At 43.6% G+C, this 72,089-nt stretch overlaps 3 protein-coding genes across 3 annotated transcripts in view; 2 read left to right on the top strand and 1 right to left on the bottom strand.

The window, feature by feature from the left end:
* Positions 1–15,535, bottom strand: part of LOC135509409 (unconventional myosin-IXb-like) — an 82,566-nt gene extending 67,031 nt beyond the window's left edge. The window contains 2 exon segments of the mRNA XM_064930053.1: positions 13,865–14,725; positions 15,205–15,535. Coding sequence (XP_064786125.1) covers positions 13,865–14,677 — 813 coding nt within the window. The 5' untranslated portion in view covers positions 14,678–14,725; positions 15,205–15,535.
* Positions 15,536–37,732: 22,197 nt separating this feature from the next.
* Positions 37,733–45,431, top strand: LOC135518828 (AT-rich interactive domain-containing protein 1B-like). The gene is made up of 2 exons (XM_064943827.1): positions 37,733–40,795; positions 45,342–45,431. Exons 1-2 carry the CDS (start codon positions 38,612–38,614, stop codon positions 45,429–45,431), a joined length of 2,274 nt encoding a protein of 757 aa, XP_064799899.1. The 5' UTR covers positions 37,733–38,611.
* A 23-nt stretch (positions 45,432–45,454) lies between these two features.
* LOC135518812 (uncharacterized) lies at positions 45,455–63,816 on the top strand. The gene is made up of 3 exons (XM_064943826.1): positions 45,455–45,481; positions 45,548–46,978; positions 62,322–63,816. The coding sequence occupies exons 1-2, from the start codon at positions 45,455–45,457 to the stop codon at positions 46,889–46,891; spliced, it is 1,371 nt and encodes a 456-aa protein (XP_064799898.1). The 3' UTR covers positions 46,892–46,978; positions 62,322–63,816.
* The last annotated feature ends 8,273 nt before the right edge of the window (positions 63,817–72,089 follow it).

The following is a 72,089-nucleotide window of genomic DNA, read 5'->3' as shown; positions in this document are numbered from 1 at the left end:
GCGTGTGTGTGTGAGAGAGAGGGTGAGCGCGTGTGTGTGTGAGAGAGAAAGGGTGAGCGCGTGTGTGTGTGAGAGAGAGAGGGTGAGCGCGTGTGTGTGTGTGTGTGTGAGAGAGAGGGTGAGCGCGTGTGTGTGTGTGTGTGAGAGAGAGAGAGGGTGAGCGCGTGTGTGTGTGTGTGAGAGAGAGAGGGTGAGCGTGTGTGTGTGTGAGAGAGAGGGTGAGCGTGTGTGTGTGTGTGAGAGAGAGGGTGAGCGTGTGTGTGAGAGAGAGAGGGTGAGCGTGTGTGTGAGAGAGAGAGGGGTGAGCGTGTGTGTGAGAGAGAGGGGGTGAGCGTGTGTGAGAGAGAGAGGGTGAGCGTGTGTGTGTGTGTGTGTGAGAGAGAGGGGTGAGCGTGTGTGTGTGTGTGAGAGAGAGAGGGTGAGCGCGTGTGTGTGTGTGTGAGAGAGAGAGGGTGAGCGTGTGTGTGTGTGTGTGAGAGAGAGGTGAGAGAGGTGAGCGTGTGTGTGTGTGTGAGAGAGGGGTGAGCGTGTGTGTGTGTGTGTGAGAGAGAGGGGTGAGCGTGTGTGTGTGTGTGTGAGAGAGGGTGAGCGTGTGTGTGTGTGTGAGAGAGGGTGAGCGTGTGTGTGTGTGTGAGAGAGAGGGTGAGCGTGTGTGTGTGTGAGAGAGAGGAGAGGGTGAGCGTGTGTGTGTGTGAGAGAGAGCGTGTGTGTGTGAGAGAGAGGGTGAGCGTGTGTGTGTGTGAGAGAGAGGGTGAGCGTGTGTGTGTGTGTGAGAGAGAGAGGGTGAGCGTGTGTGTGTGTGAGAGAGAGAGGGTGAGCGTGTGTGTGTGAGAGAGAGAGAGGGTGAGCGTGTGTGTGTGAGAGAGAGAGGGTGAGCGTGTGTGTGTGAGAGAGATTAAACAGCTCCTCCAATAGATCTGCACTAAACACACACACCTATTGTACTAGAATTTACTTGTTCAATTAATGAATGAATGAATGTGTATATATATATATATAACAGAAAGAATGTTAGCTGTTATCCTGTGTATCTCTTAACAACTTATTAGAAGTTACTGTATTTCTGACTGCTATTCTTTCTTTTTGCAACATGAAATCACTATCAGGGCCTAAACCCTAAACTCATCAACCTTTGGACTGAAGAGTTTAGCACTGGAGAAGCTTGGGTCTGTACTTTGTCAATGGTAGGTTACGGGGGGGGGGGACTCTTTGGGGAGATTCACCTACTGCTCACCTCTTGGCCACAGTGCAGTAGACTATATGATCACAGACATTGACCCTTTCTCTCTCAGCTCATTCACTGACAAATTGTGTTGTTCCTCAAAAGAACAGACATGGAAACCACCACACATTCGCAGCCCAGTAAGCTGTACAACATCAGAAATTCACCCAGATGGGCCCAAAACAGCACAGAAGAATACCAGAAACCAAAATATCCAAACACTCTCAGATAACTTTCTGGATACCACATTCACCCACAGTGAAGAAGGCATCAATCTGGCAGAACAAAACATCATATATATATATATATATGCAAACGGCAAAAGATACACAATTGAAATTGATAAAAAACAAAACAAAAAAAGACCACAGATGACAACTGGTTTGATGCAGATTGTAAAATAAGGAAAAATAAATAAATTTCGAACACTATCCAACCTAAAGCACAAAGAACCAAATAATGGTGAATTATGCCTTCATTACTGTGAGACTTTAAAACTCTATAAAACGTACACTCAGAACCAAAAAAGCACAGTACAACAGCAAGCAGCTGACACTAATTGAGGAGTCCCTAAACACACACAACGTCTGGCAAAATTGGAAAAAACGTTTAAAAAATATAAACAAGAGGAATTAGCGATACAAAATGGTGACATATGGACAAACCATTTTAAAACGCTCTACAACACCGTTCAAATTGACACAAATGCAGAACAACGCCAAATTCATGAGCAGTTCAATGGGTTAGAAAAAGCTATTAAAGGACAAATCCACTGGACTCCCCAATTACTGACCAGGAGCTCTATAAGAAACCTCAGGCTCTCAAATTTAAAAAGGCATGTGGACCTGATGGCATCCTAAATGAGATGCTCAAATTCAGTAGTGCAACATTTCAATTGGCTATATTAAAAAACTGTTTAATTTGATCCTGAGTAGGTTAATTCACTGACACCTGGAACCCCAATCTTTAAGAACAGAGACAAATTTGACACTAACAATTACAGAGGCTTTGTGTGAACAGTAACATGGGGAAGGTTTTCTGTAGTATTATAAATGTAAGAGTTCTAATCTTCTAATAAACAATGTCTTGAGTAAAAGCCAAATAAAATTTATTCCAAAACATCGCACAACTGATCATATTTACACCCTGATAGATAAACATGTCCACCAAAATAATACTCAAATATACTCTTGCTTTATCGACTTCCAAAAAGTATTTGATTCTATTTGGCAGACAGGACTGCTCTACAAAGTTATTGAAAGTGGTGTAGGGGGTAAAACATATGACATAATTAAATCAATGTATACTGGCAATACGTGCAGCATTAAAATTGGTAAGAAAATAACATAATTCTTTAACCAGGTGCAGGGCCTTCGCCAGGGTTGCAATCTGAGCCCTGCACTCTTCAATATTTACATTAATGAATTGGCCACTATTCTAGATAAATCCTCAGCCCCTGGTGTTAGTCTCCACAATTCAGAAGTTAAATGCCTACTCTTCACAGATGACCTATGCCTGCTGTCACCCACAGCACATGGCCTACAGCAGAGCCTGGACCTGCTAGAGCAGTACTGCCAGACCTGGGCCCTGGCAGTAAACCCCAAAAAGACTAAAATAATGATTTTCCAGGGAAGATCCAGATCTCAGGGAATTAGACCAAAGTTCTCAATTGGTACAAAATATATAGGGTACTGTACACATTACAATTACTTAGGTTTAAAAATAAGCTCAACTGGACACCTTAATGAGGCAGTGAATGAGCTGAGAGAGAAAGCACGCAGGGCATTCTACGCCATTAAAAAGCTAATTCAAATTGAAATACCGATTAAAATTTGGCTAAAACTAATTGAATATGTCATTGAACCAATTGCACTTTATGGCAGCGAGGTGTGGGATCCACTTGCAAAACAAGATTTCATCAAATGGGACAAATACCCCATTGAAACCCTGCATGCAGAATTCTGTACGTTCTCCTACATGTCCAGAGGAAAACTACAAACAATGCATGCAGGGCAGAACTGGCCAATATCCACTAATAATAAAAACTCAAAAAAGAGCAATTAAGCTTTGGAAACATCTAAAATACAGTGACCCCCTCTCATATCATTACCAAGCCCTGCAATGCTAAGAGCTGAGAAAAGAAAATAGTCCCCTCATCCAGATGGTCCTGGGGCTGAGTTCACAAACCTGTTCTACTAACACACTGAAGCCTCAGGACTAGAACATCCACTCAATCAGGATAAACCAAATTACAACACAGTCAAAACAAAAACTATATTGCTTATTGGGAAACACAAACACAAGCACAAAGCTAAATGCAGTGCTATCTGGCCCTAAATGGACTGTACACCGTGGCTAAATATTTGACAATGGTTACTGATCAAAACCTTAGAAAAACCTTGACAAAGTACAGGCTCAGTGAGCACAGCCTTGCCATTGAGAAGGGAAGACACCGGAAAACCTGGCTCCCTGTAGAGGAAAGGCTGTGCAACCACTGCACAACAGCAGAACCTGAGACAGAGTTGCATTTCCTGACAAAATGTTTAAAAAAAAAAAAAAAAAAATTAAAATTTAAAAAAATTAGAGATTGTAATTTCCCCAAGTTTGAAACCCTGATTCAAGGTTTCAAAGACCTCTCTGATGAGGACGCAGAGAGCTATGGGTTGGCAGCACACTACATTGCTGCCTGACATAAGTTGAGGGACAGTGTCTGACAGACCAATCAAGTATGCTTATTGTTATTGTTGAATGTATGGTTATTTTGACACTTGGTTATTGTTGTTACTGTTGTCCCGTTGATTCTCATTTTTATTTTTTATATTGTAAATATCCAAAGTAAGCTTTGGCAATATGTACATTGTTACGTCATGCCAATAAAGCAAATTGAATTGAATTGAGAGAGGGTGAGCGTGTATGAGAGAGAGACACAGAGAGAGAGACAGAGCACAGCAGGAAAGGGTGGCCACAGCACTGAAGGGAGTGATTGAAAAGGATTATTCTACTTTCCCCAACGCACAAGTGGTTATCTCCACCCTGCTACCACGAAATGACTTCCACCCTGCCACAATACAGCGGGTAAACGCAAGTATTTCTCGTGACTGTGCCTCAAAACCAAATGTTTTCCTGGCCCACCACTCCACCCTGGACTTGAACAGCCTCTATGACCAGGTCCACCTCTACAAGGCAGCAGTGCCCACCTTTGCCCGAACTCTAAAAGGACATCGCTCTCAAACGTATCTCCAACACTTCACACAGGAGCAACAGATCAATAGACACCCCACCCAGACCAGCGAGACACCCTCCCAGACCTGCAGGACCCCCCCTGGACCTACGCCAAGAGGAATTACATCCAGACCACAGCACACCCAGACACATCCACACCCCCACCCCAACCAATCAACACCCCCCCACGTCAACCATGCCCACACCCCATTTAGGCCCCCTCAGATCAGACCTATGCCACTCCTGCCCACCCCATGCACCCCACCCCCGCAAAGAGGGCCTCAACATGGAAGCCACACATACGCCCAGGTAGTGAGCGGGCAAACAGTCCCAACCCCCACTCTCACACTCGCCCAAGCCAATGGCATGTACCAGATGCTCAGCAGGCTCTGCTCACACTTACTGGCCTGAGGACAAACCATGACCAACAACATTGGACACTCTATGGAACAAAAAGCATTCACTATATCATCCTGGAATATCCAAGGCTTGAGGTCCTCTGCCATTGGCCTAAAGAGCAGAAACCCAGACTTCACCAAAGAAATTGGTAATACAGACATTGTCATCCTGCAAGAAGCCTGGTATGGAGGAGACGGACCCACTGGTTGCCCTCTAGGTTACAGAGAGCTGGTAGTCCCATCCACCAAACTACCAGGTGTGAAACAGGGAAGGGACTCAGGGGGTATGCTAATTGGGTATAGAGCAGACCTAACTCACTCCATTAAATTAATCAAAACAGGAACATTCTACATTTGGCTAGAAATTCAAAAGGAAATTATCCTAACAGAGAAAAATGTCCTCCTGTGTGCTACCTATATCCCCCCCACTAGAATCCCCATACTTTAATGAAGACAGCTTCTCCATCCTGGAGGAGGAAATCAATCATTTCCAGGCCCAGGGACATGTACTAGTCTGTGGTGACCTAAATGCCAGAACCGGACAAGAACCTGACACCCTCAGCACACAGGGGGACAAACACCTGCCTGGAGGTGACAGCATCCCCTCCCCCATATGCCCCCCTAGGCACAACTATGACAACACAACCAACAAAAACGGGTCACAACTCCTGCAGCTCTGTCGCACTCTGGGTATGTACATAGTCAATGGTAGGCTTCGAGGGGACTCCTATGGTAGGTACACCTATAGCTCATCTCTTGGCAGTAGTACTGTAGACTACTTTATCACTGACCTCAACCCAGGGTCTCTCAGAGCGTTCACAGTCAGCCCACTGACACCCCTATCAGACCACAGCAAAATCACAGTCTACTTAAACGGGGCAATACTCAATCATGAGGCATCAAAGCCAAAAGGAACTGAGTAACATTAAGAAATGCTATAGATGGAAGGAATGCAGTTTGGAAACCTACCAAAAACAATTAGGCAACAACAAATTCAATCCCTTTTAGACAATTTCCTGGGTAAAACGTTCCACTGTAATAGTAAAGGTGTAAACTTGGCAGTAGAAAATCTTAACAGTATATTTGACCTCTCAGCTTCGCTATCAAATCTAAAAATCTCAAATAGAAAACTGAAGAAAATTAACAATAATGACAAATGGTTTGATGAAGAATGCAAAAATCTAAGAAAGAAATTGAGAAACCTGTCCAACCAAAAACAGAGACCCGGAAAACCTGAGTCTACGCCTTCACTATGGTGAATCACTAAAACAATACAGAAATACACTACGGAAAAAGAAGGAACAGCATGTCAGAAATCATCTCAATGTAATTGAAGAATCCATAGACTAACCACTTCTGGGAAAATTGGAAAACACTAAACAAACAACAACACGAAGAATTATCTATCCAAAATGGAAATGTATGGGTAAACCACTTCTCCAATCTTTTTGGCTCTATAACAAAGAATAAAGAGCAAAAACATATACATGATCAAATACAAATCTTAGAATCAACTATTAAAGACTACCAGAACCCACTGGATTCTCCAATTACATTGAATGAGTTACAGGACAAAATAAAAACCCTCCAACCCAAAAAGGCCTGTGGTGTTGATGGTATCCTCAATGAAATGATCAAATATACAGACAACAAATTCCAATTGACTATACTAAAACTCTTTAACATCATCCTTAGCTCTGGCATCTTCCCCAATATTTGGAACCAAGGACTGATCATTATCATTAACAGCAGACTCATACATTTTCCTCAATGAAAACAATGTACTGAGCAAATGTCAAATTGGCTTTTAACCAAATTACCGTACAACGGACCATATATTCACCCTGCACACCCTAATTGACAACCAAACAAACCAAAACAAAGGCAAAGTCTTCTCATGCTTTGTTGATTTCAAAAAAGCCTGACTCAATTTGGCATGAGGGTCTGCTATACAAACTGATGGAAAGTGGTGCTGGGGGTAAAACATACAACATTATAAAATCCATGTACACAAACAACAAGTGTGCGTTTAAAATTGGAAAAAAAACACACATTTCTTCACACAGGGTCGTGGGGTGAGACAGGGATGCAGCTTAAGCCCCACCGTCTTCAGCATACATATCAACGAATTGGCGCGGGCACTAGAAAAGTCTGCAGCACCCGGCCTCACCCTACTGGAATCCGAAGTCAAATGTCTGCTGTTTGCTCTCAAGAGAAGACAGGCTATGTGCTCACTGCCCACAAAATGAGGTGGAAACTGAGCTGCACTTCTTAACCTCCTGCCCAATGTATGACCATATTAGAGAGACATATTTCCCTCAGATTACACAGATCCACAAAGAATTCGAAAACAAATCCAATTTTGAGAAACTCCCATATCTACTGGGTGAAATTCCAGTGTGCCATCACAGCAGCAAGATTTGTGACCTGTTGCCATGAGAAAAGGGCTATCAGTGAAGAACACACACCATTGTAAATACAACCCATATTTATGCTTATTTATTTTATCTTGTGTCCTTTACCATTTGTACATTGTTAAAAGGGGGAGACACCCTGGACCCAAACTGTTACAGACCTATATCCATCCTGCCCTGCCTATCTAAGGTCTTTGAAAGCCAAGTCAACAAACAGGTCACTGACCATCTCGAATCACACCGTACCTTCTCCCCTGTGCAATCGGGTTTCCGAGCCGGTCACGGGTGCACCTCAGCCACGCTCAAGGTACTAAACGATATCATAACGGCCATCGATAAAAGACAGTACTGTGCAGCCGTCTTCATCGACCTTGCCAAGGCTTTCGACTCTGTCAATCACCATATTCTTATCGGCAGACTCAGTAGCCTTGGTTTCTCTGATGACTGCCTTGCCTGGTTCACCAACTACTTTGTAGACAGAGTGCAGTGTGTCAAATCGGAGGGCATGCTGTCCGGTCCTCTGGCAGTCTCTATGGGGGTGCCACAGGGTTCAATTCTCGGGCCGACTCTTTTCTCTGTATATATCAATGATGTTGCTCTTGCTGCAGGCGATTCCCTGATCCACCTCTAAGCAGACGACACCATTCTATATACTTCCGGCCCGTCCTTGGACACTGTGCTATCTAACCTCCAAACAAGCTTCAATGCCATACAACACTCCTTCCGTGGCCTCCAACTGCTCTTAAACGCTAGTAAAACCAAATGTATGCTTTTCAACTGTTCGCTACCTGCACGCCTGACTAGTATTACCACCCTGGATGGTTCCGACCTTGAATATGTGGACATCTATAAGTACCTAGGTGTCTGGCTTGACTGTAAACTCTCCTTCCAGACTCATATCAAACATCTCCAATCGAAAATCAAATCCAGAATCGGCTTTCTATTCCGCAACAAAGCCTCCTTCACTCATGCCGCCAAACTTACCCTAGTAAAACTGACTATCCTACCGATCCTTGACTTCGGCGACGTCATCTACAAAATAGCTTCCAACACTCTACTCAGCAAACTGGATGCAGTTTATCACAGTGCCATCCGTTTTGTCACTAAAGCACCTTATACCACCCACCACTGCGACTTGTATGCTCTAGTCGGCTGGCCCTCGCTCCATATTCGTCGCCAGACCCACTGGTTCCAGGTCATCTACAAGTCCATGCTAGGTAAAGCTCCGCCTTATCTCAGTTCACTGGTCACGGTGGCAACACCCACCCGTAGCACGCGCTCCAACAGGTGTATCTCACTGATCATCCCTAAAGCCAACACCTCATTTGGCCGCCTTTTTCTGCTCCAGTTTTCTGCTGCCTCCCTCAATGGAAACATCTGCTATCTGAGCAGAACCGATCGCTGAGCTGTACATAGTCTTATCGGTAAATAGCCCACTTTACCTACCTCATCTCCATACATTTATTTACTTTGCAATCAATTCAAACATCTTATCATTTATCTGAATCTGCAGCTAAGCCTTTTGCACACAATGTATATAGACCCTTTTTTCTACTGTGTTAGACAGGGTGACACGCTTTGTGAGAGAAATGAGAACAGGGTGAAAATAAAAATAAAAAACACGTTTGTGAGAGAGAATGAGAGACAGGGTGAACGTTTCCCATGCCAATAAAGCCCTTGAATTGAATTGACAGAGAGAGAGAGAGAGAACAGTGTTAATCTGTGGGTGAACGTTTGTGAGAGAGAGAGAGACAGGGTGAGAGAGAAGAAAAATAAAAACACACACACACAGAGACACAGGGTGAATGTCGTTTGTGAGAGAGAGACAGGGTGAACGTTTGTGAGAGAGAGAGAGAGAGAGAGACAGGGTGAACGTTTGTGAGAGAGAGAGAGAGAGAGAGAGACAGGGTGAACGTTTGTGAGAGAGAGAGAGAGAGAGAGAGACAGGGTGAACGTTTGTGAGAGAGAGAGAGAGAGAGAGACAGGGTGAACGTTTGTGAGAGAGAGAGAGAGAGAGAGAGAGAGAGAGAGACAGGGTGAACGTTTGTGAGAGAGAGAGAGAGAGAGAGAGAGAGAGACAGGGTGAACGTTTGTGAGAGAGAGAGAGAGAGAGACAGGGTGAACGTTTGTGAGAGAGAGAGAGAGAGAGAGGGTGAACGTTTGTGAGAGAGAGAGAGAGAGACAGGGTGAGAGAGAGAGAGAGAGAGAGACAGGGTGAACGTTTGTGAGAGAGAGAGAGAGAGAGACAGGGTGAACGTTTGTGAGAGAGAGAGAGAGAGACAGGGTGAACGTTTGTGAGAGAGAGAGAGAGAGACAGGGTGAACGTTTGTGAGAGAGAGAGAGAGACAGGGTGAACGTTTGTGAGAGAGAGAGAGGGTGACAGGGTGAGAGGGTGAGACGTTTGTGAGAGAGAGAGAGAGACAGGGTGAACGTTTGAGAGAGAGAGAGAGAGACAGGGTGAACGTTTGTGAGAGAGAGAGAGAGAGAGACAGGGTGAACGTTTGTGAGAGAGAGAGAGAGAGAGAGACAGGGTGAACGTTTGTGAGAGAGAGAGAGAGAGAGAGACAGGGTGAACGTTTGTGAGAGAGAGAGAGAGAGAGAGAGACAGGGTGAACGTTTGTGAGAGAGAGAGTGAGAGAGAGAGACAGGGTGAACGTTTGTGAGAGAGAGAGAGAGAGAGAGAGACAGGGTGAACGTTTGTGAGAGAGAGAGAGAGAGAGACAGGGTGAATGTTTGTGAGAGAGAGAGAGAGACAGGGTGAATGTTTGTGAGAGAGAGAGAGAGACAGGGTGAATGTTTGTGAGAGAGAGAGAGAGAGAGGGTGAACGTTTGTGAGAGAGAGAGAGAGAGACAGGGTGAACGTTTGTGAGAGAGAGAGAGAGAGACAGGGTGAACGTTTGTGAGAGAGAGAGAGAGAGAGAGAGACAGGGTGAACGTTTGTGAGAGAGAGAGAGGGTGAACGTTTGTGAGAGAGAGAGAGGGTGAACGTTTGTGAGAGAGAGAGAGGGTGAACGTTTGTGAGAGAGAGAGAGAGAGACAGGGTGAACGTTTGTGAGAGAGAGAGAGACAGGGTGAACGTTTGTGAGAGAGAGGGGGTGAACGTTTGTGAGTGAGAGAGAGACAGGGTGAACGTTTGTGAGTGAGAGAGAGACAGGGTGAACGTTTGTGAGTGAGAGAGAGCGAGAACAATCGACAAGGAGAGAGAGAGAGAGGAGTGTAATTAGAGAGAGTTGTTGTATATATGGTAAGCAGGAATTGTCAGGCAGGCGTAAAAGCATCGCCTCGTTAACATCAACAAGCCATTTCCCTTGAAAACCAGAACATCTTGTCTCTGTCCAGTCTAACAACCAGATGTTCCTGTTTCCAGGGGAAACAGCTTTTGGATGTTAGCAAGGCAACGCTCCATCTCAACTCCTCCACATTTACTGGATTGGTTGAACAGTGCAGAAGAGGCTCCTAACGTCTCCTAACCATGTGAAGAGTGTAGTTTTTTGCTCTCAGATAGTGAGAAGGGGGCGGGGGGGGGTTCTCCGCCATCACAGCGTTACCTCTCATCATGGGGAGTCCATCAGGACACCAGAGGTTCGTCCAAAACACTGCAGAGAATCTAGTACTGTTTTCCAAAAAAAAACATCTTAAGAGTAGGATTTCTGATCTAGGATCTGTTTAGCCTTTTAGATCATAATGAATAAGATTACATGGGACAGGGGGCGGGGCCTGATCCTAGATCATGCACTTCATGAATACGGGCCCTGGACCTTGATGCTTTCTCAGTGCAGACGTCAGAGCAATGAGAAAATGGTAAAAGTGTTTAATATTAGTTGTTTTAATCAACAGTCATCCTCATTAATGAGTGGGCATTGTGCATACAGTGATCCAGTGTCATGTGATTATGGATAATGTAATGCAACTGGCTAATTAGACTCGGAGAGAGTAGAGACAAAAAAGGCACCAATTGAAAACATTAAACAGTACCGAGGTTCCTGTAGTAACTACCTCGTGTGCTTCTGACTTCCTGAAGGTGGACAGGAAGTAGTACACAGGATATAGCTTTGTACGTGTCCTTCAGTAAAGAAGTAATTAAAAACTTGATATAGTCTAGGCTCCCCGTTATTCCTGAGCACTGTGAGAAGTGGGTGGCAGGTGGTTAGAGTGTCGAGGCGGCAGGTAGCGTAGTGGTTAGAGTGTAGAGGCGGTAGGTAGCCTAGTGGTTAGAGCGTTGGACTAGTAACCGGAAGGTTGCAAGTTCAAATCCCCGAGCTGACAAGGAAAAAAATCTGTCGCTCTGCCCCTGAACAAGGCAGTTAACACACTGTTCCCAGGCCGTCATTGTAAATAAGAATTTGTTCTTAACAGACTTGTCTAGTAAAATAAAAAAGGTACAATTTAAAATATATATTTTAAAAAACATCAAGCTAATGTGACCAAAAATCAAGGATCTGCTTGGATTTGCACAACTGTCTCTGTAAGGTTACATCATATAGACAGTGGGTTAGGGTTGTTACGGTGACTGTCTTACCCGCCACACCGGCAGTCATGAGTCACATAGGCAGTTAAACTCCATGTGACCGTTTAGTCACAGTAATTAGGCTTCTTCCAAGCTCTGATGCTGCTGATAGTTATATTAGAAACCTACCAAAATTGCTAACTGCCTGGTACTCAGCATTGAGTTGTCTCTGTCATCAACATCAATACAAATGTAACGGAACATCTAAATCAAGCACTTCATGAGAGCCCATGAGCTCATGTTGCACAACATTTCTATTGGCTACGCAATTGCAGGAGAAAAGGTTGATGGCCTCTTAAAAAGAGAATCCCATCAGCCATCTATAGGCAAGGCCCACTATATGCATTTACCAACTCTTGAAGCACATTGCTTATATTTACAACAGGAGTATAGCCTACCTGGCTGGCATGAAAATGAACCACGGCGAAAAGCGTCCTCCATTTGCTATTTAAGTGCATAGATTACATGTAGCCTACTACCAGGCTATATTACATGGATTTATTCAACTTTTCTTCTTAAAATGGCTTGTAGGTTGTGTGTGGAAGCCAGGCGATGCTAAATGTGTTTATGTTAATTAATGGTCAATTAGCGTGAGACCGACAGTTATTTGCTTGACAATCACCGGCTGACTAAATTTCGTGACCGCCACAGTCCTAAGTGTGGTCAGTAGTTTCACTGCATGTTGTTGTTCACACTGTCCTCTCAGTTACACAGGAGGGAAATTCACTTCACACAACCTACTAATTTACAACTATTTCCTGTGTCCTTTCCTTCCCACGGCACTTAAAAAAATACTCTCGCAAATAATCAGAGACCTTTCCTACTCCTGCAGCTATGCAAGCCTCAGCGTCTGGCATTGACTGACAACGGAGAATGAACGTCACATAACGACAGAGAGCGAGAGAGAGCGAGAGAGAGCGAGCGAGAGAGAGCGAGAGAGAGAGAGAGCGAGAGCGAGAGAGAGAAAACAGAGGACTGTTGTTTGGGTAAGAAACAGGAAAAAACCCTGAGAGAAACCTGTTGGACCTGTACACAGAGATAAAAGAAAGAATCTAGGGATCACAATGCACCTTGGGTAAGGGCGGGAACAGAGTGCTTCTTGGGAAGGAGTGGGGTGGGGTAGGACACAAGCATTTGCACTTGGTATTCCTCCACACCAGATGGAATGCAGGTTTGGCAGACGCTGACAGCTGTATAAAAAAACAGTCTCAAAAGGCAAAAAAAAAGTAGTGCACTATTTAGGGAATAGGGTGCCGTTTGAGACGTAGCGTAGTGTTTTTGTCTAGCTTTTCATTGACACATCCAGCTGCAAATAAATAAATCCGAGGCCACACGTTTGGGTGCAAACAGTAGCTCTTGGTTCATGTGTGTATATGGCTTCCTCCTTCCTGCCTGCTCTAGAGTTGCCTGGTTTTACACAGCAGCTGAGTTCTCATCTGAAAGTCTTTCACCCAAAGATAATCTGAAACTACCACGGGTCTGGCCAGGGTCTCTTCTCTGGAGTCGAGATCAGTTACACTTCTCAGGATGAAGTCTTATACTGCTTTATTAACATAGATGAGGCCGTCAAACTATAAAAGTGTACCTTTATAAAAGAAACGATTAAACTTTTTTAATTTTTTTTAAGATTGTCAGACTTACTATCTCCTCGTAAAAAACAACAGCAAACATTTAACACAGTAACCATGACAACCGCTCTAACATGGCTACTGGAGATAATATTCAGTCTTTCCAGGAGGCACCAGCAGCACAACAGGAAGTGAGGCGAAGAGATTTAAGCAACAACAAACAAACAAGTCCACACATCAAACAAATGTTTTTTTTTTTACTTTAGTGCCGTAGCCTATAGCGGTCTACTCCCCCGCACAGACGAGCGTATTAACTGCTCCTGCATCAAAGGCCAGTTGGAAAGAGGAGGAGATGTAGAATGTTTAATAGACAGACTAAGCACTGTATAAGTGAGCAAAAACAACGGTGTATAATCATTAGTAAACACTCCCGCTATTAGGGAAGGATTATCGGCTTTTTGACAGTTATTTTCATGACGATCTTCATCCATAACTGTCAGTTACACTCACACACACACTCTCTATCCTCTTACCTCCAGGACAGGCCCTGCTCCTAATATGGTCCTCTCCACCCCGCTGCTGTAGCCCTTCTGGCTCAACGCTGTCAGACAGTGAATCAGGAAGTTGGCGCTCTGGGTCTTCCCTGATCCGCTCTCCCCTGATATCACCACACACTGGTTCTCCTGCTGCTTCAGCATGGTGTGGAACGCCACGTCCGCCACTGCAAAGATGTGAGGGCTCAGTTTTCCCAGTGGCTGGTCATTGTACATTTTGACATACTTCGGGTTATAGATGGGTAGGAACTTGAAGGGGTTAATGGCGACCAGGATGCCGCTGGCGTATGTGTAGATGTTGTGTTTGTAGAAGCGCTGGCGCAATGCGGCCAGGATAGTGTCCTCGGTCAGGGTGGAGAGGCTGCACAGGTCATCATATTCCTCTAATGAAGATACCTCACTACCACCAGTCCCTGACCCCAGATCCCCTCCACTTCCTTGGGCTTGCAGGATGAAGTAGTACCCCTCCTCCTGGGGATGCTGGTTCCGGGCCCCTGGGGGCCACAGCAACACCCTCTCCACGGGAATCTCAGAGTGCCCTAGCATCCTCTCAGCCCCTCCATCCTGCCTGACCTCCAAGAGGGCGTAGTGTCGGGTCATGTCAAGGCCCAGCGTGGCCCCTGCGTTCTGGATAACCGTAGCGGCCGTGGCCCGAGGGCTGACCTGGAGGGTACAACATGCAGCTGTGTCCTGGGGCAGACGCGGGTAGATCTGGAGGAAGACGGTCTGCCGTTGCTGTAATTGATCCATGTCCAAGCTAGTTGTTCTCGTCACACCGTCAGACACACTCATCCTGCTGGCTGACACTGGCACTGCCCTCCTCCAATCAGCATGCAACCACTGAGCAGGAGAGAGAGCGAGAGAGACGGATGAGGGGGGGGAAAGACAGATAAACATTACACTTTCTACAATCGTATCTTTTACAAAACATAAAATAATAACGTAAAAAGGGTTATGTTAATATGACTTTTTATTCTATTTCTGCTGACATATACACATTTATGCGACGCATTTTCTAACTCTATTCAGGGTTTTTATAAAGGTGTAGAGGCTTAACAGGAGAATGAGTCTAGAGAAGAGAAAGTTGACACTCAGTTACAAATTAACCCAGTTCCCAAGAGAAGCGAGCGCCTACTCGTCTTGTCTCAGCCTGTAAAAACAGGGGGGAAAAATGCCGTCCACAATTCTATAAACGTCAGTATTCTCACAGAGCTCACAACTTTCACACGAGTTCCCTGAAGCCCATTCCCTACATAATGTCAACCAAGCACATTCAACACCTGTGATACAATAAATACTAATCAAATGTTATTCCTCACCTGATATTACGGTCCGGTCATTTCTATGCTCTACAGCTCTATAGTTGACAACAAGGAAGGCTTCTTTCCCACCAGGATTCCAAAACAAGTTGTTTAAAAAACAAACAAATATTCACATACGCAACTGAAAAGTAAAAAATAAAAAGTAAAATATCAACATAAAAGCAACAATAATTTAGAGTTAGTTGGCAGCAACTCGACACTTGAGATTTAATACAATTTGAATGGTAATCGAAAATCTTGTACCGGTAAACAAGTTGTTCTCGTCCTTGTCGAATTGTAACTTCCTATATCTGCAGTCCACGCGCCGTCTTCTTACGGGGGCGTTCTCCGGCTTTCTTGACAACTCCGTAACTTGAAAACTTCGAGGTTTTTTTTGCGTAGATCTAGCTACCTATTGGTTGATTCTATGAACGCATTTCCAGCAAATCTACGTCATTTACACGGTAAAAGACATTAGCAGAGTATTTTTTTCATATCACACAAACCGCCAAATGCCGGCTACTAGTGTGCAACTCGTTATTAAGGTAGGATGCAATTTCAGAAATGTATTTATTTTCCCATTTTCTTATTCATAATCATTTTACTCCATGTGTAACTCTGTGTTGTCTGTTCACACTGCTATGCTTTATCTTGGCCAGGTCGCAGTTATAAATGAGAACTTGTTCTCAACTAGCCTACCTGGTTAAATAAAGGTGAAATAAAAAAATAAAAAATAAAAATGTTTTATCCTTATTGTTTTTGTCCATATCATTGTTATTATTGTAACCTATGTATTAATCTAAACAAGTTATTTAAATATGCAAAACGTGTTTTATATAATTCTGTTGAGAGATTTTGAGTTGGCTAAATGAAGTTCGATCTGTCTTTTTAAGCGTGTTCTCTGTATTTGGTTTAAGAGAGGTTATAAGTAGGCCTTTTGTCAAATGAATATGCTGCTGCAATACAGTGCATTCGGAAAGTATTCAGACCCCTTCCCTTTCACCACATTTTGTTACATTACAGCCTTGTTCTAAAATGGATTAAATAACAACAACAAATCCTTATCAATCTACACACAATACCCCATAATGACAAAGTGAGAAAACAGGTTTTTAGAAATGTTTGCAATTGTATTACAAATAAAAACTGAAATACCTTATTTACATAAGTATTCAGACCTTTTACCATGAGATTCGAAATTGAGCTCAGGTGCATCCTGTTTCCATTGATCATCCTTGAGATGTTTCTACAACTTGATTGTAGTTCACCTTTGGTCAATTCAATTTATTGGACATGATTTGGAAAGCCACAAACCTCTATATAAGGTCCCACAGTTGACAAAGCATGTCAGAGCAGAAACCACAGATCTGGGAAAGGGTACCAAAGAATTCCTGCAGCATCGAAGATCCCCATGAACACAGTGGCCTCCATCATTCTGAAGTGGAAGAAGTTTAAAACCACCAACTCTTCCTACAGTTGTCCGCCCGGCCAAACTGAGTAATCAGGGGAGAAGGGCCATGGCCAGGGAGATGGCCAAGAACTCGTTTGTCACATTGACAGAGCTCCAGACTTCCTCTGTGGAGATGGGAGAACCTTCCAGAAGGACAACCATCTCTGCAGCTCTCCACCAATCAGGCCTTTATGGTAGAGTGGCCAAACAGTTGCCCCTCCTCAGTAAAAGGCACATGACAGCCCTCTTGGAGTTTGCCAAAATGATGAAGATAAAGCATAGTCAACTCACTGGTGATGGCCGATATATCAAGATAATCAACTTCAAAAAACAAATTGTCTGCACAGTTATTTTCAGGTCTCCAGAGATGTTTGATCAGGTTTAAGTCTTGGCTCTGGCTGGGCCACTCAAGGACATTCAGATCCTGAGAGCTCTGGAGCAAGTTTTCATCAAGGGTCTCTGTACTTTGCTCCATTCATCTTTCCCTCGATCCTGACTAGTCTCCCAGTCCCTGCAGCTGAAAAACATCCCCACAGCATGATGCTGCCACCAAAATGCTTCACCGTTGTGGTGGTGCCAGGTTTCCTTCAGATGTGACTCTTGGCATTCAGGCCAAAGAGTTCGATCTTGGTGTCATCAGACCAGAGAATCTTGTTTATCATGGTCTAAGAGTCTATTAGGCACCTTTTTGCAAACTCCAAGCTGGCTGTAAATAAGATATTTCTGTTTTTTGTTTTTTTTTCCATACATTTTCGAAAATGTCTTAATCTGTTTTCATTTTGCCATTTTGGGGTAAAGATAAGGTACTTTGAAAAAAAAGTGCAGTTCGTTCAGAATCACTCAAAAGCTGTTGAGAAAAAAATGTTAGCTTCCACTGACAGATCAGTATTATCTTTTCAGCACTATGAGGTGGTGAGTGTTGTAGTGATGATGGTGCTTTCCAAACGGTATTGTATTTTGAAAATTGTGAAAGGCAAACTGACAGCCAACCAGTGCCACCTGAAGCTTTGTTTTTGGACAATCATTTCATCCTCCAGGCTAGACGGATGTCATATTGTCTCCTTTTCATAGGCCTAGACTAGACGCGCACAAACCAGATCCATTTTGTGTGTGTGTGTGGGGACGTGTGGACGTGTTTTACTATACTTGTGGGGACCAGAAGACCCAACAAGAATAGTAAACAAACAAAAATGACCATAGAATTAGAATACTAGAATGGACATGAACCTTCTTATGATGGGATAAAGAGGCAGCCATTTAGGTCAGGGGGTTGGTCAACCATGGTTTGCCAGAGCTGTGATAAGATACGGTGTAAAATAATGAATTTGAAGAATGTATCTGCACTGTTTATTTGTTAGCTAGCTAGGCAGACAGACTTAGAGGAATGATTCCATACATTTTTTGAATTAACTGCCAATATGCCAACATTCCATTCAAACAATGCAGTCAACCCACTGGCTGAAATCAGTTGACGAAAGGACTTAGACCAGTTGTAAATGCAACATGTACTGACATTGTATCATATAATAGCACTCACAGCTTTCCAAGAAAACAAACATTTTGAAATGTATGGTCTGTTTACGTATATTTTAGAGGCTGCTTATCCTCTATAGCAGTGGTTTCCAAACGGTTTATAGTCCCGTACCCCTTCAAACATTCAACCTCCAACTGTACCCCCCTCTAGCACCAGGGTCAGCGCACTCTACAATGTTGTTTTTGCCATCATTGTAGCAGGTGTTTTATAAGGTGGTGTCTATATTAACATTACCTCATCAGCATAGCAGGTGTTTTATAAGGTGGCGTCTATAACATTACCTCATCAGCACATATTTCTTTTTTATTTGTATTTTATTGGGCAAGTCAGTTATTAAGAACAACTTCTTATTTTACAATGATGGCCTACCCCCGGCCAAATCCTAACCCCGACGACAGTGGGCCAATTGTGCACCGCCCTATGGGACTCCCAATCACAGCCGGTTGTGATACAGCCTGGAATCAAACCAGGGTCTGTAGTGACGCCTCTTGCACTGAGATGCAGTGCTTTAGACTGCTGTGCCACTCTCAACAGATAGTAGTGTCTATAACATTACCTCATCAGTGTACCTGGTATTTATAGGGTAGTATTTTTTTTTTTTTTTTTTAACCTTTATTTTACTAGGCAAGTCAGTTAAGAACAAATTCTTATTTTCAATGACGGCCTAGGAACAGTGGGTTAACTGCCTGTTCAGCTCAGGGGTTTGAACTTGCAACCTTTCGGTTACTAGTCCAACGCTCTAACCACTAGGCTACCCTATAACGTTACCTCGTCAGTATTCCTGGTATTTATAGGGTAGTATCTATAACATTACCTCGTCAGTATTCCTGGTATTTATAGGGTAGTATCTATAACATTACCTCATCAGTATTCCTGGTATTTATAGGGTAGTATCTATAACATTACCTCATCAGTATTCCTGGTATTTATACCACAGTATAAGACAACCTGTCATCAGCACTTGGCTCTGAGGACTATTCCTCGGAGACGAGGCCTACCCCAAACTATTCAATAAAATTCCATATTGTATTTAGTCTCTGTTGTCTGTGTGTTATGTGCGATGGACCAGGTTCCTTGCAGGTGTAACATATACTGTGGCTGGGGCTCTTTGATCCTTAAACTGCAGTTTATTAAAGGATACAGACACCCTATAGGGTATAGACACCCTAATTTGATTCCAGGCTGTATCACAACCGGCTGTGATTGGGAGTCCGATAGGGTGGCACACAATTGGCCCAGCGTCGCCCAGGTTTGACCAGTGTAGGCCGTCATTGTAAATAAGAATTTGTTCTTAACTGACTTGCCTCGTTAAATAAAGGTTCAATAAATAATAATCATTCTGTCGGGAGATCTTCTCTATACCAAGTCCCCACACACTTCCACGATGGCCTCAAGGGCACCATCCCACTTCTGACACCAATGTAGCGAATTCAGGCGTAACCCCACCGGGATTCAAACCCGGGTCCAACAACGGTCAAGCCAATACCTTAATAACCGTTACAAAGAGGTCTGAAACTCTTGATGAGGTCGCTAAGTGTCAGGTTAAGGTCGCTATAGTATTTTTAGGCAGACACTGTCTCTGTATTCCTATGATTACTAGACTGTTTCCAGCAGACCATACACCTCTACAGAAATCACTAGACTGTTTCCAGCAGACCATACACCTCTACAGAAATCACTAGACTGTTTCCGGCAGACCATACACCTCTACAGAAATCACTAGACTGTTTCCGGCAGACCATACACCTCTACAGAAATCACTAGACTGTTTCCAGCAGACCATACACCTCTACAGAAATCACTAGACTGTTTCAGGCAGTCCATACACCTCTACAGAAATCACTAGACTGTTTCTAGCAGACCATACACCTCTACAGAAATCACTAGACTGTTTCTAGCAGTCCATACACCTCTACAGAAATCACTAGACTGTTTCCAGCAGACCATACACCTCTACAGAAATCACTAGACTGTTTCTAGCAGACCATACACCTCTACAGAAATCACAAGACTGTTTCTAGGTCAGACCATACACCTCTACAGAAATCACTAGACTGTTTCTAGCAGACCATACACCTCTACAGAAATCACGAGACTGTTTCTAGCAGACCATACACCTCTACAGAAATCACTAGACTGTTTCCAGCAGACCATACACCTCTACAGAAATCACTAGACTGTTTCTAGCAGTCCATACACCTCTACAGAAATCACTAGACTGTTTCTAGCAGTCCATACACCTCTACAGAAATCACTAGACTGTTTCCAGCAGACCATACAGCTCTACAGAAATCACTAGACTGTTTCCAGCAGTCCATACACCTCTACAGAAATCACTAGACTGTTTCCAGCAGTCCATACACCTCTACAGAAATCACTAGACTGTTTCCAGCAGTCCATAGACCTCTACAGAAATCACTAAACTGTTTCTAGCAGACCATACACCTCTACAGAAATCACTAGACTGTTTCTAGCAGACCATACACCTCTACAGAAATCACTAGACTGTTTCCAGCAGTCCATACACCTCTACAGAAATCACTAGACTGTTTCCAGCAGTCCATACACCTCTACAGAAATCACTAGACTGTTTCTAGCAGTCCATACACCTCTACATAAACCACGATACAGTAACAACATTACTCATAAAAACACTCCACATGGTGAAATATAACAATAACATCCAAAATCAATTACATTAACAACGTACATTTAGCTTAAACCGCCCATGTCCATGTGGGTGAGTTGGTAGTGATGATGATGATGATGATGATGATGATGATGATTGGGCTCCACTGCTGTTCCTGCTGAACTGAGCCAGTAGTCAACAGAGACTGATTCTAGATCAGTAGACACCGGAGTACACAGCCCTGAATTACACATACTATATAACACAGGGGTTCCCTAACTTTTTCACTCAGCCCCCCCCCTTCTCGGATTGGGATACATCCCAATCGCCCCCTGCGCACAAGCCATGTGTATTTCCATGGTGACAAGTAATGTTCATGAGACAAACAGTTCACACCTCTCTTGTTGGTGGAGATAATATTGCAGGTTAAAAGTATATTTCCAGCAATTCTATACATTTTGCCATGTGTAATGTGTTTTCATGTGATTTGAGTGACTAAAAAATAACAATATCTATGGGCTAAAAAACAGTTGACTTGGTCTAGTTGATCTGGACCTTTCTGACAAGTTATGAATATCTCTCTAAGGTCTACAATGAATGACATGACAAGAGGAACTGATGATGCACTACTCTAAAAATTGCCCACCCCAGTTTGAAAACCACTGCTATAACACACACACACACACACACACACACACACACACACACACACACACACACACACACACACACACACACACACACACACACACACACACACACACACACACACACAGCCGACAGCCCTGAACTCCACATAACCTCAGACCAATCTCATTGGTGTACTGTTCAATTTCAGACTCAGACACAATTACATTACTATACAGAGTTATCAGTGATCTTTTCTCTACCAGGAACAACACTGTTTGTGCTATATTTGGAATAATTGGCAGTTGAATCTTTTAATCTTTTCTTTTAAAAAGCATTCCATGTGTACTTTACAAGTGGCCTGTCCTGTCTTTTCTCAGGTTCGTGTCCTGTCTTTTCTCAGGTTCCTGTCCTGTCTTTTCTCAGGTTCGTGTCCTGTCCCACCTCAGGTTCGTGTCCTGTCCCACCTCAGGTTCGTGTCCTGTCCAACCTCAGGTTCCTGTCCTGTCCCACCTCAGGTTCGTGTCCTGTCCCACCTCAGGTTCGTGTCCTGTCCCACCTCAGGTTCGTGTCCAACCTCAGGTTCGTGTCCTGTCCAACCTCAGGTTCATGTCCTGTCCCACCTCAGGTTGTGTCCTGTCCCACCTCAGGTTCGTGTCCTGTCCCACCTCAGGTTCGTGTCCTGTCCCACCTCAGGTTGTGTCCTGTCCCACCTCAGGTTGTGTCCTGTCCCACCTCAGGTTCATGTCCTGTCCCACCTCAGGTTCGTGTCCTGTCCCACCTCAGGTTCGTGTCCTGTCCCACCTCAGGTTCGTGTCCTGTCCCACCTCAGGTTCGTGTCCTGTCCAACCTCAGGTTCGTGTCCTGTCCAATCTCAGGTTCATGTCCTGTCCAACCTCAGGTTCGTGTCCTGTCCAACCTCAGGTTCATGTCCTGTCCCACCTCAGGTTCGTGTCCTGTCCCACCTCAGGTTCGTGTCCTGTCCAACCTCAGGTTCGTGTCCTGTCCAATCTCAGGTTTGTGTCCTGTCCAACCTCAGGTTCATACCCACCTCAGGTTCGTGTCCTGTCCCACCTCAGGTTCGTGTCCTGTCCCACCTCAGGGGCAGGCAGAAGGTCATACACAGGAGGAGGCAAGTAGCTGGGTCCAGGGGCAGGCAGAAGGTCATACACAGGAGAAGGCAGGTAGCTGAGTCCAGGGGCAGGCAGAAGGTCATACACAGGAGGAGGCAGGTAGCTGGGTCCAGGGGCAGGCAGAAGGTCATACACAGGAGAAGGCAGGTAGCTGAGTCCAGGGGCAGGCAGAAGGTCATACACAGGAGGAGGCAGGTAGCTGGGTCCAGGGGCAGGCAGAAGGTCATACACAGGAGAAGGCAGGTAGCTGAGTCCAGGGGCAGGCAGAAGGTCATACACAGGAGGAGGCAGGTAACTGGGTCCAGGTGCAGGCAGAAGGTCATACACAGGAGGAGGCAGGTAGCTGGGTCCAGGGGCAGGCAGAAGGTCATACACAGGAGAAGGCAGGTAGCTGAGTCCAGGGGCAGGCAGAAGGTCATACACAGGAGGAGGCAGGTAGCTGGGTCCAGGGGCAGGCAGAAGGTCATACACAGGAGAAGGCAGGTAGCTGAGTCCAGGGGCAGGCAGAAGGTCATACACAGGAGGAGGCAGGTAGCTGGGTCCAGGGGCAGGCAGAAGGTCATACACAGGAGGAGGCAGGTAGCTGGGTCCAGGGGCAGGCAGAAGGTCATACACAGGGGGTCCAAAGGGGCAACAGTACAGGCAGGTAAACGGCTCGTAACGTAGTCCGGGAGATCAGGCAATATATAGATAACAGGAAATCCGATTGGCTAAAGTAAAGGCATGGAATAGGCAAAAACTATCATTCACAGGAAACCCAGTGCTCCGAAAGCTGTGTGCCACAAAACAAACAATACCTCACAGTGATGGGGTGCAAATAACTGATCTAAATAGTGTGTAAATGACCTACAGGTGTGTGAACAGGTGATCAGAATTCCGGTGATTGGGATCTGGAGAGTGAGCTGCGTTCAGGGGATGTAGGTGTCTGAGAGTGAGCTGGAAAGTGGGCCTGGATAGTGAGCTGCGTTCAGGGGACCTACGTGTTTGTGGGTGTGAGTTGGAAGCAGACGTTGTAGGTTGACTGAACAGGGTCAATTAAACCACTGTTTCTCTCAAATAAAAAGCCTACCGAGATAGAATGATGGTTAAAAGCATATAATCTATCCCCTTCTTCTCAGTTATGATGCCAGAGGCAGACAGAACGTGCTTAGGCTGGGCACAAGAGGATTTAACACTTCAGTCCATTTTACTGTTTTCCAACATCTAGAAGGATCACCAGCAGAATCAGAGATATAGCTTTTAAAAAATTAGCTTGATTTAGCTTTCTTAATGAAGATATGTTTCTCAATTGTCTGAAAAATTGCCAGTCCAGTACTGAGTCAATTGTGCTTACTTTGGCCCAGGCCTGATAGCTCAGAAGAAAACCAAGGGTTAGATTTATCTTTCACTCTGAAGTGTTTCAAATGTGCATTTATCTGACAGATAAATAAATATGGAGGATACATTTTCTAGAGCCAACTCAGGGTCAGGAGGAATACAGGAGATATAAATAAATCAGAGTAGAACATGTCATGTGAAAACCCTTGAGGAGAGAAAAAAATATATCTTCTTAATTAAACGAGGATTAGTATTTTGCTGTTTCATATCTCTAATACATTCAATGGGACAATGATCACTGAGATCATATGCAAATGCTCCACTAGGCAAATATTTATGGGGGTTATTTGTAAGAATGAAATCAATCACTAAGGAGTTAACAGGGGTTTTCACATTTAGCCGTGGGGGTTTGGAGATCAATTGAGTCAGAGTAAAATCAATCCATATAATCTTAAATTGATTTGAGGCCAATCCAGATTCAAATCGCCTAACATGACCAACTCCGAGGACAGAAAAAGGCGTTGAACACTCAGATGTACCACCAATAGCATCCGCCATGGCAGCAGGATGGCGGTAAATCCCAGCAACAAACAAATGTGTATTCTGGTTTATGGACACATCTACAACCAGATGTTCAAATTTCTTGGGAACAGAAATGACTAACCAGTTCATTGCATCAAGTCAAAGCTACTGTGGGTTGGTACTGATTCAGTAGCTTTTAAGATGGATAAAGACCCATTGAAAGAGCTTGACAGTTCTGTGTGCTGAATATTGAGTCTGTTCCAGGACACCACTTGCATCCCAAATGGCACCCTACATACTACTTTTGAGAATTTAGAATGAGTGACCTAGATCAGCAGCACATGCAGTGAATGATCTTGTGATAAGTCTGTATGAAAAACCTCCTGTAATTCACATAATGGTTAAGGTGTCAGCTCTACAATATTTTGCAGATGTGCTTATCCAGAGCAAGTCAGACTTTTTTCACACTGGTCCCCAACGGGAATCAAACCCACAACCCTGGCATTGCAAGTGACATGCTCTACCAACTGAGCCCCACGGGCTTGACAATGCAAATAGTCCGGGTAGCCATTTGGTTAGCTGTTCAGGAGCCTTATGACACAGTCTGGAATGCGGTTTTAACCAATGAGCATTCAGGATTAGACCCATCCGTTGTATAAAACAACATCATCTCCTCCCTCCTTTTCTATGTTCCGTACCTACTAAACATGATCCTGGAATGTGGCAGTTAGTGGCCCTCACAAACCACTATGAGGTCAAAGGTCAGTGAGCCAGTTCCCACTTCACAGATGTTGTTATTACCTCCCCACAGCTGGCTCTAGTCATGGGCCCGGTAGAGGAAGTCAGGGCGTGCGAGGAAGGTGCTGAGAATAGTGCCTTCAGAGAGACATGTGAGGCATTGGAACACCTTCCTGGTCTTTGTGGTTGAATCTGTGCTTGAAAATCACTGCTCGACCGAGGGAACGTACAGATATTTGTATGCTGTTGTACAGAGATGAGGTAGTCAGTCAATAATCACGTTAAACACTATTATTGCACACAGAGTGAGTCCCTGCAACTTATTATGTGACTTGTTAAACGCATATTTTTACTCTTGAACTTATTTAGGCTTTCCATAACAAATGGGGTTGTATACTTATTGATTCATATTTCATCTTTCCATTTTTTATTAATTTGTAAGCTTTGTTTGTAAATTATGTTTAGGCATTAACTCAAATATCTTAAGGTTAGGTGTTTGACTTTGAAGGGTTAAGGTTTGGGATAGGCTTAAAACAAAAATCTCAACAAAAAAAGTATATTTCTGGATTTGAAATTGCAACTTTTGAAATAAGAGGTAGATGCTTACTCCCATCCCACAATGCCCAAATAAAACCAAAACCTACTTGAAGGTAACAGTGCTCACTGTGGCCGGTTTCCATGTCATCTACCGACGTCCTCAAACATGGATGGATGTTGAATGCTGAGTTGTATCACAGGGGACCTGGCTGGAATGGTGAGTGTGTAAGGGGAGTGTTTCTCTGACTACATTATTTACAGGCAGAGATCAGAGGATGAAAGTCTTCTTCCATCTCTACGTAGAGTAAACAATCCTGATAATGCTCTCTGATGCCTGATGCTCCGATAATGCTCTCTGGTGCCTGATAATGCTCTCTAAATGCCCTCTGATGCCCGACAATGCCCTCTGATGCCTGATAAAGCCCTCTGATAAAGCCCTCTGATGCCTGATAAAGCCCTCTGATAAAGCCCTCTGATGCCTGATAAAGCCCTCTGATGCCTGATAAAGCCCTCTGATAAAGCCCTCTGATGCCTGATAAAGCCCTCTGATGCCTGATAAAGCCCTCTGATAAAGCCCTCTGATGCCTGATAAAGCCCTCTGATAAAGCCCTCTGATGCCTGATAAAGCCCTCTGATAAAGCCCTCTGATGCCTGATAAAGCCCTCTGATAAAGCCCTCTGATGCCTGATAAAGCCCTCTGATAAAGCCCTCGGATGCCTGATAAAGCCCTCTGATAAAGCCCTCGGATGTCTGATAATGCCCTCTGATGCCTGATAATGCTTTCCGATGCTCTGATAATGCTCTCTTATGCATGATAATGCTCTCTTATGCATGATAATGCTCTCTTATGTCTGATGATGCCCTCTGAATGTTGGTTGGTCCTCTGTGATGTCACGTAGGCTGATACATTGCTATGTTTTCATTTATAAAGCCTCTTTTTTTAAATCTTTTTTTTTTTACAAAAAGTCCCACTGTACAAAACGTCATGACTAAACTTTAGACATAGGAGTCACCACCCCTGGTCTCAGGGATGGATAACTCTGGGAATTCCTTCGGTCTCTCCTGAGTTAGGGAAGTCAGCTTTTAGTTTTCTTGCACCTTATTTGTGGAACAATCTTCAACATATTCATTTAAATGCCTCTAGGTCAGATCAGAATGCTGATTGAGGAGCTTATTACAGATCAATATGTTTGGTGTTTATGACTGTGTTTTCCTTTCTGCTTGCATTCTGTATTTATATTGATGTGTGTAATTTATGTCATTCAGGGCTCATCTATAAAAGAGACCTTGTTCTCAGTATGACTCCCTGATAAAATAAAGGTTAAATAAAATAAATTCCTCTTTTTGCACTTGACGCCAACCGTCCTCGTCACTCTGCCTCCCTCTACACTCAGCTTCTTCTCAACAGTCATCACTGCACCTGCAACCACATCTAATTTATCCTCATCAACCACATCTATCCTCACGTCACTCTGTCTCACTTCTTCTCAACAGTCATCCTGCAACCACATCTAATTTATCCTCACTCTCATCACTCTTCTCAACTCATCACTAATTTCTCGTCACTCTGCCTCCCTCTACACTCAGCTTCTTCTCAACAGTCATCACTGCACCTGCAACCACATCTAATTTATCCTCACTCTCGTCACTCTGCCTCCCTCTACACTCAGCTTCTTCTCAACAGTCATCACTGTAAATACTTTAACTAGTACCTGATTAATTTATCTCCACAAATCCTCAAACACTCAGCTTCTTCTCAACAGTCAGAACCTCACTCTCATCACTCTAATTTTGTGGAAATGGTTATGAGGGATATATATGCATATTCCCTCATAACCATTTCCCGGTTCTCCTTTTTTTGTGGAGATTTACATTTACATTTAAGTCATTTGGCAGACGCTCTTATCCAGAGTGACTTACTACTAGTTAAAGTATTTACAAAATGATGTGCACTCACCTCCACACAGTTTATCTCCTTTAGCAGTTTGATCCAATATGGCCCTTAGATATGCAACATTCCCAGAACAACCAAATGGGAACCACTGGGGAATGTTACGTAAAAGGTGTAATTCCCACGCATTTTACGAGGTTATTTGAACGTTCTTAGAACAATGTTTTTCTACCTCACCGAAAATAGCAATGCTCCCTAAAGGTTCTCCTTTGTTTCTTAGAACAATAACTTTCCCACAATGTTCTCAGAATGTCCTGTGAAATATATATTTTTTCAGGAACCTTTAGGAAACGTTACAGGAACGTTCTGTGCTTGCTGGGTCTGCAGTTTTGTAGAGAAGGAGGAAAGGAGGACTTGTCTGCTACCCTCTGGAGAAGGAAGTAACGGTACACACACACACACACACACACACACACACACACACACACACACACACACACACACACACACACACACACACACACACACACACACACACACACACACACACACACACACACAGTGTCTATTTGTACAGTTCCACCACTATAACATTCCTGAATTTAAAAAAAAAAAATAATTCTGAGAGACTGCTGTTGAATTTTAAAGCTTTTTTGCGTGCAGCGACTCCATAATACTTAAAGCTAATAGTCAATGAGGTGCAGGAACTCAAGGAGTAGAAGAATTTCAGACTTGAGTTGCCCTAATGAAAAATGTCCATTACTTAATAATCCACATAATAAATAATCCACAAATGTCCTGTTGTTGCTGTATTATTTTCCTGCTGTAGCAAACGGGCTCAAATTAAGATCCTACATCTGTAAGTCCTCTTCGTCCCGGGGGACATAAGACAACAGCAATCTTTGCAGCATAGGATGGAATATTTACGAATAGATTGATATGAGAGATGAAGATGTAGAGAAGAAGGAATCTCCTCCAGTCATCCTGAATAGACTTTAGTCACTGTAATAATCTGCTAGGAATAACCTTGATGCCTGCGCATCATTTAAAAAAAAAACTAAAAAAACTGTTGATGAATACGATCATCCAAACAACAGAAATACATTTTGGTCTCAAATCTTCCCCGACCATCATTTCATATCAGTTGAATTAATTGGGCAGACTCTGTTCCAGACACAGTGTTCTGTTCTGTCACTGAAAGCTATCGTGTACCCAGATAATATCTGGGTCCCAACTTGTACCTTATTTCCTACATAGTGCACTACTTTTGACCCTGTGGTTCCTGGTAAAAAAAATATTGCTCTACATAGGAAATAGGGTTTCATTTGGGACGCAGGTAATGTGAGCCCTTTACAGAGCGTCGTTCTATTTGGGTCTTTGTGTCTCTCAGGCCCTCAAGATGATTCTGGTTCTCATTGTGTTGTGTCCTTGTGTGACGTTGTCAAATTATTACCCCCCCTTCTTTAGGAAGCTCTTCTTTATGTCTCACTCTCTCTCTCGCTCTCTCTCTCAGTTCAATTCAATTAAAATTACATATATGTATATACAGTGTAACAATGTGAAAATAGTTAAAGTGCAAATGTAAAAAATAAATATGAATATGGGTTGTATTTACTATGGTGTTTTTTCTTCACTGGTTGCCCTTCTCTTGCTGCTGTAATGGCACACTGTTGGTGTTTCACCCAATAGATATGGGATTTAATCAAATTTGGATTCGTTTTAGAAATCAATTTTTTGTGTTTAATTTTTTTTGAAGGTGGTGACCAGCTTTAATACTGCAGATAGATAGGGGCTTCAGTCAACACAATTGTCTGAATAATTTCCAATACCCCACTTTTTTTGTTGTAAAAACTGTATGTACAGCGCATTTGGAAAGTTTAGACCCCATGAATGTTTCCACATTTTGTTATGTTACAGCCTTAATCTAAAATGGATTAAATAGTTTTTTTCCCTTCATCAATCTATACACAATACCCATTTAGGTGCCTTTTGGCAAACTCCAAGCGGGCTGTCATATGCCTTTTATTGAGGAGTGTCTTCCGTCTGGCCACTCAATCATAAAGGCCTGATTGGTGGAGTGCTTTTATATATTTTCCTTTATAATTTCCCTGTAACCCTACTATAACTCCCGTAATTGGACAACAACACTGAGGCTTCTACTTCCAGCTAATACTAAATACATTTTACGGACACAGTATATTATACAATAGTTATATTTGGTTTGTTTTTAGTCAGCTCCACTCAACCCCTCCCATCTAGTGCATTGGGAAAGTATTCAGACCCCTTGACTTTAAAAAATCTTTTTTGTTACATTACAGCCTTATTCTAAAATCGATTAAATCGTTTTTTCCCCTCATCAATCTACACACAATACCCCATAATGACATCACAATACACCATAATGACAACTACTGCAACTGAATTACCACATTTACATACATAAGTATACAGACCCTTTACTCAGTACTTTGTTGAAGAACCTTTGGCAGCGATTACAGTCTCGAGTCTTCTTGGATTTGAAGCTTGGCACACCTGTATTTGGGGAGTTTCTCCCATTCTTCTCTGTAGATCCTCTCATGCTCTGCCAGGTTGGATGGGGAGAGTTGCTGCACAGCTATTTTCAGGTCTTTTCAGAGATGTTCAATCGGGATCAAGTCCGGGCTCTGGCTGGGCCACTCAAGGACATTCAGAGACTTGTCCCAAAGCCACTCCTGCGTTGTCTTGCATTGTCTTGGCTGTGTGCTTAGGGATGTTGTCCTTTTGGAAGGTGAACCTTCACCCCAGTCTGAGGTCCTGAGCTCTGAGGGCAGGTTTTCATCAAGAATCTCTCTGTATTATGCTCCATTCAGCTTTCTCTTGATCCTGACTAGTCTCCCAGTCCCTGCCGCTGAAAAACATCCTCACACCCTCCTTCCATCTGGCCACTCTACCATAAAAGTCTGATTGGTGGAGAGCTGCAGAGATGGTTGTCCTTCTGGAAGGTTCTCCCATCTCCACAGAGGAACTCCGGAGCTATGTCAGAGTGACCATCGGGTTCTTGGAAGTAACCCTGGTGTACAAGCTGGCCATCCCCACTCAACCCCTCTCTATTCCCATGGGTGTTAGAGCGCTGGACGGGCACTCTATAGGCCAGGTCACGCAACAGACCTCCCCCGTCAACCTACGAGTGTCGGGGAACCACAGCGAGATGAACCAATTCCTGCTGGTTGAGTCTCTGCAGTTCATGTGGTATTGGGATTCTCTTGGCTCCAACGACACAATCCCTCCATTGACTGGGCTACTGGTGCCATTGCGGGCTGGAGCCCGTCCAGGCCACACTCATTGCCTGAAGTCAGCTCTGCCTGCCCCGGGACGTCTTCATGGGGGTTGGAAATTGCCCCGGACCTCTTCGCCAGCTCCTCAGAATACCAGGACCTCCGGGAGGGGTTCAGTAAGGCCCTGGCCACTTCGCTTCCGCATCACCGACCGGTACTGTCACGCCCAAATCTGTTTCACCTGTGCTTGTCTCCATCCCCTCCAGGTGTTATCCATCTTCTTCATCATCCCCATACCAGTGTTTTCTGTTTGTCTGTTACCAGTTCATCTTGTTTGTCAAGCTTACCAGCGTTTGTCCTGTCAGCACCTGTCTTTTCCCAGCCTCTCTTTTTCTCGTCCTCCTGGTTTTTGACCCTTGCCTGTCCTGACCCTGTACCCACCTGCCGGACCACTCTGCCTGTCCTGACCCTGTACCCGCCTGCCGGACCACTCTGCCTGTCCTGACCCTGTACCCGCCTGCCTGTCCTGACCCTGGACCACTCTGCCTGTCCTGACCCTGTACCCGCCTGCCGGACCACTCTGCCTGTCCTGACCCTGTACCCGCCTTCCTGACCACTCTGCCTGTCCTGACCCTGTACCCGCCTGCCGGACCACTCTGCCTGTCCTGACCCTGTACCCGCCTGCCGGACCACTCTGCCTGTCCTGACCCTGTACCCGCCTGCCGGACCACTCTACCTGTCCTGACCCTGTACCCACCTGCCGGACCACTCTGCCTGTCCTGACCCTGTACCCGCCTGCCTGACCACTCTGCCTGTCCTGACCCTGTACCCGCCTGCCGGACCACTCTGCCTGTCCTGACCCTGTACCCGCCTGCCTGACCACTCTGCCTGTCCTGACCCTGTACCCGCCTGCCGGACCACTCTGCCTGTCCTGACCCTGTACCCGCCTGCCTGACCACTCCGCCTGTCACTGACCCTGAGCCTGCTGTCCTGTACCTTTGCTCCACCTCTGGATTACTGAACTCTGCCGGCCTTGACCTGTCATTTGCCTGCCCCTGTTACACTAAACATTGTTATTTCACACAGTCTGCACTTGGGTCTCACCTTGATACCTGATAGAATGAGTAGGTGTGTCCAAACTTTTTACTAGTACTGTATACATCTTTTTTTTTCTTCAGGATTTTGAAAATTGTCCAGCAACCCCACATGGCCCCTGGTTTGGGAACCGCTGAACTAAGTACAGGCAAAGTCCTAAAGGAAAACCTGGCCCACTCTGCTTTCCAACAGACAAATTCACCTATCAGAAAAACAAAAACCTAAAACACAAGGCCGAATATACACTGAAGTTGCTTACCAAGAAGACATTGAATGCGCCTGAGTGGCCTAAATATTGTTTTGATTTAAATCATCTTCAAAATATATGTCAAGACTTAAAAATGGCTGTTTAGCAATGATTAACAACATAACAGAGAATTTATTTATTTTTTATTTATTTTACCTTTATTTTACTAGGCAAGTCAGTTAAGAACAAATTCTTATTTTCAATGACGGCCTAGGAACAGTGGGTTAACTGCCTGTTCAAGGGCAGAACGACAGATTTTGTACCTTGTCAGCTCGGGGATTTGAACTTGCAACCTTTCGGTTGGTTACTAGTTCAATGCTCTAACCACTAGGCTAGAATAAAGAAAAATAATTTAAAAAAAAAATGTTTAAATTGCAAATGTTTTACTATCCAGGTGTGCCAAGCTCTTAGAAACTTACCCAGAAAGACTTACAGCTGTAATCACTGGCAACAGTGATTCTAACTTGTATTGTAATGACTAAAGGGTGTGAATACTTATGAAAATGAGATATTTCTGCGTTTCATTTTCAATAAATGTGCAAAAATGGCTAAAAATATGTTTTCACTTTGTCGTTAGTTCAGGGGCGGCAGGGTAGCCTAGTGGTTAGAGCGTTGGACTAGTAACCGGAAGGTTGCAAGTTTAAACCCCCGAACTGACAAGGTACAAATCTGTTGTTCTGCCCCTGAACAGGCAGTTAAACCCACTGTTCCTAGGCCGTCATTGAAAATAAGAATTTGTTCTTAGCTGACTTGCCTAGTTAAATAAAGGTAAAATAAACATAATGATGTAGTATTGTGTGTGATTTAAAAAAAGGCTGTATCCATTTTGAATTCAGCTTGTAATACAACAAAATATAGAATAATTCAAAAGGTATGAATAATATCTGAAATGATTAATTGTGCCATTACTCATTATGCAACTTGTTCCCTGGCCTGAACATTGTAATTGCCCATGAATCCCTCTCAGCAACAATCCATTCTACTGTGTTGAAGATGAAGGAACACGTAGAGACAGTGATAGAGCACGCTACACCATGTGGGTACAGTATATTTGCATCTCAAATGACATTCTATTCTCAATATTGTGCACTACTTTTGACCGGATCACTATGTTCCATGGTCAAAAAAATAGTGCACTATGTAGGTATGGGTCCTGGTCAAAAAAAAAAGTAGTGCACTATATAGGGAATAGGGTGCCATTTGGGATGCACAACCTATGTGTCAGATCAACAGCCTAGCTAGACTTGACACATCCTGCTACTCTGACGGCAGTGTAGATTTAAAGGGATTCTACTAGGCTTTGGTTTAGAATCTCAGACAGGTTTCTTTCCAGAATCAGATCATAGTCAGTTATTATGACTGCCATTCATATTGCGTTCACCTTGCTCTATGTAACAGCGTCAGGGTAGGCTACTATATGATATTTAAAGTTTCCCCTGCTACAACCTAGCCTACGAATGAACGTTTACAAGGAAGGTGCACAGGTCAAGATAATATTGACCTATCATGGTGACAAACAGTGACACTTTCAATACCCCCTTGCACACTCTTGCCTGCATCTAGCTGATCTAGGGTGTAATCATTAGTCCAACAGTTACAAATGAGAGTTTCTAATGGACAAATTCATGTATGTTTTCTCAAGGTTTAGTTTCGTTTAAGAAACGTTTTTCAACAGAATCAGTGGAATGAATACACCCCTGATCACACGCAAATACAGTTGACTTTCATAGCAGTCACATAAAACAGCATAATCACTGTGCTCATTGTCTATATAATTCCTTCTTGCATCTATCTACTCTCCTCCTCTCACCTTTTCCCTTCGCTTGTGGACTTCCCTGCACAACACATCAGCTGTCTGTGACCAGGTGAAAAAACCTTTCCAAAGCCAAACCTTCATATCATGACCGCTAACCGCTACACATAGTCCTACTTCGTTGTCAACCAGAACTATTCGAACTAACGCGTTAGTAAACCTGCTACAATCATGCAGTACAGTTTACCGTCAGAAAGCAGTTTAGAAATAAATTAATAGAACCAAAAGCTTACCTTGACTTGGAAGAGTTCCAGTGTTGGATAGCCATAGCCAGCTAGCTAACATAGCATCCCTGTCTGTTTGATAGCCTTAGCCAACTAGCTAACATAGCATCCCTCTCTGTTTGAGCCTGGTGTTTGAGTAGGCTAGCTAGCTGCATTTGCTAGCTAAGTGAAAGTAAAAAAAAAAAAAAATACAACCAAATACAGCTCTCTCTCTCTCTCTCTCTCTCTCTCTCTCTCTCTCTCTCTCTCTCTCTTACTTCTTGATTTTTTTAATAAGTTAATTTGTTCAAAAATGTTCAACTGTTGTCTTTCTCTTTGAATCAACTACTCACGACATATTATGCACTGCAGTTTTAGCTAGCTGTAGCTTATGCTTCCAGTACTAGATATTTTGATTGGGTGAACAACATGTTAGTTCATGCTGCAAGAGCTCTGTTGGAGGACATCCTCCGGAAGTTGTCATTATTACTGTGTAAGTCTATGGAAGGGGGGAGAACCATGAGCCTCCGAGGTTTTGTAATGAAGTCTATGTACCCAGAGCAGGACGGAAGCAAGCTGTCCTCCGGCCACACCATAGTGCTACCCTACAGAGTGCTGCTGAGGCTACTGTAGACATTCATTGCAAAACAGTGTGTTGTAATCAATCATTTGGTGACTTGTGAATATGTTTAGTATAGTTTAAACCAAAAAAATATTGAAAGAAAATATTTCACTATTTTTATTTTTTTATGAAATTCACTGAGGAAGATGGTCCTCCCCTTCCTGCTCTGAGGAGCCTCCACCGGTGAATACTGTAGTTAGTGATTGTTTTATGTATATATATATATATATACATATATTTATTTTATTAGTATTTTTATTATGTTTATTTGTATTTTTGGACAAATTGATAGACATCCCCGCCTACGATTATCCTGTAAAAGTAAAATAGTTCAGTGAAGTTGGTGGTTGTTGAATGCCATATAGTTGCTCCGTCATGGCTCCTGACGCTGTCTGACTCACCTTTGGAGAGGATGGTTACCATAGGTACCTGATTGTACAGTGTGACACTGACGACTCGCACCTTTACAAATACCTTGAAATAACCACAATGGCCAACTAGGTTATCCTGACCCTAACTAGGACATTGCAGTAGTTAAGTGTTCTCTACATCCATCTCCCCTCTATCTCTCCCAGCAGTTCAGCCATGTGGGAACCGACCGACTCAAAGCACTGTGATGTAAGAGCAGCATACATAGCTTGAGGGGGGACTTTATCTTTTTGACTCTTTCATGCAAGTGTGTGTGTGTGTGTGTGTGTGTGTGTGTGTGTGTGTGTGTGTGTGTAAATGCCCTTTAAGACTAGAGCAGACAGATCCCTTTACAGTGTGTGTGTGTGTGTGTGTGTGTGTGTGTGTGTGTGTGTGTGTGTTGTGTGTGTGTGTGTGTGTGTGTGTGTGTGTTGTGTGTGTGTGTGTGTGTGTATATTAGTTTTAGAGACTAAGAAAATGTGGCTGTGGTTATGCATGGGTCTGTTTAGTTTAATCTGTGGTTATACATGGGCCTGTTTAGTTTAATCTGTGGTTATGCACGGGCCTGTTCAGTTTAATCTGTGGTTATGCACAGGCCTGTTCAATTTAATCTGTGGTTATGCATGGGCCTGTTCAGTTTAATCTGTGGTTATGCACGGGCCTGTTTAGTTTAATCTGTGGTTATGCACGGGCCTGTTCAGTTTAATCTGTGGTTATGCACAGGCCTGTTCAATTTAATCTGTGGTTATGCACAGGCCTGTTCAATTTAATCTGTGGTTATGCATGGGCCTGTTCAGTTTAATCTGTGGTTATGCATGGGCCTGTTCAGTTTAATCTGTGGTTATGCATGGGCCTGTTTAGTTTAATCTGTGGTTATGCATGGGCCTGTTTAGTTTAATCTGTGGTTATGCATGGGCCTGTTTAGTTTAATCTGTGGTTATGCATTTAATCTGGGTTATGCTGTTTAGTTTAATCTGTGGTTATGCATGGGCCTGTTTAGTTTAATCTGTGGTTATGCATGGGCCTGTTCAGTTTAATCTGTGGTTATGCATGGGCCTGTTCAGTTTAATCTGTGGTTATGCATGGGCCTGTTTAGTTTAATCTGTGGTTATGCATGGGCTGTGGTTATGCTGTGTTCAGTTTAATCTGTGGTTATGCATGGGCCTGTTTAGCCTGTTCAGTTTAATCTGTGGTTATGCATGGGCCTGTTCAGTTTAATCTGTGGTTATGCATGGGCCTGTTTAGTTTAATCTGTGGTTATGCATGGGCCTGTTTAGTTTAATCTGTGGTTATGCATGGGCCTGTTCAGTTTAATCTGTGGTTATGCATGGGCCTGTTCAGTTTAATCTGGCCTGTTTAGTTTAATCTGTGGTTATGCATGGGCCTGTTCAGTTTAATCTGTGGTTATGCACGGGCCTGTTTAGTTTAATCTGTGGTTATGCATGGGCCTGTTTAGTTTAATCTGTGGTTATGCATGGGTGATTATGCTGTTTTCAGTTTAATCTGTGGTTATGCATGGGCCTGTTCAGTTTAATCTGTGGTTATGCATGGGCCTGTTCAGTTTAATCTGTGGTTATGCATGGGCCTGTTCAGTTTAATCTGTGGTTATGCATGGGCCTGTTCAGTTTAATCTGTGGTTATGCACGGGCCTGTTCAGTTTAATCTGTGGTTATGCATGGGTTTGTTCAGTTGAACGTCTACTTTTTATTTCAAACAACAGCTGTCACAGACCCCTAGAATGGTTCCTGAATTGTTCCTCTCAGTTTAGAAGGATGAAGCTCCTCTGAGTTCCTTCTGTGTTTATTTTCAGCACAGCTAATTTCAGCCTATTGTCTTTAAAGCTGCAACTGTTTTCTTTGACTCAAATAGCACCCTGTTCCCTATATAGTGCCCTACTCTTGACTAGGGCCCATAGGGGCCCATAGTGCACTATAAAGGGAACAGAGTGCTTTATTTTTTTTTTTTTTTTACCTCAGTCAGAGAGCAGCAACACAATTTAACTATTTTTTTGAGAGCGAACACTCAACATGTTGATCTCATCCTCGGGCTTTCTAAATGTGAAAATATGCAAACTGGAGATGGTTTTTAAGGAATGTTTTTTTGTGTGTCACAAATTATGCATGTCTATACTTACTTATCTTTTAAATTATAATGTCTGTTGCAATGCTGTCTTTCTCCAGTTTTGTTCCGAGAGAGAGAGAGAGAGAGAGAGAGAGAGAGACAGAGAGAGAGAGAGAGAGAGAGAGAGAGAGAGATCTTCTTGAAAGAATTGTGCGCATAGCTGAACTCAACATTGGGGTTTGGCTCAGCCCCTCAGATTGCATTTGGCCAGAGATTTTGGCCAGAGATGTAACGCCCAAGGTATGTAAGTGAAGTCAAGGGAAATATACTATACAGTCCACACCGTATGTTTCAAACAGAGTTTCATTTAGTTGAACTGTGAAGATGTACATTGTTGCTTTACTGTAAACTCAGACCAGAGAGAGACATCAAAAGAAAGAGAGGGAGAAAGAGAAAGATAGAAGGAAAGAGAGAGAGAGAGAGAGAGAGAGAGAGAGAGAGAGAGAGAGAGAGAGAAAAATAGAGAGACAGAGTTGTGTTAAAACCCTCCCTCTACAGGAGTGTGCCTCTGTCTTTCTACTCCGAGGCGTTCAGCCATGTAGTGTGGCTGATGAAACCCCTCCTTCCTCAGCCTCCTCCTCCTCCTCCTCCTCTTCACTTGGCGGAGGATTCCCTGACTGGCTCTAACCAGGCTGCGTTTAATTGACGAGTGCCGGGCTGTAGTCGCCGAGCGAGGAGGATTAATGAGCTCTGAAAGCTCTGACGTTGACGACAGAAACACAGAGAACTGGATCTCAGGTGGAGGAGAGAGACAGAGGTGACATTCAGGTACAGGCGACTGTATGAGAGAATGAGTGAGAAAGAGCACTGAGACTCAGAGAGTGAAAGGTGTAAAAATAGGAGAAGGGGAAGGGAGGTAACGAGAAAAGGAGGAGGAGAGGAGGGGAAGGAAACGGGAAATAGACAACCAAGTTAGGGAGAGAGACGGGAAGCCTTCAGCAGCAGATGAGACTGAGGAACGAAACGAGGGAGAGGTAGAGAGAAGGAGAGAGACCGAGGGAGCGAGAGAGCGGGGAGGGAGGTGAAGAAGGGGCCCCCGAGCAGGAGAGAGGGCTGCAGGGTGAAGAAAGAGTGGGAGAAAAGTTGGAAAAGTAAGAAAGGGGTCAGGGGAAAGAAAGGAAAGAGAAAAACAAGTAGATTAGAGAAAGAGAAACAACAGGAAGACTAAAGGGGGAGGGGCGTCGTAGGTTAAAAAAAGAGGCAAAGCTGAAGAAAAGTGTGTGGGGGGGGGGCGCGTTTGCGGTGGAGTCAGTCGTAGCTAGATGAGGAAAACAGTTAGAGTGAATGACTAGGTTGGAGTTAGAGAACAGCAGGGAGGAGAAGGAAACCAGTTGTGTTTTTAAAGGTATTTTCCACAGCAGTCAGCCTCTACTCCGGACGGACCGTTTTAATTCTGAAATGTACTCAGACAGCACACGGACGGGACACTATGGACTCATTCATCAAAACAATAACGACTACTGCTACTGCCGCCACGGTGTCCATTACGGACCCACGTTGTTCCAGGGAGGACCAGGGGGAAACAGACCACCACCCATACGCCCAGACCATCCAGACCACCCAGCATTACTGGACCTCAGGGAAGACTTCCAGCTTCCTCCTTTCCCTGTGGAGACCGAGGATATAGAGCCTGGACTGGAGAACGGTGAGAGAAGTGGAGGAGGAAGAGGTGGTGGAAGAGGAGATGGAGGAAGAGGTGGAGGAGGAGGAGGAAGAGGAGGAGGAGGTGGTGGAAGAGGAGATGGAGGAAGAGGTGGAGGAGGAGGAGGAGGCAGACAAGAAGGTGAAGGTAGAGGAGGTGAAGGCAGAGGAGGAGGTGGAGGAGGAGGCATTGAAGCTGAAGCTGGTCACACTCACAGGGCCCCACAGAGGAGGCCAGTGTTCACAGGGCAGGGTCAGAATGCCCAACCTCAGCCAGACCTATTTAGTCCTAGCCAAACCTATGACTACAACCCTGCCCAGTGGAGCTGGCCAATGGAGCCCTCAGGCCCTGGTCTGAGACACTATTCCCCTGTGAGAGAACAATGTGGCTGTGTGGGACAGGGTGGAGGAGACGCTGTTGGGACGGCGACCGGGACACACCCCTTCAACAGCAGCAGACATGCGTCAGCCTTGTCACTCCCGGCGGACCCAGAGCTGGCACACAGACAGACAAGCTACAACTACGATCCAGAGGGGCGCAGGCAGGCTAGTTATGGAGCGGAAGAGCAGATCTGGGGTCAGTCAAAACACAGACAGGCCAGCTGCAGTTACAGTACAGAAGACAAACCGATACGCAGGCAGGCTAGTTATGGAGTGGAAGAACAGATTTGGGGTCAGTCAAAACACAGACAGGCCAGCTGCAGCTACAGTTTGAGGCTAGAAAGACAGACTAGCTACGGTCCACAGGAACTACACAGACAGGCTAGCTACAGCTACAGTCCAGAAGACAAGACAATACACGGACAGACTAGCTACGGTCCAGAAGAACAGATCTGGGATCAGTCGAAACACAGACAGACTAGTTATAGTCCAGAAGACAAACCGATACACGGACAGACTAGCTACGGTCTAGAAGACAAGATCTGGGATCAGCCGAAACACAGACAGACTAGTTATAGTCCAGAAGACAAACCGATACACGGACAGACTAGCTACGGTCTAGAAGACAAGATCTGGGATCAGTCGAAACACAGACAGGCTAGTTATAGTCCAGAAGACAAACCGATACACGGACAGACTAGCTACGGTCCAGAAGACAAGATCTGGGATCAGTCGAAACACAGACAGGCTAGTTATAGTCCAGAAGACAAGATCTGCGATCAGTTGAAACACAGACAGGCTAGCTACAGTTACAGTACAGAAAGGCAGGACTGGAGATTTACTGCTGGTGGTCAACACGATCATTTGGACAGGTGTGTACCACTGGAACAAGGAAATTTACACTCCCACATGCCAAATGGATACTGTGGCATTGGTGGTCCAAGTCCCAGGCCTGTGTCCTCTCAGGGCAGGGGAGATATAGCTAACCACCAGGAGAGGACTACTAGATTAAAGGCTGGAGGAGGTGGGATAGGAGAAGACGGCTGTAATGGACGACATGTCCCTGCTGGCTCTCGCTCTGAGAGTTTGGTCAGGAAGAAGCAGAGTTTGGCCTGGAAGAACCAGAGTTTGCTCCAGGAGAAGGAGGGTTTAGTCAAGGAGAAGGAGGGTTCGGTCCCGGAGAACCAGAATTCGATCCGGGAGAATGAGTGTGCTGTCCATGAGAACCGCGGTTCAACCCAGGAGAACCAGGGTTCGATCCGGGAGAAGGTGGATTCAGTCCAGGCGAAGAAGGGTTCGGTCCGGGAAAACCAGGGTTCGATCCGGGAGAAGGAGGTTTCAGTCCAGGGGAAGGAGGGTTCTGTCTGTGAGCAGATCAGACAGGTGGTGTCAGACCTGGAGGGGGTCCTGGGTGGTCTCAAACAAGTCCACGTGGAGATGAAGGAGGTAAGAAGCCTCGACTGTATGTTTACCAACAGTGAGCCTGGTCCCAAATCTGTATGTGTTTTAGCCAACTCTGACTGTTGTAGTAATTTTTATTTTATTGAACATGTATTTATCTAGACAAATCAGATAAGAACAAATTCTTATTTACAATGACGGCCTACCCCGGGCAAACCCTCCCCTAACTCGGACGACGCTGGGCCAATTGTGCTCCACCCTATGGGACTCCCGATCACGATCTGTTGTGATACAGCCAGGGATTGAACCCGGGTCTGTAGGGACGCCTCTAGCACTGCGCCACTTGTACCTTGGCTAGCCTCGCGAGACACACTACATAACGCATGTTTATGTAAGCTTGGAAGTTCAGTGAGGCTCGCGAGGCTAACTAGTTATGCTAGTCAACTAGTCATGCTGTTTATGTAGCCTGAGAAGTTGACTGAAGCAAAAAGCTGATGAATCAATAGAAAATGGAATTACATGGACAGTACTCCATTAAGCTTTGATAATTCATCACTTTACCCTGCATAAATGCAATGAATGATTGAGCCAATGAATGATTGAGTTCTGTCCATATCTAATTTTCTATGGAGTGTACTTAGGGGATCATACAACCAATTTTAAGGACAAGTTTTCGAGTGAGTGCCTATTATGAATGGTCTTTGATGAATGGTATGACAAAAACAAACATGACAACAATAGTCAGAGGAGTTGGCTGAAACGCACACAGTGATCTGAGGACGAGGTCATGTTTGCCTTGAGTCCATGTATATGTTTCAGTAGGGTTGTTTCAGTATGCTTACGTTAACATTTGAAGTAAAGCAGATACTGATGGACCTATGAGTGTCCTCTTTCTGTTTATGGGCAATTCCACAGTAACGGAATGATGCTCAGACTCAGATGATTCTTCACTTTAAAACGTCAAACAAAAACCAATGAAAACACATTTACTTGAAGAACTGGGCAGAGGCAAAGTTTGGTAACAAAATGACGGTTTGTGCTGTTTGTGCTGTCATTCTGTTACCAAACTTGGCATCTGCACAGTTCTTCAAGTAAATGTGTTTTCATTGGTTTTTGTTTGGCGCACTGTACATTATAAAGGGAAAAATATGAGTCACAGCATTATTCTGTTATGGTGGATTGGTGGATGCATTCAGCTCTGTAGAAAAAAAGAATGATGCAGGCTGGTGTGGGGCGGCAGGGTAGCCTAGTGGTTAGAGCATTGGACTAGTAACCGAAAGGTTGCAAGTTCGAATCCCCGAGCTGACAAGGTACAAAATCTGTCGTTCTGCCCCTGAACAGGCAGTTAACCCACTGTTCCTAGGCCGTCATTGAAAATAAGAATTTGTTCTTAACTGACTTGCCTAGTAAAATAAAGGTAAAATAAAAATATGGAAGGAGATACTGTGGCACTGCTCATAATTAGAGTCATTTCTTGCAGTTGCATTGATTGAAAGCGATTCACTTTGTCCGTTTGGCTAAAACCTGCTGCTGGAATTGACAGACACGAGAAGCACATTAAAGAGCCTGTCTTGAGACCGATTCTTAACTATGCTTAGCTTTAATGGTGTCAATATGCAATATAATATCCTGCAAATTGTAAAAAAATGTGAATGGCTCAATTGAAAGACTTGCGTTGTAAAAGAGATATGGTCCAGTATAACATAATGTTGTATAATGTATTAATATACTGTAGTAATGTAGTATAATGTAGTGGTAACAAATGTAGTAATGTAGTATAATGTATTAATATACTGTAGTAATGTAGTGTAATGTATCAATATGCTGTAGTAATGTAGTACAATATATTAATATACTGTAGTAATGTAGTACAATGTATTAATATACTGTAGTAATGTAGTATAATGTATTAATATACTGTAGTAATGTAGTATAATGTATTAATATACTGTAGTAATGTAGTATAATGTAGTGGTAACAAATGTAGTAATGTAGTATAATGTATTAATATACTGTAGTAATGTAGTGTAATGTATTAATGTATCATGTAGTATAATGTTTTAATATACTGTAGTAATGTAATAATGTATTAATATGCTGTAGTAATGTAGTATAATGTATTAATATACTGTAGTAATGCAGTGTAATGTATCAATACGCTGTAGTAATGTAGTATAATGTATTAATATACTGTAGTAATGTGGTGTAATGTATCAATACAATGTAGTAATGTAGTATAATGTATTAATATACTGTAGTAATGTAGTGTAATGTATCAATATGCAGTAGTAATGTAGTATAATGTATTAATATACTGTAGTAATGTAGTTTAATGTATTAATATACTGTAGTATTGTAGTATAATTACATGTATAATTAATGCATATAGTAATGTAGTATACTGCATTAATGTACTGTCGTAATGTAGTATAATGTAATGCTAACTAATGTAGTATCATGTATTAATTTACTGCAGTAATGTAGTATATTATAGTGGTAACTAATTTAGTAATGTAGTATAATATATACTGTAGTAATTTATTTTTATTTTTAATTTGACCTTTATTTAACCAGGCAAGTCAGTTAAGAACAAATTCTTATTTTCAATGACGGTCTAGGAACAGTGGGTTAACTGCCTGTTCAGGGGCAGAACGACAGATTTGTACCTTGTCAGCTCGGGGGTTTGAACTCGCAATCTTCCGGTTACTAGTCCAACGCTCTAACCACTAGGCTACCCTGTAGAACATGTAGTGGTAACTAACGTAGTAATGTAGTGTACTGTATTAATATAGTGTAGTAATGTAGTATGGTATAGTGGTAACTAATGTACTATGTAGTATAATGTTTTAATATACACAGTTGATTATGACAGACAGGAGAATATTAATGATAAAGGCTGAATGTACTTTATTGCCCATGTATATTTTCTGAATTCTAGCTAAATAAAAATGTTTTATGGTTTCAGTGTACTGTATTAATATAGTGTAGTAATGTAGTATGGTATAGTGGTAACTAATGTACTATGTAGTATACTGTTTTAATATACTGTAGTAATGTAGTATAATGCAGTGGTAACTAATGTAATATGTAGTATAATGTATTAATATAGTGTAGTAATGTACAATAATGTATTAATATACTATAGTAATGTAGTATAATGTTGTGGTAACTAATGTAGTAATGTAGTATAATGCAGTGGTAACTAATGTAGTAATGTACAATAATGTATTAATATAGTGTAGTAATGTAGTATCGTTTAGTGGTAACTAATGTAGTAATGTACAATAATGTATTAATATACTTTAGTAATGTATTATAATGTTGTGGTAACTAATGTAGTAATGTAGTATAATGCAGTGGTAACTAATGTAGTAATGTAGTATAATGTATTAATGTACTGTAGTAATGTAGTATAATGTATTAATATACTGTAGTAATGTAGAATATGTAGTGGTAACTAACGTAGTAATGTAGTGTACTGTATTTATATAGTGTAGTAATGTAGTATGGTTTAGTGGTAACTAATGTAGTAATGCACAATAATGTATTAATAAACTGTAGTAATGTATTATAATGTTGTGGTAACTAATGTAGTAATGTAGTATAATGTAGTGGTAACTAATGTAGTATGTAGTATAATGTATTAATGTACTGTTGTAATGTAGTATAATGTATTAATATACTGTAGTAATGTAGAATATGTAGTTGTAATGAAAGTAGTAATGTAGTATAATGTATGAATATATTGTAGTAATGTAGTATAATGCATTAATATACTCTAGTAAGTAAGGGTTAATCAACGAGGGGCTATGGAAAATAATGAATGACGTGGAAGTTGTGAAACACCAAGTGCTCGCGGAATGGAATGAACCTTCCAAAGAGTTACATTATTTTCCAGAGAACGCATAGAGCCCCGAGTTGTTTATCCCTTTTATACCTTGGCTATAATTGAACACATTTGCCACTAGAAATGTGTTCGTCTGCAGGTAGAAATGTGTTCAAGTAGATAACACGTTTACTAGATAGCTAGATACAGTCATTGATAACTAAACAAACAGACTTGCTAGTTTAGCTAAGCATAAATAACGCATGCTCTAGAATGCCATTCAAGCCAATCAGAAACATGATATAATGTAATATAATGTACTGGTAACTTATGTAGTATAATGTACTTTAGTAATGTAGTATAATGTATTAATATACTTTAGTAATGTAGTATAATGTACTTTAGTAATGTAGTATAATGTATTAATATACTTTAGTAATGTAGTATAATGTACTTTAGTAATGTAGTATAATGTATTAATATACTTTAGTAATGTAGTATAATGTATTAATAACCTGTAGTAATGTAGTATAATGCAGTAATATACTTTAGTAATGTGGTAATATACTGTAGTAATGGAATATATTGACTCACTGTACTGTCCAGTAGATGGTCCAACAGATGTATTGTCTGACAGCTAACAAAATAATTATGTTCTAAAATATAATAAATTATACATTGTCAAACAAAATCTAAAATCTCATGACTCTTAAAAAACATATAGTATATGGTGACTATGTTTATTGACTCTGGGTTGTCCTTTAGGTGGTCCAACAGATAGATCGTCTGACAGCTAACATTGACCTGGAAGAGGAAGAAATTATACATTGTAACAAGTCCCCTCATGACTCTTAAAAAACATATAGTATATGGTGACTATGTCACCCCAACCCCAGAGACTCTGGGTTGTCCTTTAGAGACTGGTCCAAAGGTGGTGACGGCTCACCTGGAACCCCAAGAGACTGTAAAAGTCCCCTAGTCGTGGTGACGGTCACCCCAACCCCAGAGACTGTAAAGGTGGTGACGGTCACCTCAACCCCAAAGACTGTAAAGGTGGTGATGTTCACCTCAACCCCAAAGACTGTAAAGGTGGTGACGGTCACCTCAACCCCAGAGACTGTAAAGGAGGTGACGGTCACCTCAACCCCAGAGACTGTAAAGGTGGTGACGGTCACCTCAACCCCAGAGACTGTAAAGGTGGTGACGGTCACCTCAACCCCAGAGACTGTAAAGGTGGTGACGGTCACCCCAACCCCAGAGACTGTAAAGGTGGTGACGGTCACCTCAACCCCAGAGACTGTAAAGGTGGTGACGGTCATCCCAACCCCAGAGACTATAAAGGTGGTGACGGTCACCTCAACCCCAGAGACTGTAAAGGTGGTGACGGTCATCCCAACCCCAGAGACTGTAAAGGAGGTGACGGTCACCTCAACCCCAGAGACTGTAAAGGTGGTGACGGTCACCTCAACCCCAGAGACTGTAAAGGAGGTGACGGTCACCTCAACCCCAGAGACTGTAAAGGAGTCCTGATGTTCAACCAGGGAGACCAGAGACCACAGTACAGAGACATGGACCGTATCGTCAACCAGAAGACTACTAGGGTCCAGGTACACACCCACTGGACTGGTACAGGGGACCTGGTCCACAACCATAAGACACCTGGGAACCATGGACCACAGTGCAGCGACATGGATCATACTGTCATCATACATGACCCTCCCCCCGACCTCGGAGACGTCCCTGGGGTCCTGGTGTACAGACAGAAGACTAATGGAGATCAGGGAGTCTCCCTACTGTACAGACAACCTGACCATACTGTCACCATACGAACTAACTCCCTGTCTCCTGTCCTCACCGCATCTGTCATCAAGACCAACCGGGTTGGGGTCACAGCCCTGAGCCCCATGGGCCCCCTGAGCACCTCCAAAGACCCCAAACAGGACAGACGGGGGCTCAACGGACACCCTCCTCTACCCGGTCCAGGTAGAGAACTGAACCATGTGGCCCCCCAGACCCCCCCAGAAATGACCCCCTCCCTACCCCTGCACTTATGGACTCAACTGTCTGACCCCACAGCCATGGTCGGATACAGTGTCCCCACTCTTAGGATCCAGAAATCTCCACTGTACCCCCGCCACAACGGACGGGTGGAGAGGCTCAGTAAGAGTCCGGCTCAACCAACCTACCCTGCCCACCCAGCACTGCCGGTCCTGCCCCACCTGGCCCAGCCACCCTACCCTACCCACCCTAACCACCCAACCCACCCTGCCCTGCCTCCCAGTGACTTGAAGACACCCCCCTACAGCATGGAATGAGGGGACAGCCTCACTGCCATGGGGGCCTGGAACATATAATACAAGGACAGAACTACACTGATAGTAGTCTGAGAAGGAAAGCTTGCGGTAAGTGTGTGTGTGTGTGTGTGTGTGTGTGTGTGTGTGTGTGTGTGTGTGTGTGTGTGTGTGTGTGTCTGTGTCTGTGTGTCTGTGTCTGTGTCTGTGTCTGTGTCTGTGTCTGTGTCTGTGTCTGTGTGTGTCTGTGTTCTGTGTCTGTGTGTTCTTAGTCATGACTTCAGAGAAATGTTACTGTGTCTGTGGTTTACTGTGTCTGTGTCTGTGTGTAACAGTTTGTTATACAAAAATGTTTCAGTATCTGTGAAGATGTGACTGTGTCTGTGTCTGTGTGTCTGTGTGTGTGTCTGTGTCTGTGTGTGTGTGTGTGTGTGTGTGTGTGTCTGCTAATGTTCATGTCACGAGTTCCTTCCTAGCAGTTCTTAGTCATGACTTCAGAGAAATAGAGAATTACATTTACACAGATTGACTCGTGGTTTACACAACCTGACTGCTGATGACGTGCGCGTCATGGTAGTGTAACAGTTTGATTATACAAAAATAACATTTCAGCAGCCATATCTGTGAAGATGCAAGATGACTGTGTGTGTGTATCTGTGTGTCTGTGTGTGTATCTGTGTGTCTGTGTGTGTCTCTGTTTGTGTGTGTGTGTCTGTGTGTGTATCTGTGTGTCTGTGTGTGTCTCTGTTTGTCTGTGTGTCTGTGTGTCGGTGTGTTTCTGTCTGTGTCTGTATCTATGTGTGTGTGTATCTGTGTGTCTGTGTGTGTCTCTGTTTGTGTGTGTGTGTCTGTGTGTGTATCTGTGTGTCTGTGTGTGTCTCTGTTTGTCTGTGTGTCTGTGTGTCGGTGTGTTTCTGTCTGTGTCTGTATCTATGTGTGTGTGTATCTGTGTGTCTGTGTGTGTCTCTGTTTGTGTGTGTGTGTCTGTGTGTGTATCTGTGTGTCTGTGTGTGTCTCTGTTTGTCTGTGTGTCTGTGTGTCAGTGTGTCTCTGTCTGTGTCTGTATCTATGTGATTGTGTGTCTGTTTGTCTGTGTGTGTCTCTGTTTGTGTGTGTGTGTCTGTGTGTGTCTCTGTGTGTCTGTGTGTGTCTCTGTTTGTCTGTGTGTCTGTGTGTCGGTGTGTTTATGTCTGTGTCTGTATCTATGTGTTTGTGTGTCTGTTTGTGTGTGTGTCTGTGTGTGTATCTGTGTGTCTGTGTGTGTCTCTGTTTGTGTGTTTGTCTGTGTGTGTATCTGTGTGTCTGTGTGTGTCTCTGTTTGTGTGTGTGTGTGTCTGTGTGTGTCTCTGTTTGTCTGTTTGTGTCTCTGTTTGTCTGTGTGTCTGTGTGTCGGTGTGTTTATGTCTGTGTCTGTATCAATGTGTTTGTGTGTCTGTTTGTCTGTGTGTGTCTCTGTTTGTGTGTGTGTGTCTGTGTGTGTCTCTGTTTGTCTGTGTGTATCTGTGTGTCTGTGTCTGTGTGTATCTGTGTGTCTGTGTGTGTCTTTGTTTGTCTATGTGTCTGTGTGTGTCTGTCTCTATCTATTTGTCTGTGTGTTTATTTGTTTGTCTGCTGATGTTTATGTCACATTAGTTTCTACTTCTTGCTATAACTTAGTCATCATGACTTCAGAGAAATGGAAAGTAAAAAAAAATTAGAGTTGAATCATTTATTGTAATGAGACACCAACCATCTGGGATAGATATTGGATACAACTGCCGCTAGTCTACCCTCTCTTTCGGTAAGTATTTATAGGATAACAGACATGACTATCTATCTGAGTCATTGGCAGGACTACAAAATAACTCCCCCACTGGTTTCTCCAGTTAGGACAAGATAACGCCGACAGACACGGTCGCACTGTTTCCAGTTCCTAGCCAACTTTGCAGTATTTTTTTTTGCATGTGTTACTTCTTACATTATTTGTTCTTGTATTTTATTACCTACAGCCCGGAAAATAACGTTTGGATATTAGATTGATGGTCACTCACCAGATATTTGAGCAGATATCAGACTTCAAATCAAATCAAATGTTATTGGTCACATACACATGGTTAGCAGAAGTTAATGCGAGTGTAGCGAAATGCTTGTGCTTCTAGTTCCGACAATGCAGTAATAACCAACGAGTAATCTAACCTAACAATTTCACAACAACTACCTTATACACACAGTGTAAAGGAATGAAAGAATATGTACATAAAGATATGTGAATGAGTGATGGTACAGAACGGCATAGGCAAGATGCAGTAGATGGTATTGAGTACAGTATATACATATGAGATGAGTAATGTAGGGTATGTAAACATATAAAAGTGGCATTGTTTAAAGTGGCTAGTGATACATGTATTACATAAAGATGGCAAGATGCAGTAGAAGGTATAGAGTGCAGTATATACATATGAGATGAGTAATGTAGGGTATGTAAACATATAAAAGTGGCATTGTTTAAAGTGGCTAGTGATACATGTATTAGATAAAGATGGCAAGATGCAGTAGATGGTATAGAGTACAGTATATAAATATGAGATGGGTAATGTAGGGTATGTAAACATTATATGAAATGGCATTGTTTAAAGTGGCTCGTGATACATTTTTTGCATCAATTTTTACATTATTGAAGTGGCTGGAGTTGAGTCAGTATGTTGGCAGCAGCCACTCAATGTTAGTGGTGGCTGTTTAACAGTCTGATGGCCTTGAGATATAAGCTGTTTTCAGTCTCTCAGTCCCTGCTTTGATGCAACTGTACTGACCTCGTCTTCTGGATGATAGCGGGGTGAACAGGCAGTGGCTCGGGTGGTTGTTGTCCCTGATGATTTTTATGGCCTTCCTGTGACATCGGGTGGTGTAGGTGTCCTGGAGGGCAGGTAGTTTGCCCCCGGTGATGTGTTGTGCAGACTTCACTACCCTCTGGAGAGCCTTACAGTTGTGGGCGGAGCAGTTGCCGTACCAGGCGGTGATACAGCCCGACAGGATGCTCTCGATTGTGCATATGTAAGAGTTTGTGAGTGCTTTTGGTGACAAGCCAAATTTCTTCAGCCTCCTGAGGTTGAAGAGGCACTGCTGCACCTTCTTCACCACACTGTCCGTGTGGGTGGACCAATTCACTTTGTCCGTGATGTGTACGCCGAGGAACTTAATACTTACTACCCTCTACACTACTGTTCCGTCGATGTGGATTGGGGGGTGTTCCCTCTGCTGTTTCCTGAAGTCCACGATCATCTCCTTTGTTTTGTTGACGTTGAGTGTGAGGTTGTTTGAACTTCCAGAGGTATCTCTATTCATCCCGCGGGCTGCACCAATACGCTGACACCGGAGAAGACGAAGAAGAAGTGGGGCCCGAGGTAGACTCAGGCGGTGTATTACTCGCTAACGGTCAGTCCCTAGACAATAGAGTCAACGAGCTCAGGGCAAAGATCTCCGTCCAGAGAGATATCAGGGACTGTAACGTACTCTGTTTATACAGTGCCTTTGGAAAGTATTCAGACCCCATTCCACATTTTGTTTGGTTACAGCTTTATTGTAAAATTGATTAAATAGCTTTCTTCCCTCAATCTACACAATACCCAATAATGACAAAGCAAAAACAGGTTTTTATAAAAAAGAAAAAACTTAAATACTGTATTTACATAATTATTCAGACCCTTTTCTCAATATTTTGTTAAAGCACCTTTGGCAGCGATGACAGCATTGAGTCTTCTTGGGTATGACACTACAAGCTTGGTACACCTGTATTTGTGGAGTTTCTCCCATTCTTCTCTGTAGATCCTCTCAAGCTCTGTCAGGTTGGGATGGTGAGCGTTTCTGAACAGCTTTTTTCAGGTCTCTCCAGAGATGTTCGATCAGGTTTAAGACCGGGCTCTGGCTAGGCCACCCAAGCACATCGGAGACCTGTCCTGAAGCCACTCCTGTGTCATCTTGGCTGTGCACTTAGGGTCGTTGTCCTTTTGGAAGGTGAACCTTTGGCCCAGTCTGAAGTCCTGAGTGCTCTGGAGTAACTTCATCAAGGATCTCTCGGTACTTTGCTCCGTTCACCTTTGCCTCGATCCTGACTAGTCTCCCAGTTCCTGCCGCTGAAAAACATCCCCACAGCATGATTCTGCCACCACCATGCTTCAAGGGTAGGAATGGTGCCAGGTGTGCTCCAGACGTGACGCTTGGCATTCAGGCCAAAGAGTTCCATCTTGGTTTCCTCAGATCAGATTATCTTGTTTCTCATGGTCTGATAGTCTTTAGGTGCCTTTTGGCAAACTCCAAGTGGGCTGTCATGTGCCGTTAATTGAGAAGTGACTTCTGTCTGGCCACTCTACCATAAAGGCCTGATTGGTGGAGTGCTGCAGAGATGGTTGTCCTTCTGGAAGGTTCTCCCATCTCCACAGAGGAACTCTAGAGCTCTGTCAGAGTGACCGTCAGTTATTGGTCACCTCCCTGACCAAGACCCTCCTCCCACGATTGCTCAGTTTGGCCAGGCGGCCAGCTCTAGGAAGGGTCTTGGTGGTTCCAAACTTCTTCCACTTAAGAATGATGGAGGCATCGGGTCTCCCGAATGGCACAGTGGTCTAAGGCACATCGCAGTGCTAGCTGTGTCACTAGAGATCCTGGTTAGAGTCCAGGCTCTGTAGCAGGCGGCCGCGACTGGGAGACCCATGGGTCGGCGCACAATTGTCCCAGTGTCGTCCGGGTTAGGGGAGGGTTTGGCCGGCAGAGATGTTCTTGTCCCATCGAGCACTAGCGACTTCAGTGGCGGGCCGGGCGCACTAAGCTCAGGGTCCTGGGTCTGAACACCTTCCTGTGCAACTGGGTCGTGGACTCCTGATGGGCCGCCCCCCCCCCAGGTGGTGAAGGTAAAGCAACAACACCTCCACCACGCTGATCCTCAACACATGGGCCCCACAGTGGTGGGTGCTCAGCCCCCCTTATACTCCCTGGTCACCCACACACGTCTCCAACTCAATCATCAAGTTTGTTGATGACATAACAGTGGTAGGCCTGATTACCAACAACAATGAGACGGCCTACAGGGAAGAGATCAAAGCCCTAGTGGAGTAGTGCCAGGAAAATAAGTCTCCGTCAATGTCAACAAAACAAAGGCTCTGAATGAGGACTACAGGTGACAGCAGAGACAGACACTCCCCCATCCACATCAAAATTGAAGAGGCGACAGAGTTCTTCTGTCCAGTGTCTTTTGCCCATCTTAATCTCTTCTTTTTATTGGCCAGTCTTTTTCTTTGCAACTCTGCCTAGAAGGCCAGCATCCCGGAGTCGCCTCTTCACTGTTGATGTTGACACTGGTGTTTTGCGGGTACTATTTAATGAAGTTGCCAATTGACGACTTGTGAGGCGTCTGTTTATCAAACTAGACACTCTAATGTACTTGTCCTCTTGCTCATGTAACAGTATAACTTTAGACCGTCCCCTCGCCCATACCCGGGCGCGAACCAGGGACCCTCTATACACATCAACAACTGACACCCACAAAGCATCGTTACCCATCGCTCCACAAAAGCCACGGCCCTTGCAGAGCAAGGGGAACTACTACTTCAAGGTCTCAGAGCAAGTGACGTCACCGATTGAAACGCTATTTAGCGCGCACCACCGCTAACTAAGCTAGCCATTTCACATCCGTTACACTCAGTTGTGCACCGGGGCCTCCCACTCCTCTTTCTATTCTGGTTTGAGACAGTTTCTGCCTTTCTGTGAAGGGAGTGGTACACATCGTTGTACGAGATCTTCAGTTTCTTGGCAATTTCTCGCATTGAATAGCCTTGATTTTTCAGAACAAGAATAGACTGACGAGTTTCAGAAGAAAGTTATTTGTTTCTAGCCATTCAGAGCCTGTAATCGAACCCACAAATGCTGATGCTCCAGATACTCAACTAGTCTAAAGAAGGCCAGTTTTATTGCTTCTTTAAGCAGCACGACAGTTTTCAGCTGTGCTAAAATAATTGCAAAAGGGTTTTCTAATGATCAATTAGTCTTTTAAAACAGTAAACTTGTCTTAGCTCACAAGACGTGCCATTGGAACACAGGAGTGATGGCCTCTGTACACCGGTGTAAACATTCCTTTAAAAATCATCTGTTTCCAGCTACAATAGTTATTTACAACATTAACAATGTCTACACTGTATTTCTGATAAATTTGATGCTATTTTAATGGACAATTTTTTTTTCTTTTAAAAACAAGGACACTTCTTATGTGACTCCAAATTTTTTGAACGGTGGTGTATGTAAATATATACAATGGCAAGAAAAAGTATGTGAACCCTTTGGAATTACCTGGATTTATGCATAAATTGGTCATCAAATTGGATCTAAACTTCATCTAACTCATTATCCTGGGGGTTCACATACTTTTTTGTTGTTGTTGTTTTTTTGTGTGAATTTTACCCCGTTTTCTCCCCAATTGTTTGTTAGTAGCTACTATCTTGTCTCATCACTACAACTCCTGTACGGGTTGAGAGTCATGCGTCCTCCGATACACAACCCAACCAAGCCGCGCATCCAACCCGGAAGCCAGCCGCACCAATGTGTCGGAGGAAACACCATGCACCTGGCAACCTTGGTTAGCGCGCACTGCGCCCGGCCCGCCACAGGAGTCGTTGGTGCACGATGAGACAAGGATATCCCTACCGGCCAACCCCTCCCTAACCCGGACGACACTAGGCCAATTGTGCATCACCCCACAGACCTCAGAGTCTCTGGTGGCACAGCCCTTAACCACTGCGCCACCTGGGAGGCCACCACATACTTTTTCCAACCTACACTGTGAATGTTTAAATGATGTCTTCAATATAGAAAAATGCAATAATTTGTGTTCTTAGTTTAAGCACAATATGTTTGTCTATTTTTGATTAATTTAAGTTAAAATCAAATTTGATGACCAATTTATGCAGAAATCCAGGCAATTCCAAAGGGTTCACATACTTTTTCTTGCCACTGTATATATACATTGCTCATTTTGATAATTTGTATTTTTTTCTTCTAGATTATGTGTGTATTGTTTTTAGATTTATTATTACTAGGTATTACTGCACCGTTAACATTAGAAACACAAGCATTTAGCAAGGTATTGCTGCACAGTTAGCATTGAAAACACAAGCATTTTGCTAGGTATTACTGCACCGTCACGGCGAGAAAAACAAGCATTTAGCTAGGTATTACTGCACTGTTACGGCTAGAAAAACAAGAATTTAGCTTGGTATTACTGCACCGTTAGCATTAGAAACACAATAATTTAGCTAGGTATTACTGCACTGTCAGAGCTAATAGAAACAGAAGCATTTAGCTAAGTATTACTGCACTGTTAGAGCTAGTAGAAAGAGAAGCATTTAGCTAGGTATTACTGCACTGTTAGAGCTAGTAGAAACAGAAGCATTTAGCTAGGTATTACTGCACTGCTAGAGCTAGTAGAAACACAAGCATTTATCCAGGCATTACTGCACTGCTAGAGCTAGAAACACATGCATTTATCTAGGTATTACTACACTGCTAGAGCTAGTAGAAATACAAGCATTTATCTAGGCATTACTGCACTGCTAGAGCTAGAAACACAAGCATTTCGCACACCTGTGATAAGTTATGAAAGTCTATGTTCGCAACCAATAGACTTTGATTTGATTTAAAGTTTTGAATACGTCCAAAATGGCACCCTATTCCCTTTTTAGTGGACTATTTTTGACCAGGGCCATTGTGCTGTAGTCCAAAGTAGTGCACTATATAGGGAAAAGTTTGCAATTTGGCAGGCAGTCTTTGTGTCATTCACAGAGGTCACATTTGTGAAGATTGTGATCTATTTGACAACAATCAAACATCACTAATTAAATAATTCTTGCCATTTCAATTAATTGAAGTTATAGAAGTCTCAAAAGTTTTACCTCACAATTGAGAAAAAGGACAAATTATAAAGAGAGGATGTTCCCGTTTGTGTGAAATACATCCCTCTTGTGCAGAATATGTGTAACTGCAATTTTGTTTTTTCTGGCTTGTGCCTAATTTCTGTGAATTGGGCCAAGTACAATCTGGTTTTAATTATCAAGCCTTTGGACAGATGCCAGAGCAGAGTGAGGCAAACCAAAACGTTAGCTTGTTATATTTCAAATGTTCCCATAAACATGAGCACTTCTAGACATCGTTCAAACATGGCGAGAGCCAAGGCCCGCGGGACTATAGCGAACCACTCCCATAGAGAGAACCCCTGTGGGGGCTATAGCGAACCACTCCCATAGAGAGAACGCCTGTGGGGGCTATAGCGAACTCCTCCCAGAGAGAAAAGGCCTGTGACTTCATGTTAAAGCTTTCAAAATAGGCTTTGAAATATCGTAGAAGTATATTAATTCTGTGCAGATATCGTTTATGGTAAATCACTTGTAACTACGCAATTATGATTTAATTTTATGACAGTGTATTTGGTGTATTCTGAAAACGCAGTCTGTTTAGACTATTATCAGTTGAAAAGGGCTACAGTGAAAATATAATTCATTCCATTGATTTTCTTCTCTATTATGTCTTCTCTATTCTTCCCTGCTGTTTTATCCTCTTCTCTCCTGCTTTCTCCTGTTCTCTACTCTTCACTCCTGTTCTCTCCTCTTCACTCCTGTTCTCTCCCTTCTTCCTTCTCCTGTTCTCTCCTTTTCTCCCATGTTCTTTCCGCTTCTCTCCTCTCCTGTTCTCTCCTCTTCTCTCCAGTTCTCCCCCTTTTCTCCTCTTTTCTCAATTTGTCTCCTGTTCTCCCCTCTTCTCTCTAGTTCTCTCCCGTTCTCTCCTCTTCTCTACTCTTCTCTACTCGTCTCTCCTCTTCTCTCTAGTTCTCTCCCCAGTTATCTCCTCTTCTCTCCTGTTCTCTCCTCTTCTCTAAAGTTATCTCCTCTTCTCTCATCTTCTCGACTCATCTCTCCTCTCCTCTTCTCTCTTGTTCTCTCCTCTCCTGTTCTCTCCTCTTCTCTCTTGTTCTCTCCTCTTCTCTCTTGTTATCTCCTCTCCTGTTCTCTCCTGTTCTCTCCTCTTCTCCCCTGTTCACTCCTCTTCTTGTCACTTCTCTCCCCTTCTCTCATATTCTCTCTTCTTTTCTCCCGTTCTCTCCTGTTCTCTTCTGAGTCTCTTATGTTCTCTCCTCTTTTTGCCATTTCTCTCCTGTCCTCTCCCTTTCTCTCATCTTCTCTCTTCTTTTCTTCCGTTCTCTCATCTTCTCTCCCTTTCTCTCCTCTTCTATCCTGTTCTCTCCTGTTCTCTTCTCTCTTGTTCTCTCCTGTTCTCTCTTGTTCTCTCCTGTTCTCTCCTCTTCTCTCTTGTTCTCTCCTGTTCTCTCTTGTTCTCTCCTCTTCTCTTCTCTCCTCTTCTATCCTGTTCTCTCCTGTTCTCCCCTCTTCTCTCTTGTTCTCTCCTGTTCTCCCCTCTTCTCTCCTCTTCTCTCCTCTTTTCTAATTTTCTCTCCCGTTCTCTCATCTCCTTTCATTTTTCTCTCCTCTTCTCTCCTCTTCTCTCTTCTCTCCTGTTCTCCTGTTCTCTCTTGTTCTCTCTTGTTCTCTCTTGCTCTCTCTTGCTCTCTCTTGCTCTCTCTTGCTCTCTCCTGTTCTCTCTTGTTCTCTCCTCTTCTCTCTTGTTATCTCCTCTCCTGTTCTCTCCTGTTCTCTCCTCTTCTCCCCTGTTCACTCCTCTTCTTGTCACTTCTCTCCCCTTCTCTCATATTCTCTCTTCTTTTCTCCCTGTTCTCTCCTGTTCTCTTCTGTTCTCTTCTGTTCTCTCCTCTTTTTGCCATTTCTCTCCTGTCCTCTCCCTTTCTCTCATCTTCTCTCTTCTTTTCTTCCGTTCTCTCATCTTCTCTCCCTTTCTCTCCTCTTCTATCCTGTTCTCTCCTGTTCTCTTCTCTCTTGTTCTCTCCTGTTCTCTCTTGTTCTCTCCTGTTCTCTTCTCTTCTCTCTTGTTCTCTCCTGTTCTCTCTTGTTCTCTCCTCTTCTCTCTTGTTCTCTCCTCTTCTCTTATCTCCTCTTCTATCCTGTTCTCTCCTGTTCTCCCCTCTTCTCTCTTGTTCTCCCCTGTTCTCTCTTGCTCTCTCTTGCTCTCTCTTGCTCGCTCTCTCTTGCTCTCTCCTGTTCTCTCTTGTTCTCTCCTGTTCTCTCTTGTTCTCTCCTGTTCTCTCTTGTTCTTTCTTGTTCTCCCCTGTTCTCTCTGGTTCTCTCTGGTTCTCTCTTGTTCTTTCTTGTTCTCCCCTGTTCTCCCCGGTTCTCTCCTCTTCTCTCCTCTTCTCTCCTCTTCTCTCCTCTTCTCTCCTCTCCTCTTCTCTCCTGTTTTCTCCTTTTCTCTCCCGTTCTCTCATCTCCTTTAATTTTCTCTCTTCTTCTCTCCTGTTTTCCTGTTCTCTCTCTCTTGTTTTCTCTTGTTCACTCCTGTTCTCTCTTGTTCTTTCTTGTTCTCCCCGGTTTTCTCTGGTTCTCTCTTGCTCTCTCCTGTTCTCTCCGGTTCTCTCTGGTTCTCTCTTGTTCTCTCCTGTTCTCTCTCTGTTCTCTCTCTTGTTCTCTCTTGTTCTCTCTTGTTCTCTCTTGTTCTCTCTCTTGTTCTCTGCATCTCTTCTCTGCTGTAGTTAACAACATTTCCACCTAAATTTCTTTGCCAAGCTTCCGTCCAGTAGTGTAATTGTCTTCTGTGCCTACCTTGCTTGTGTCCCAACTGGATCCCTATTCCCTATAGGCACCAGTGGAGGCTGGTCGGAAGGAAATATAAGAGGACGGGCTCTTTGTAATGGCTGGAATGGAATTAATGGAAATGGACATATGTGGTTTCTATATGTTTGATGAGTTTGATTCCATTCCATGAATACATTCCAACCATTACAATGAGCCTGTCCTCCCATGGCTCCTCCCATCAACCTCCACTGATAGGCACAACTTTTTTCCCCCATCTCATCCAGCTCCAGTAGCAAGGCTGAATGAGTCATGATCACCCAAGGACACATAGCTAACTCATGAGTTTATCCTCCTTCACTTCATCTATTCTAAAGTATAAACTGGGTGGTTCAAGACCTGAATGCTGATTGGGTGACAGCTGTGGTATATCAGACCTTATACCATGGGTATGACAAAACAGTTATTTTAATGCTCAAATTACATTGGTAACCAGTTAATAATAGCAATAAGGCACCTCAGAAGTTTGGGCATTGGGCAAATATACCACGGCTAAGGGCTGTGTCCAGACACCTCAGAGGGTTGTGGTATATAACCAATATACCACGGCTTAGGGCTGTGTCCAGACACCTCAGAGGGTTGTGGTATATAACCAATATACCACGGTTAAGGGCTGTGTCCAGGCACTCTGTGTTGTGGTATATAACCAATATACCACGGCTAAGGGCTGTGTCCAGACACCTCAGAGAGGGTTGTGGTATATAACCAATATACCACGGCTAAGGGCTGTGTCCAGACACCTCAGAGGGTTGTGGTATTTAACCAATATACCACGGCTAAGGGCTGTGTCCAGACACCTCAGAGGGTTGTGGTATATCACCAATATACCACGGTTAAGGGCTGTGTCCAGACACCTCAGAGGGTTGTGGTATATCACCAATATACCACGGCTAAGGGCTGTGTCCAGACACCTCAGAGGGTTGTGGTATATAACCAATATACCACGGCTAAGGGCTGTGTCCAGGCACCTCAGAGGGTTGTGGTATATAACCAATATACCACGGCTAAGGGCTGTGTCCAGGCATTCTGTGTTGTGGTATATAACCAATATACCACGGCTAAGGGCTGTGTCCAGGCATTCTGTGTTGTGGTATATAACCAATATACCACGGCTAAGGGCTGTGTCCAGGCATTCTGTGTTGTGGTATATAACCAATATACCATGGCTAAGGGCTGTGTCCAGACACTCTGTGTTGTGCCGTGCAGGGGAACAGCCCTTAGACATTTGTATATTGGCCATATACAACATCCCCTTGGGCCTTATTGCTTAAATATCCATCACTACATTAAGACTGAACAGTACGAAAATAACTCTATGGAATGGAAAATCCAATATATATACAGTGCCTTGCGAAAGTATTCGGCCCCCTTGAACTTTGCGACCTTTTGCCACATTTCAGGCTTCAAACATAAAGATATAAAACTGTATTTTTTGTGTGAAGAATCAACAACAAGTGGGACACAATCATGAAGTGGGATGACATTTATTGGATATTTCAAACTTTAAAAAAAAAAAAAAAACTGAAAAATTGGGCGTGCAAAATGTCTCTATGTCCCCACATGGAGGGAAGTATCTCCTAGCATGGCGTATCCAACCTCTATGTCCCCACATGGAGGGAAGTATCTCCTAGCATGGCGTATCCAACCTCTATGTCCCCACATGGAGGGAAGTATCTCCTAGCATGGCGTATCCAACCTTGGACAGAGGCAACCTCTATGTCCCCACATGGAGGGAAGTATCTCCTAGCAGGCAACCTCTATGTCCCCACATGGAGGGAACATCTCCTAGCGTGGCGTATCCAACCTTGGACAGAGGCAACCTCTATGTCCCCACATGCATCCTCCATTGCCTGGAGAAGCGGCATACGGGCATAGGGTTGGCGATCATACACTTAAGCGCCAGGCTGAGAAGAATTCCTCTATGGGATTTAGAAAAGGTGAATATGGGGGTAGGTACAAAACTACAAATTGTGGATGGATGGCAAACCGGTTTTGGACCAGAACAGCCCGGTGAAAACTAACATTGTCCCATAAAACCACAAACCTAGCAGGCTCCTGATCTGGATCAGGGACAAGCATTGTGTAAATTGCATCCAGAAAAGTGAGCATATGGCCGGTGTTGTACGGACCCAGTGTGGCGTTGTGATGGAGGACCCCGTTTTGAGTGATGGCAGCACACATAGTTATATTACCCCCACGCTGTCCAGGGACATTGGTAATTGCCCTCTGTCCTATTACATTTCTTCCACGGCGCCTGGTTTTGGTGAGGTTGAAGTCAACCTCATCCAAATAAATAGATTCATGGCGAATTACATGGGCATCCAGCTCCAGTACACTCTGTAACAGACAAAAGGATATACAGATGAGTAAATATGGTATGTCTGAGGTACTGGAAGTAGTGTTGCATACATACCTCTACAAAGTCATGTCGCATATTCTTGACTCTGTCAAAGTTTCTCTCAAAAGGCACCTTGTAAAGTTGTTTCATCGTCTCTCGGTGCCGTTGGAGGATGCGTTGTATGGTCGACAGGCTTACAGCATTGATGTTGTTAAATATGGTGTCATTATTCAAGATATGCTCTCTTATCTCTCGAATCCTAATTGCATTGTTGGCCAAAACCATATTTATAATTGCAGTCTCTTGTACATCTGTAAACAAGCGTCCTCGTCCTCCATGATGTCTTTGCCTTTCCACTCTGTAAACAATGTACAAAACAATGTAGCAGAATTCAAACAACCTCATTCATTCAATGTATGATGTTCAGCATAGTAGAACTGTAAACAATTCAATGTACAAAACAATGTAGCACAGCATGATGACCAACCTCATTCATTCAATGTAGTACAGCATGATAACCAACCTCATTCATTCAATGTAGTACAGCATGATAACCAACCTCATTCATTCAATGTAGTACAGCATGATAACCAACCTCATTCATTCAATGTAGTACAGCATGATAACCAACCTCATTCATTCAATGTAGCACAGCATGATAACCAACCTCATTCATTCAATGTAGTACAGCATGATAACCAACCTCATTCATTCAATGTAGCACAGCATGATGACCAACCTCATTCATTCAATGCAGTGCAGTAAATGGATGGCTTAGAGTTACAAATGTTTATGCAATACTATGCTGTCATACGTATTTTACAGTACATTGCTGTAATGCTAAAATAGTCATTATATAGTTGCATACCTGTTCTCATTTCTGAAGGTTCGAATTATGGACGCCACTGTAAATCGACTCAAGTTGGGCTCGACTCTCAGTCCTCTCTCATGGTCAAACCGTGGTTGATCACATGATCAACAAGTGTTGCCCTAATCTCATCAGAGATGGCTCTCCTTCCTTCTCTTCTTTGCCCTCGTCCTCTTCTTCCTCTTCCTCTCCCTCCTACTCCTCTTGCTCTCTGTCCATTGTTGGCATCCATTGTTCAAAACAGGTAATCTGACCTATGACCTATTTATAGGCCTATACTACAGTAAAGCAGTGATTGGTTAGTGATCAGTTAAGCTATTAGTGTTTGCTCATGTGAGGAGTGTGTGTGTGACCTGGTGAATAAGTGTAGCATTTTGATTGGTTGTGTTTGGAAAAGGAAAGCAAGTCACTTCCTGTTAGTGTTTTGTGTTGTAGGTAGAGAATTGTGTGTAGTATTTTGAAAAAAGTGTTTTATGCCATTGACACCTGAGTCAAAGGCTGAGAAATAGCTTATGGTTTTGCACTTAGAGTGAGAGGTTTCAAAAATCGTGTGACATGAAAAGATTGTATGTAAGCAGTTGGAAAAAACTGTAAATCCATTTTGAGTGGTTGTGTTCAATCAATGACATATGTTCTCTATTTGTATTTGATTATTGCCACTTGTGTTTAACAGTATGGATGACATTAGAGTGCATTAGAGTGCATTAGAGTGCATTAGAGTGCAGAATGTGTTTTGAGAATGAGAATGTGTTTAGAGTTTTGCTGAAAAGTCTAAGTGAGATCTGCAAATGGTGTTTTACCATGTGAAATGGTTTAAGGTATTGACAACAGACTGTGTTTTACCATGTGAAATGGTTTAAGGTATTGACAACAGACTGCATAATTAGATAAGTGAGTCCAGGCAACTGTGAACTTTGTTCAGCCAATGGGTTTTAGTGTTTTAGCAACTGAGAACTTTGTTCAGCCAATGGGTTTTAGTGTTTTAGCAACTGAGAACTTTGCTCAGCCAATGGGTTTGAGTGTTTTAGCAACTGAGAACTTTGTTCAGCCAATGGGTTTTAGTGTTTTAGCAACTGAGAACTTTGTTCAGCCAATGGGTTTTAGTGTTTTAGCAACTGAGAACTTTGTTCAGCCAATGGGTTTTAGTGTTTTAGCAACTGAGAACTTTGTTCAGCCAATGGGTTTTAGTGTTTTAGCAACTGAGAACTTTGTTCAGCCAATGGGTTTTAGTGTTTTAGCAACTGAGAACTTTGTTCAGCCAATGGGTTTTAGTGTTTTAGCAACTGAGAACTTTGTTCAGCCAATGGGTTTTAGTGTTTTAGCAACTGAGAACTTTGTTCAGCCAATGGGTTTTAGTGTTTTAGCAACTGAGAAAAACTGTAAGTGCTTGACACCACTGCCCCAAACCTTCTGGGGAGATGCTGTTGATGCGTCATTTAGCCGGACAGTTTACATCATTCATTGAAATGACCATTGACCATGGGTTGTACGTGTTGCAGATTGGCCTTTTAAATGCTGTGTTGTTTTCTTCCTCAGGAGCCCTGACGTGGTGAAGAGATGTCAGTCAGTGGTGGACACGGTCAGAGCTCGCCCTGAAGAGGGGGCTATTTCCAAGGGAAAACGCTCCAGACAGACAGGAGGAGAATTCCACATGAAAGCCTGCGATGCACAGGCCTTGAGACGCACAGTATAAAGCAAGCACTTCAACATACATGAACGTGTATGTGTGGTGTCTGGGGGGTTGGCAAAAACTCAAGACAGCAAAAACTGACTGTGTCACATTCCTTACCTTTGTGTATGAAATAAAGATAGCAGTGACCTAATAATTGGTATTAATATTGATTTGACATGTTTTATGTTCTGTTCTGGCACCGATGCGTATTTCCATTCTCCTTAGCTGTCTCTATTCCATGGTATTCCGTGTCTAAATGGCCTTTTCTGCACCTGAAATTACAAGTTATTCCCTAAATAGTGCACTATGTTTTGATCAGAGCCCTATGGGTCCTGATCAACAGTAGTAGTGGACTAAATTTGTCCTTTGGAACCCTGTCTTTATGATATGGAACAAACTACTGCATGTCGGAATCGTCTGCAGGTAGGCCTGCTACCCTCTCTGTCTCTCTGTTTATTAAAAATTGTGGCTCTTCTCTCCCAGAGCCCCTACAGATAGGATGAGACACCCCTCTGTCTATGGCTGCATTTACACAGGCAGCACAATTATGTTACTTTTTCCACTAACTGTTATTTTTGACCAATCACATCAGATCTTTTCACATCAAATATATTTTTCTGAGTTGATCTGATTGGTCAAAACACCAATTTGTGAAGAAGAAAAAAAAAAGATACGAATTGGGCTGCCTGTGTAATCGCAGCCCTGTTTCATCTCTCACCACAGAACAGCTCTGTTTCTCCTCTCTCCTCTCTTGTTGACGTCAAGCCCAGTTTCCTCCCGTCACTCCCGTCTCCTCCACCCTCACTGCAGAACAGCTCTCTTTCTCCTCCTCAAGCCCGGTTGACTGATAACCAATGTACTGAGTCTGTACCACTACAAGCTGTTAGACAGACTTTATCACGGTGATATGTAATTCCGGACGGATTCTTGCTTAAACGCCAATAATTCCGATACACATGAAAACATGAAATGAGCCAGGGAATCGGTAGAACATCACTCAAGAGATGCACAAAAAAACAAACAGTATAACGTTCAAAATGGGGGGGGGGGACCTTTCTTTAAGCTAAATCTGAATAAAATGTTTGAAATCTTCCAATTACTAAGAAACCGTCTCTCATCGTATTCATTGGTTACGCCTGTTTGGGAATGAACATGCTCTCATATTTCAAAGTTGTTTGACTGTTCTACTTTTCTAATGTTTTTTGGGGGAGATTTTCCCCCACTAACGTATGATTAGATGACAGGCCAGACAGGCTCAGTTCATTAGGTGAAGACAGGCCAGACAGGCTCAGTTCATTAGGTGAAGACAGGCCAGACAGGCTCAGTTCATTAGGTGAAGACAGGCCAGACAGGCTCAGTTCATTAGGGCTGAAGAAGACAGGCCAGACAGGCTCAGTTCATTAGGTGAATACAGGCCAGACAGGCTCAGTTCATTAGGTGAAGACAGGCCAGACAGGCTCAGTTCATTAGGTGAAGACAGGCCATTAGGTGAAGACAGGCCAGACAGGCTCAGTTCATTAGGTGAAGACAGGCCAGACAGGCTCAGTTCATTAGGTGAAGACAGGCCAGACAGGCTCAGTTCATTAGGTGAAGACAGGCCAGACAGGCTCAGTTCATTAGGTGAAGACAGGCCAGACAGGCTCAGTTCATTAGGTGAAGACAGGCCAGACAGGCTCAGTTCATTAGGTGAAGACAGGCCAGACAGGCTCAGTTCATTAGGTGAAGACAGGCCAGACAGGCTCAGTTCATTAGGTGAAGACAGGCCAGACAGGCTCAGTTCATTAGGTGAAGACAGGCCAGACAGGCTCAATTCATTAGGTGAAGACAGGCCAGACAGGCTCAATTCAGAATGAAAAAGGAAAGGTTGTCTTCAAAAGCCCAGCTCTACTCAGGGAGTATGTCTGCAGTACAGTGTGAAGACAGGCCAGACAGGCTGGATGTTGGATGTATGCTGAATCTATGTGAAAAACCACAGACCCCCCCCCCCCCCGTGGGCTTTGAACGAGTAGCTCGGCTTTGACCTTTCAGCCAAGGCTGTCTGCATATATCTCCTCTATTCATTTCATCAGCCACATGACACTAGCTGGGAGGCTGCAGCCTGTTGGCTGTGTCTCCTCTGTAAACAGTGAAAGACTGGTATGTCTGGAACCAAGAACAATACTACGAGACGAATGTCGCACGATTCCCCATGTACACTCCATACTGTAGGGACTAGGAGTAGGGTACCATTTGGGATGAACATAGACTTCCTCTATAACAGCTAACTGACGTCTGTTGGACTGTTGGTTTCTTCCAGCCAGAACTAACACAGGAGTAGACTTCCTCTGTCTGGAGATACAACTCACCACTATAACCGTTCCCCTGTCTGGAGATACAACTCACCACTATAACTGAACTAACACAGGAGTAGACTGGATATCAGGATACCCTGCTGAAGCTGTTAATACTGCAGATGTGGATGAACCATATAACTGTTCCCCTGTCTGGGTAGATACAACTCACCACTAGAACCCTGTTCCTGTCTCTGTCTGGAGATACAACTCACCACTATAAACTGAACTGACATTGGAGTAGACTTCCCATTTCTGGACCAGTGACTCTGTCTGTCTGGAGATACAACTCACCACTATAAATGAACTAACACAGGGTGTGACATGTTTATGTTTGTTGTACTTCCTCTGTCTGGAGATACAACTCACCACTATAAATGAACTAACACATTGGAACCGTAGACTTCCTTTGTATTTCTGTGATTGTTCTGTCTCTGAGATACAACTCTGTACCATTTCTATAAATGAACCATAACACATGAGTAACCAACACGCTGTCTGGAGATACAACTCACCAACAAAGAACTTGTTACACGGTCTCTGGTTAATCAGCTCACCAAAACAAATAAACTGTTCCTCTGGAGATACAACTCACCACTATGACTGTTCCTCTGTCTGGAGATACAACTCACCACTATGACTGTTCCTCTGTCTGGAGATACAACTCACCACTATAACTGTTCCTCTGTCTGGAGATACAACTCACCACTATAACTGTTCCTCTGTCTGGAGATACAACTCACCACTATAACTGTTCCTCTGTCTGGAGATACAACTCACCACTATAACTGTTCCTCTGGAGATACAACTCACCACTATAACTGTTCCTCTGGAGATACAACTCACCACTATTACTGTTCCTCTGAAGATACAACTCACCACTATAACTGTTCCTCTGTCTGGAGATACAACTCACCACTATAACTGTTCCTCTGTCTGGAGATACAACTCACCACTATAACTGTTCCTCTGTCTGGAGATACAACTCACCACTATAACTGTTCCTCTGGAGATACAACTCACCACTATAACTGTTCCTCTGGAGATACAACTCACCACTATAACTGTTCCTCTGTCTGGAGATACAACTCACCACTATAACTGTTCCTCTGTCTGGAGATACAACTCACCACTATAACTGTTCCTCTGGAGATACAACTCACCACTATGACTGTTCCTCTGGAGATACAACTCACCACTATAACTGTTCCTCTGTCTGGAGATACAACTCACCACTATAACTGTTCCTCTGTCTGGAGATACAACTCACCACTATAACTGTTCCTCTGTCTGGAGATACAACTCACCACTATAACTGTTCCTCTGTCTGGAGATACAACTCACCACTATAACTGTTCCTCTGGAGATACAACTCACCACTATAACTGTTCCTCTGGAGATACAACTCACCACTATAACTGTTCCTCTGGAGATACAACTCACCACTATAACTGTTCCTCTGTCTGGAGATACAACTCACCACTATAACTGTTCCTCTGGAGATACAACTCACCACTATAACTGTTCCTCTGTCTGGAGATACAACTCACCACTATAACTGTTCCTCTGGAGATACAACTCACCACTATAACTGTTCCTCTGGAGATACAACTCACCACTATAACTGTTCCTCTGTCTGGAGATACAACTCACCACTATAACTGTTACTCTGTCTGGAGATACAACTCACCACTATAACTGTTCCTCTGTCTGGAGATACAACTCACCACTATAACTGTTCCTCTGTCTGGAGATACAACTCACCACTATAACTGTTCCTCTGTCTGGAGATACAACTCACCACTATAACTGTTCCTCTGGAGATACAACTCACCACTATAACTGTTCCTCTGTCTGGAGATACAACTCACCACTATAACTGTTCCTCTGGAGATACAATTCACCACTATAACTGTTCCTCTGTCTGGAGATACAACTCACCATTATAACTGTTCCTCTGTCTGGATATTCAAGTCACCACTACAACTGTTCCTCTGGAGATACAACTCACCACTATGACTGTTCCTCTGTCTGGAGATACAACTCACCACCATAACTGTTCCTCTGGAGATACAACTCACCACTATAACTGTTCCCCTGTCTGGAGATACAACTCACCACTATAACTGTTCCCCTGTCTGGAGATACAACTCACCACTAGAACTGTTCCCCTGTCTGGAGATACAACTCACCACTATAAATGTTCCTCTATCTGGAGATACAACTCACCACTATAACTGTCCCTCTGGAGATACAACTCACCACTATAACTGTTCCTCTGTCTGGAGATACAACTCACCACTATAACTGTTCCTCTGTCTGGATATTCAACTCACCACTATAACTGTTCCTCTGGAGATACAACTCACCACTAGAACTGTTCCCCTGTCTGGAGATACAACTCACCACTATAAATGTTCCTCTGTCTGGAGATACAACTCACCACTATAACTGTTCCTCTGGAGATACAACTCACCACTATAAATGTTCCTCTGGAGATACAACTCACCACTATAACTGTTCCTCTGTCTGGAGATACAACTCACCACTATAACTGTTCCTCTGGAGACACAACTCACCACTAGAACTGTTCCCCTGTCTGGAGATACAACTCACCACTATAAATGTTCCTCTGTCTGGAGATACAACTCACCACTATAATTGTTCCTCTGGAGATACAACTCACCACTATGACTGTTCCTCTGGAGATACAACTCACCACTATAACTGTTCCTCTGGAGATACAACTCACCACTATAACTGTTCCTCTGGAGATACAACCCACCACTATAACTTTTCCTCTGTCTGGAGATACAACTCACCACTATAATTGTTCCTCTGGAGATACAACTCACCACTATGACTGTTCCTCTGGAGATACAACTCACCACTATAACTGTTCCTCTGGAGATACAACTCACCACTATAACTGTTCCTCTGGAGATACAACTCACCACTATAACTGTTCCTCTGTCTGGAGATACAACTCACCACTATAACTGTTCCTCTGGAGATACAACTCACCACTATAACTGTTCCTCTGGAGATACAACTCACCACTATAACCGTTCCTCTGTCTGGAGATACAACTCACCACTATAACTGTTCCTCTGTCTGGAGATACAACTCACCACTATAACTGTTCCTCTATCTGGAGACACAACTCACCACTATAACTGTTCCTCTGTCTGGAGATACAACTCACCACTATAACTGTTCCTCTGGAGATACAACTCACCACTGTAACTGTTCCTCTGGAGATACAACTCACCACTATAACTGTTCCTCTGGAGATACAACTCACCACTATAATTATTCCTCTGTCTGGAGATACAACTCACCACTTTAACTGTTCCTCTGGAGATACAACTCACCACTATAACTGTTCCTCTGGAGATACAACTCACCACTATAACTTTTCCTCTGTGTGGAGATACAACTCACCCCTATAACTGTCCCTCTGTCTGGAGATACAACTCACCACTAGAACTGTTCCTCTGTCTGGAGACACAACTCACCACTAGAACTGTTCCCCTGTCTGGAGATACAACTCACCACTATAACTGTTCCTCTGTCTGGAGATACAACTCACCACTATAACTCTTCCTCTGGAGATACAACTCACCACTATAACTGTTCCTCTGGAGATACAACTCACCACTATAACTGTTCCTCTGGAGATACAACTCACCACTATAACTTTTCCTCTGTGTGGAGATACAACTCACCACTATAACTGTTCCTCTGTCTGGAGATACAACTCACCACTATAACTGTTCCTCTGGAAATACAACTCACCAATATAACTGTTCCTCGTCTGTAGCCATTTTGTTTTTCTCCCAGTTGTGCTGTCTATCTGCCTCAGCATCTTCTCTGCTGTCACTGTACTTCTTGTTCTCTGTCTGTCTGCCTGTCTGCTTATAAAGGGCAATTCCACCACTTTCAATCTCATTTTCATTATCCAGTACCATACCAGTGTCTACATACTGTGACAACGGTACATTTCTTTTGTAGAAAAATAAATAAAGTAATGACATCATGACATAAAGTAATGACATCATGACATAAAGTAATGACATCATGACATAAAGTAATGACATCATCAAAAGTTTAAACATGTTTAAAAACAGTGATTTTTAAACACTATGAGACTCACAATGACGTGGGGAGCAAGGAAATCCCATCCTTCTGGCTCCTAAAATAAAAATCACTGCTTGTGCCCTACGGAATGGTGAAGCGGTCTAAGGCACTGCATCGCCGTGTAGAAATGTCAATACAGTCTGGGGTGCGATCCCAAGCTGTGTCCCAGCCGACCGTGACTGAGAGTCCCATAGGGCGGTGAACATTTGGCCCAGCGTTTTTCCGGGTTAGCGGATGGTTTGGCCGAGGGGCTTTAATTGGCTCATTGTGCTCTAGTGACTCCTTGCGGTGGGCCGGGCGCCTGCAAGCTGACCTCGGTTTTTTCCTCCAGTACATTGGTGCAGCTGGCTTCCTGGTTAAGCAAGCATGTGTTAAGAAGCAGCGTGGCTTGGCGGTCTTGTTCAGAGTACGCACAACTCAACCTTCACCTCTCCCGAGCGTGTTGGGGAGTTACAGCAATGAGACAGGATCGCAATTGGTTCTCACGAAATTGGGGGGAAAAAGAGGGCTCAATTATAAAAAATACAAAATTTTTAAACGACATTAAAACACCTACATTTTATATTTAATCCTACCCTGTGATGTCACAGAGCACGTTTTAACTACAGATCATAGAAACAGACACTGGTATTGTGCTGGAGATAATGAATATGAGGTTGAAAAGTGGTGGAATTGTCATTTGAGCCTTATATGTTATTAAAACCAAGCTAAAGACTTAGAGCCTGTCATATGTGTTCTCTTAAATCATACTGTGCTGAATTATCACCTACCCTATTCATCACTATTACAGGGCTCCAGACTAACATGTACCCCTGAATCATCACCTACAATAAGTGTTCATTACTATTACAGGGCTCCAGACTAACATGTACCCCTGAATCATCACCTACCCTAAGTGTTCATTACTATTACAGGGCTCCAGACTAACATGTACCCCTGAATCATCACCTACCCTAAGTGTTCATTACTATTACAGGGCTCCAGACAAACATGTACCCCTGAATCATCACCTACCCTAAGTGTTCATCACTATTACAGGGCTCCAGACTAACATGTACCCCTGAATCCTCACCTACCCTAAGTGTTCATTACTATTACAGGGCTCCAGACTAACATGTACAGTGCCTTGCGAAAGTATTCGGCCCCCTTGAACTTTGCGACCTTTTGCCACATTTCAGGCTTCAAACATAAATATATAAAACTGTATTTTTTTGTGAAGAATCAACAACAAGTGGGACACAATCATGAAGTGGAACGACATTTATTGGATATTTCAAACTTTTTTAACAAATCAAAAACTGTAAAAAATTGGGCGTGCAAAATTATTCAGCCCCCTTAAGTTAATACTTTGTAGCGCCACCTTTTGCTGCGATGGTCGCTTGGGGTATGTCTCTATCAGTTTTGCACATCGAGAGACTGAAATTTTTTCCCATTCCTCCTTGCAAAACAGCTCGAGCTCAGTGAGGTTGGATGGAGAGCATTTGTGAACAGCAGTTTTCAGTTCTTTCCACAGATTCTCGATTTGATTCAGGTCTGGACTTTGACTTGGCCATTCTAACACCTGGATATGTTTATTTTTGAACCATTCCATTGTAGATCTTGCTTTATGTTTTGGATCATTGTCTTGTTGGAAGACAAATCTCCGTCCCAGTCTCAGGTCTTTTGCAGACTCCATCAGGTTTTCTTCCAGAATGGTCCTGTATTTGGCTCCATCCATCTTCCCATCAATTTTAACCATCTTCCCTGTCCCTGCTGAAGAAAAGCAGGCCCAAACCATGATGCTGCCACCACCATGTTTGACAGTGGGTATGGTGTGTTCAGAGTGATGAGCTGTGTTGCTTTTACGCCAAACATAACGTTTTGCATTGTTGCCAAAAACTTCAATTTTGGTTTCATCTGACCAGAGCACCTTCTTCCACATGTTTGGTGTATCTCCCAGGTGGCTTGTGGCAAACTTTAAACAACACTTTTTATGGATATCTTGAAGAAATGGCTTTCTTCTTGCCACTCTTCCATAAAGGCCAGATTTGTGCAATATACAACTAATTGTTGTCCTATGGACAGAGTCTCCCACCTCAGCTGTAGATCTCTGCAGTTCATCCAGAGTGATCATGGGCCTCTTGGCTGCATCTCTGATCAGTCTTCTCCTTGTATGAGCTGAAAGTTTAGAGGAACGGCCAGGTCTTGGTAGATTTGCAGTGGTCTGATACTCCTTCCATTTCAATATTATCGGTTTGATTTGTTTGATCGTAGCTAGCTAGCTACATAGCCGTCTTTGTATTTAAGACAATTGTGTAGTCTAGAGCGATTTTCTAGGTTAGCTAGCCAGCTATTGTCATTCTTTTAACGTAACGTAACGTAATCAACACTGCTAGCTAGCCAGCTAGCCCCCGAATAGCAGCACTGTAGAAACTATTACACCCGACGGAACGACTTGATTAGTGTAGTGTCAACAACGCAGCCACTGCCAGCTAGCCTACAAAGTCAACAACGCAGCCACTGCCAGCTAGCCTACTCCAGCAGTACTGTATCATTTCAATCATTTTAGTCAATAAGATTCTTGCTACGTAAGCTTAACTTTCTGAACATTCGAGACGTGTAGTCCACTTGTCATTCCAATCTCCTTTGCATTAGCGTAGCCTCTTCTGTAGCCTGTCAACTATGTGTCTATCTATCCCTGTTCTCTCCTCTCTGCACAGACCATACAAACGCTCCACACCGCGTGGCCGCGGCCACCCTAATCTGGTGGTCCCAGCGCGCACGACCCACGTGGAGTTCCAGGTCTCCGGTAGCCTCTGGAACTGCCGATCTGCGGCCAACAAGGCAGAGTTCATCTCAGCCTATGCCTCCCTCCAGTCCCTCGACTTCTTGGCACTGACGGAAACATGGATCACCACAGATAACACTGCTACTCCTACTGCTCTCTCTTCGTCCGCCCACGTGTTCTCGCACACCCCGAGAGCTTCTGGTCAGCGGGGTGGTGGCACCGGGATCCTCATCTCTCCCAAGTGGTCATTCTCTCTTTCTCCCCTTACCCATCTGTCTATCGCCTCCTTTGAATTCCATGCTGTCACAGTTACCAGCCCTTTCAAGCTTAACATCCTTATCATTTATCGCCCTCCAGGTTCCCTCGGAGAGTTCATCAATGAGCTTGATGCCTTG

Source organism: Oncorhynchus masou, chromosome 3 (assembly GCF_036934945.1).
Source record: "Oncorhynchus masou masou isolate Uvic2021 chromosome 3, UVic_Omas_1.1, whole genome shotgun sequence".
NCBI classification, from domain to species: Eukaryota; Metazoa; Chordata; class Actinopteri; order Salmoniformes; family Salmonidae; genus Oncorhynchus; species Oncorhynchus masou.
This window is presented reverse-complemented; position numbering and strand designations above follow the sequence as displayed.

What these genes read in the sequence shown, in the direction of transcription:
- LOC135518812 (XM_064943826.1), top strand. Translation starts at nt 45,455, where the DNA reads ATGTCACCCCAACCCCAGAGACTCTGG. An exon ending in CCCAACCCCAGAGACTCTGG is followed by an intron (nt 45,482 to 45,547) that starts GTTGTCCTTTAG and finishes AGACTGTAAAAG; the next exon opens with TCCCCTAGTCGTGGTGACGG.
- LOC135518828 (XM_064943827.1), top strand. Translation starts at nt 38,612, where the DNA reads ATGACTAGGTTGGAGTTAGAGAACAGCAGGGAGGAGAAGGAAACCAGT. An exon ending in TCCACGTGGAGATGAAGGAG is followed by an intron (nt 40,796 to 45,341) that starts GTAAGAAGCCTC and finishes GTTGTCCTTTAG; the next exon opens with GTGGTCCAACAGATAGATCG.